At 43.2% G+C, this 67,686-nt stretch overlaps 2 protein-coding genes across 2 annotated transcripts; one reads left to right on the forward strand and one right to left on the reverse strand.

Annotated features, from left to right (window-relative positions):
- Positions 1 to 331: 331 nt before the first annotated feature.
- DNAJC12 (DnaJ heat shock protein family (Hsp40) member C12) lies at positions 332 to 28,301 on the reverse strand. The gene is made up of 5 exons (XM_089687769.1): positions 28,120 to 28,301; positions 19,896 to 19,974; positions 15,095 to 15,234; positions 3,555 to 3,747; positions 332 to 726 (listed from the first exon to the last, which is right to left on the reverse strand). The coding sequence occupies exons 1-5, from the start codon at positions 28,198 to 28,200 to the stop codon at positions 632 to 634; spliced, it is 588 nt and encodes a 195-aa protein (XP_089543895.1). The 5' UTR covers positions 28,201 to 28,301; the 3' UTR covers positions 332 to 631.
- Positions 28,302 to 58,135: 29,834 nt separating this feature from the next.
- On the forward strand, positions 58,136 to 59,092 carry LOC149454150 (olfactory receptor 6C4-like). Its single transcript, XM_089687787.1, has one exon. The coding sequence runs from the start codon at positions 58,136 to 58,138 to the stop codon at positions 59,090 to 59,092; it is 957 nt and encodes a 318-aa protein (XP_089543913.1).
- The last annotated feature ends 8,594 nt before the right edge of the window (positions 59,093 to 67,686 follow it).

The following is a 67,686-nucleotide window of genomic DNA, read 5'->3' on the forward strand; positions in this document are numbered from 1 at the left end:
CATCGCAGGAGACAGCAATTGGCTGGTCTATGTCATCCTTGCCTAGGTAAAGAATCAGGAAGTAGCAGGTTGCACAAGGAATGAAAAGTAATTTACCATTAAAAAAAATGTCTTCTTTTGTATATGTATGAGAGAGTAAGCAGAGGAGAGAAAGTTAAGTCCATGGGTGGAAGTCCGCTTTACCAAACAGGCATCTAATGAAAAACCAATTAGCAATTATTAATTGAATTATTAATTGAATTTATTATTAATACATTTCTTATATTCCATTAGTTAAGATTATATAATGTTGCTGGCAAAATACTTGTATAGTAAAAAAACCACACATTGATATTCTGCATATAATTTATTGACAAAGTAAAACCATACAAAAATAACAACTGTCTAAAAATAATCATAAACAACATGCAACATTTAATTAAATACTGGAGCGACAAAGACTATTTTACATAGCCGATGACATTTTACTATGTTAACGTGACATGAATATGTATACAAAGAAATGACTTATAATAAAAATACTTCTGGTTAGTATGGAGTAAATAGAAAAATAAAGCTTACAATTATACACTATACACAGTAAGAAAAAGCATGTCATGGTAAGACACTGGAATACTTTAGAGAAAGGATCTTAAATTTCATAATTTCTGAATTTTCGAAGAAGGTCAGATGGAGCCTCGGCCGACCAGCGGAAGCGCAGGAGACAGTATGTCATGTCTGGACTTCCTACATTCAAACAAGAGATAAATGGTTGTTAATGGTTCAAAATTGTCAAAATTATGCTAACGCTGATCATAAATGTATGCTACAGTAAGGTGACTGGTACATTACCTTCAATTTATTAGGAAATTCTACATATCCTGGATCCTTAGGGGAAATAGGAGTGTTTTGATTAAACTTCATCTTTTGCACCATTGTGCACCCCTCCTGCCTATAACATTTTACAGGGGATCTTCTCCCCCACAGCTGCTGCCACATTTGAAATATGCACGGCCACTCCACCCACACAACTGTATTATTCATTCACAGAAATCTGTGAATTTTTTGCACTACAAGTCCCATCTGCCCCCTGGCAGACAGACTTGTAGATCTCAATGGCACACGAGTGTGGTGATCACCACATTCATATTCCATTGACAATTCCTCTAGCTTTCCAGCTGAAATTCCATGCCTCTGCACAGTACCCCAGGTAAATTATAACTTTTTTTTTCAGAACAAATTGGACTTTAGTTTATTTGCAAATGTTAGTAGGTATCTCTTGATTTAATTTATAGTATCAAAGGAAAAGCAGCCCACAAGAGTAAAAAAAAAATGAATTGTAAAATTGTAGGCCATTATTACCCAACACGAAATAAAGAATAAAAACATAAATAACTTCTCTGCTGATGTGCATGAGGATACCACATGTTGGTGAATTATTTCTTGTATGTACCCATTAAGGGGCCAAGAAACAATAGTGCGCATTTTGCGACACTAACCCTAACACTAATTTTGACATCAACACTTACCCTAATGCTAACAGTGACATTAATCCTGACCCTAAAGTTATAATGACATTAAAGCTGGCCATAAACTGATCGATATTTATCCAGTTCACCAGGCACCAGCCAAAATTTGATCAGTTTGTAGTCGTCTCTGCTCTACAGATGACCTGATATTCTCTTCTTCAGTTAACTAACACTGTGACTGGACAGTGAAAGAAGAAGCAGCAGACTGATGGGCTCATCTCTTTGTCATTCTACTTTCTCTTCACAGCTGATTGACTCTTTGTGCTGCTTGTCCCTGCTCCAGTCTGAGCACTGCAGTACAGGGACTACAGGAGGCTGATACCAGTTTCTATTCAAGTGTTTACACTGCTTTCATTTAAAGGATAAGTTCACCTTTTGGGCAAAAATAATAAATGCACATTTTTTTGCAGGTAAAAAAATGTTCATTTATTATTTTTCTCCAAAGGAGCCTGGAAAGCATTGCACCGGCGAACAGCAGATCACTGATGTCATGCTCCTGCAGACCTGTCAGAATATCTGCTTGCCATATGGGATGCACAAGCAAGCAGATATTCTGACAGGAAGCCTCAATGAAGTACCACGGCGCTCCACAGCACCGTGGTAGTTCATTGAAAACTACAAGCTGACTGCCGCTAAGGCTGCTGGGACTTGTAGGCGCTCATTCACAGAACTCTGAGTGAGTGACGTGGCTGTGTGGGCGGAGCCCCGCATGGCCACACTGTTTTCAAATCTGAGAGATAGTACAGGGAGAAGTTTCCACATACTATCTGTCAGAGGGAGGGGGACGGTGGGCACGGCTGCCGCTATGGGAGCAAAAAACGTGTGGAACATGTAACATGTTCCAAAGGTGAACTTATCCTTTAACCTCTTGCCATCCGCCTGCTGTTTATAAACGGCAGGGCGGTGGCACTCCAGGGGCGGGTTGCCGTTCATAAACGGCACCCGCCTTTTCTAGATGTGCGCGCTCCCTGGGAGCGCGCAGCACCGCGATCCGGTGCCTGCTGTGTCCTCCGGACACAGTGAAACACCGATCGTCGGACGAGACCTCTGTACGAGGTCCCAATCATGTGATCACTGATTGGCGAATCAGTGATCACATGCAAAGTAGTAAGCAAGATGTCACTTGTGACATCATTGCTTACTGCGTGTGAAATCTGTGAATGATCAGGTCACATGGTACAAGGCTATTCACAACAGCCTTGTACCATGTGACAAGCTGTGACCAATCACAGCTCACTCAGTACTTCTTAATGACTGCAAGAATGCAGACAGAGAGAAAGAGAAATGATTGCTTTTACATCCTATATGGGTATAAAAGCAATCAGTGTAAAAAAAAAAAAAAAAATCTTCATCACCCCCCACAAGTAGTACAGTGTCACCATGGTGACACTGTACTGCTAGGGTGACAGTATGTAAAAAAAAATAAATAAATAAAAAATAATAATATAAAAAAAATAAAATAAAAATTAAAAAAAAAATGTTTAAAAATTATAATTTTTGGTTATAAACTTATTTGGATTTTTTTTTTTACTAAAAAAATAACGGAATAAATTTTGGCCAAGATTTATGATGAAATATTATTTATTTGCAAAATTTTATAAAAAAAAACACTTTTTAAAAAATTTTTTGGACTTTTTCATTTACATAGTAAAAAAATAAAAATCCCAGCGGTGAATAAATACCACCAAAATAAAGCTTTATCTGTCTCAAAAAAATTATAAAAAATTCATATTGGTACAGTATTGCATGACCGCGCAATTGTCATTCAAAGTGTGATAGCGCTGAAAGCTGAAAATTGCCCTGGTCAGGAAGGGGGTAAAAGTGTCCGGACAGGAAGTGGTTAAGAAACAAATGTGATGATGATTTATTGAATACTAATTATAGTCTTTTATATCTTCCTAGGAGTGAAAACAGCATGATATCAATAGAAATGTTGCTTCTCTGTCTCTGCTCAGAGGCAAAATGTTTTTAGTCATTCTGAAAAGGTTTACTTAAACTTTAAGAGCTAGATCACAACAGATCTAGAGCCACTAATTCTGGTGTTACCTTCAGGACTTTTAGGTGACAGTAAATCGATATTTTCCTGAGGTTCCTCCAACGTGTAATCCTCGTTTTCACTGCTGAGCGGGTTGTTCTTTTCTTCCGCGTCAATTAAGATGTCATCATGTGCTCCGTCTGAAGGCTTGTTTGGAGCCTCCAGCATTGCTTCCTTCTTGTTCTTTACAGCCCAGTGCATTGACTAGAAATAAACATTCATGGAATTTACTAATATATCATCAGTCTGTATAAAATTGTTTTGATGATTTAAAGTGGAACTAAACTAAATAGTGGCTAAATGGATAGCACTTCTGCCTGGAAGTACTAGGGTTGCTGGTTTGAATCCCAACCATCACACCATCTGCCTGGAGTTTGCATCTTGGATCCTGTCTATAGATCCTGACTTAGATCCTGTCTATATTGGCCCTAGTATGTGTATGTATGAATGTGCGTTAGGGACCTTAGATTGTACGCCCCTTGAGGGTTAGGGACTGATGTGAATGTACAATATATATGTAAAGAGCTGCATAAATTGATGGCGCTATATAAGTACCTCTAATAAATAAATAAACTTAAGTAATAAAAAAACTACAAGCAGACAGCTCTTCATTGCAGAAGAGACATGCAGTCTCTCTTCTGTAATATCACTTACCTGCCTACTCACAGTCTTCAATGGAATGTACACTTGGCTGCACATGTTCAGTTCAGCATGCATTGCTGCTGTGCTGGAATGACTGGACAGGATAATGTCATTCACCCCTTGGCCAATTAAGAGCCCAAAAACGTGACACCCGTATTCAGGGTTTAACATGTAATGTGTTAGTAAAGCTGCAGCCTCATACCCCACTGATCCCTCATTGTGACAGCGGACGGGAGATCCTCTCCCCATACCCCCATCACAATTTAAAAACAGTGTGGCTGTGCGGGGCTCTGCCACACAGCTGCTTCAATCGTTCACAGAGATCTGTAAATGACTGGACTACAAGTCCTATCTACCACCACAGCAGGCGGCTTGTAGTTAACAGTGAACTGTGAGGATGCTAATTTTCCTCTTGTTCATTGATTCTTCCCGCACTTTAGTAACTGTCTGCCCACATGGGAGGTATGGGCAGACAGCTGTATTGAGAGTCTGCAGGAGCCTGACATTGCACCCATGGGGTGGGTGTAATTCTCTGCAATATCCTGATAAAAAATAAATAAATGCACATTTTTTTACCTGCAGAAAAATGTGCATTTGCACTGTCAACCCATCAAAGGCTTTATCCTATGGATTTGACTGGCAGGATCAACAGGTCAGTTTGTCTCTTTGTGGGGAGACTAAAGGGAAATAAAATAAAGCAGATGCATTTAGCAAGACTATACTAAATAATTTTTTTTACTTGACCACAATTTTACTAAAAAGTCTTGCAATATCTTTGTCATAATTCATTGATTCTTTGTATTATATACATACAGTCAGGTCCATAAATATTGGGACATGGACACAATTGTAACATTTTTGGCTCTATACACCACCACAATGGATTTGAAATGAAATGAACAAGATGTGCTTTAACTGCAGACTGTCAGCTTTAATTTGAGGGTATTTACATCCAAATCAGGTGAACGGTGTAGGAATTATAACAGTTTGCATATGTGCCTCCCACTTGTTAAGGGACCAAAAGTAATGGGACAATTGGCTTCTCAGCTGTTCTATGGCCAGGTGTGTGTTATTCCCTCATTATCCCAGTTACAATGAGCAGATATAAGGTCCAGAGTTCATTTCAAGTGTGCTATTTGCATTTGGAATCTGTTGCTGTCAACTCTCAAGATGAGATCCAAAGAGCTGTCACTATCAGTGAAGCAAGCCATCATTAGGCTGAAAAAACAAAACAAACCCATCAGTGAGATAGCAAAAACATTAGGCGTGGCCAAAACAACTGTTTGGAACATTCTTAAAAAGAAGGAATGCACCGGTGAGCTCAGCAACACCAAAAGACCCGGAAGACCACGGAAAACAACTGTGGTGGATGACCGAAGAATTCTTTCCCTGGTGAAGAAAACACCCTTCCCAACAGTTGGCCAGATCAAGAACACTCTCCAGGAGGTAGGTGTATGTGTGTCAAAGTCAACAATCAAGAGAAGACTTCACCAGAGTGAATACAGAGGGTTCACCACAAGATGTAAACCATTGGTGAGCCTCAAAAACAGGAAGGCCAGATTAGAGTTTGCCAAACGACATCTAAAAAAGCCTTCACAGTTCTGGAACATGATGAGACCAAGATCAACTTGTACCAGAGTGATGGGAAGAGAAGAGTATGGAGAAGGAAAGGAACTGCTCATGATTCTAAGCATACCACCTCATCAGTGAAGCATGGTGGTGGTAGTGTTATGGCGTGGGCATGTATGGCTGCCAATGGAACTGGTTCTCTTGTATTTATTGATGATGTGACTGCTGACAAAAGCAGCAGGATGAATTGTGAAGTGTTTAGGGAATATTATCTGCTCATATTCAGCCAAATGCTTCAGAACTCATTGGACGCCGCTTCACAGTGCAGATGGACAATGACCCAAAGCATACTGCAAAAGCAACCAAAGAGTTTTTTAAGGGAAAGAAGTGGAATGTTATGCAATGGCCAAGTCAATCACCTGACCTGAATCCGATTGAGCATGCATTTCACTTGCTGAAGACAAAACTGAAGGGAAAATGCCCCAAGAACAAGCAGGAACTGAAGACAGTTGCAGTTGAGGCCTGGCAGAGCATCACCAGGGATGAAACCCAGCGTCTGGTGATGTCTATGCGTTCCAGACTTCAGGCTGTAATTGACTGCAAAGGATTTGCAACCAAGTATTAAAAAGTGAAAGTTTGATTTATGATTATTATTCTGTCCCATTACTTTTGGTCTCTTAACAAGTGGGAGGCACATATGCAAACTGTTGTAATTCCTACACCGTTCACCTGATTTGGATGTAAATACCCTCAAATTAAAGCTGACAGTCTGCAGTTAAAGCACATCTTGTCTGTTTCATTTCAAATCCATTGTGGTGGTGTATAGAGCCAAAAATGTTAGAATTGTGTCCATGTCCCAATATTTATGGACCTGACTGTATATATCCTAACAATGAACTTCCTATATTTGTTCTTTTGGTATGTTAAAGAGGAGCTCCAGACTCCCCCCAAAAAATGAATAGTTAGCAGCTACAAATACTGTAGCTGCTGACTTTTAAAATATAAGGACTCTTACCTGTCCAGGGATCCAGCAATGTCCTCATCCGAGCCGATTCTTCAGTCAGCTTCGTGTCCAGGCATCTTCCGTAAGAAAATCTGGCAGTAAAGCCTTCACAGCCAGTTCCATACTGTGCATGCGCAAAGTGCGCTATGCTTTGTGAACGGTCCTGCAGTCTTCTGGGACCTGTTAAGTGTTCTAGAGGGCTGTGGGGGAAGGAAAGGAGGCCGAACTTATGGCTCAAATTGGCGCTGCGCATCTGCCCATAAGTGGGACTGGGTACCTGTAAAAACCAGGTACTTGCTCCCCCCGACCCCCAAAAAGTGCCAAATGTGGCAGTGGGGGGGGGGGGGGAGATGTAAACAAGCGGAACTTCCCCTTTTGGGTGAAGTTCCTCTTTAAACACAATTTTAAAAGTGTTTGCTATATCTGTTTGAGAGGTCCAAAAGAAACTGTTGATCCTAACAGAAATCTTGTAAGCTGAAAACATCCTGTGCCCCCTGCCTGTGCCGCACTAATCAGTTAGCATTGCTTCTAGCTATCCCTGTACACTACAGAACTCCATCCCTCCTGTTTAATGGAAAAGAGATGTAGTTCCAAAACACTCCCATAGTGTTACAACACTGCTCATTCATAGATACAGTACAGCGAGTGTTGTCACCCTAGGTTAGGAAGTGTTTAATGGCAGGAACACCAGATGAAAATAAGGGGAAAAGCCTGAAAAAAAAATGGATGCAGCCATCACTTTAAAGGAATGTATCTTGGGTTTAGATACACTTTAATAATTCATATGTTATTGTCCTGATGCAGCAAACTTTATATCATGGACAAATGTTAGTTTATAGCAGTGGTTTCCAAACTGTGGCCCGAGGGCTGTACGCAGCCTTCTGCAGGCTTTTAACAGTAATCCTCCTACAGATGTGAGGCACTATATCTCCCACTGACACCAACAGTGGGGCATAATTCCTGCCAATGACCCCAATGATGGGGCACTATTCCTCCCACTAATACCAATGATGGGACACTATTCCTCCCAGTAATATCAATGATGGGGTACTATTCCTCCCACTGACAGCAACGATGGGACACTATCCCTCCCACTGATACCAATGATGGGGTACTATTCCTTCCACTGATACCAATGATAGGGTACTATTCCTCCTACTGATATCAATGATGGGGTACTATTCCTTCCACTGATACCAATGATGGGGTACTATTCCTCCCACTAATACCAACGATTATCCTAGATCATGCTCTAGCAACAGCTTCTATGAATTGGAGAGCTGGACGGAAAGGTGGGCATAATTGGGCTCTCCTGATGACAGCTTGTGGCAGCCCCTTAGTTCTATTAACCAGAAGATTATGGCGGCAGGGTGGGGAGAGGGGCAACAAAGGAAGATTTTGGCAAAGGAGGACACAGCAGCACAAGGGACACATCTCACAGAAGGTAAGTAATGTTCCTTGTGCTGATTTTTTTGTTGTTTGTTTTAGGTAAACTGAGGCTTTAAAGAAGTTGATGATCACTATCGTTTATGGTGTTTACCAGCATGTACATCGGATTGTAAAGTTTCTGGGAATGCTGAAGAACAAGAACACAGTGTCTGCCCTAGACATGCCAGTTCAGGTCATCTGTTGCTCAGAACATACTCATATTAAGAGGTTTGCTGTAGAGCAGCGGTTCTCAACCTGGGGGTCGCGACCCTTTGGGGGTCGAACGACGCTTCCACAGGGGTCGCCTAAGACCATCGGAAAACACATATTTCCGATGGTCTTAGGAACCAAGACACCGCTCCTCGCCGCCGCCGCCACCGCCGTCTCCAGGTGTGGGCGGGATGACATGCCGCCCCTGTCATCTGGACACACCTCGAGATCAATCCTCGCCTGTGATTGGCCGCCGGCACTGTAGCTCAGGAGAGGCACACAGGCGGCCAATCACCGGCAAGGAGGTGGAGCTTGGAGAGGAGATCGAGCGAGTGAAGAGGAGGAGAGCGGCCGGAGAAGGAAGACATCTGACAGGTAAGTGTCGGTACCATGGGAGAGGGAGGGAGGGAGCGAGCGAGCCCAGGCTGGAGCAGGGGTCTGCAAGGTAAGTATCATTGGTATCAGTGGGAATAGTGCCCCATCATTGGTGTCACTAATACCAATGATGGGGCACTATTCCTCCCACTGACACCAACGATGGGACACTATTCCTCCCACTGACACCAACGATGGGGCACTATTCCTCCCCCAAATGACACCAACGATGGGGCACTATTCCTCCCCCAAATGACACCAACGATGGGGCACTATTCCTCCCCCACTGACACCAAGGATGGGGCACTATTCCTCCCCCACTGACACCAAGGATGGGGCACGATTCCTCCCCCCACTGACACCAATGATGGGGCACAATTCCTCCCCCCACTGACACCAAGGATGGGGCACTATTCCTCCCCCCACTGACACCAAGGATGGGGCACTATTCCTCCCCCCACTGACACCAAGGATGGGGCACTATTCCTCCCCCTACTGACACCAAGGATGGGGCACTATTCCTCCCCCCACTGACACCAAGGATGGGGCACTATTCCTCCCCCCACTGACACCAAGGATGGGGCACTATTCCTCCCCCCACTGACACCTATGATGGGGCACTATTCCCCCCACTGACACCTATGATGGGGCACTATTCCCCCCACTGACACCAATGATGGGGCACTATTCCCCCCACTGACACCTATGATGGGGCACTATTCCTCCTCCCAGACACCAATGATGGGGCACTATTCCTCCCACTGACAGCAATGATGGGGCACTATTCCTCCCACTGATACCAATGATGGGGCACTATTCCTCCCACTGATACCGATGATGAGGCACTATTCCTCCCACTGACACCAATGATGGGGCACTATTCCTCCCACTGACACCAACGATGGGGTACTATTCCTCCCACTGATACCAATGACGGGGCACTATTCCTCCCACTGATACCAATGACGGGGCACTATTCCTCCTCCCACTGATACCAATGACGGGGCACTATTCCTCCCACTGACACCAATGACGGGGCACTATTCCTCCCACTGACACCAATGACGGGGCACTATTCCTCCCACTGATACCAATGATGGGGCACTATTCCTCCCACTGATACCAATGATGAGGCACTATTCCTCCCACTGACACCTATGATGGGGCACTATTCCTCCTCCCACTGACACCAATGATGGGGCACTATTCCTCCTCCCACTGACACCTATGATGGGGCACTATTCCTCCCACTGATACCGATGATGGGACACTATTCCTCCCACTGATACCGATGATGAGGCACTATTCCTCCCACTGACACCGATGATGGGGCACTATTCCTCCCACTGACAGCGATGATGGGGCACTATTCCTCCCACTGACACCGATGATGGAGCACTATTCCTCCCACTGATACCGATGACGGGGCACTATTCCTCACACTGACACCGATGACGAGGCACTATTCCTCACACTGACACCAATGACAGGGCACTATTCCTCCCACTGACACCAATGATGGGACACTATTCCCCCCCACTGATACCAATGATGGGGCACTATTCCTCCCACTGACACCAATGATCGGGCACTATTCCTCCCACTGACACCAATGATGGGGCACTATTCCTCCCACTGATACCAATGATGAGGCACTATTCCTCCCACTGATACCAATGATGGGGCACTATTCCTCCCACTGACACCAATGATGGGACACTATTCCTCACACTGACACCAATGATGGGGCACTATTCCTCCCACTGATACCAATGATGGGGCACTATTCCCCCCCACTGACACCAATGATGGGGCACTATTCCTCCCACTGATACCAATGATGAGGCACTATTCCTCCCACTGATACCAATGATGGGGCACTATTCCTCACACTGACACCAATGATGGGGCACTATTCCTCCCACTGATACCAATGACGGGGCACTATTCCTCCTACTGACACCAATGACGAGGCACTATTCCTCCCACTGACACCAATGACGGGGCACTATTCCTACCACTGATACCAATGACGGGGCACTATTCCTCCCACTGATACCAATGACGGGACACTATTCCTCCCACTGACACCAATGACGGGGCACTATTCCTCCCACTGACACCAATGACAGGGCACTATTCCTCCCACTGACACCAATGACGGGGCACTATTCCTCCCACTGACACCAATGAAAGGGGCACTATTCCTCCCACTGACACCAATGAAAGGGGCACTATTCCTCCCACTGACACCAATGACGGGGCACTATTCCTCCCACTGATACCAATGATGGGGCACTATTCCTCCCAATGACACCAATGACGTGGCACTATTCCTCCTACTGCAAAATTACAGTTATGAAGTAGCGACGAAAATAATTTTATGGTTGGGGGTCACCACAACATGAGGAACTGTATTAAGGGGTCGCGGCGCTAGAAAGGTTGAGAACCACTGCTGTAGAGGGAGGGAGATGTGGGGAGAGCACTTAAAGGTGCACCTGGTCTTTAAGATACACACCTGAAAAGCTGTACTGTATATAGTATGGCTCCAAATGTGGTTTATCAATTATTATTTTTCAGCATATCTTGAACAATTATTCTGGAAAAAAGCTTCATATGGTCAGGTCAGATAATGAATATTGGCTAGTGATGGAATCATTAAATATTCTTTGTGCAGCCATAACATCACTGGGTATATCCATGGGGAAGCTGTAGACTTCCAGAGACCGTGGTAGTGATTTGTCTGCCTGACCTGACCCATGCTTGGACGTGTAGCCATATCTCAATGACCTGTATGTTCAGCATTTTGGTCCTGACACTTGGCTGAAAGACCACCAATGCCTACTGATGCTGAAATCATACAACCAGATTTTTCAACCAGTCCAATCGATATCCAAATGAACAATAAAACTCAGATGTCCTATACTCTCCATATAGTTATGCAAATGATGTTAATAAACAAATACAAAAATGACATTAAGATAAAAACACTTTTAAAAGTACAAGCTTGAGTTCTAAAGCCTTTATAAAAACTGACAGTTCTGTAACTAGTTTGAAAAGGAGATTTAGTGAGACCCTGTCTATATTTAGGTTAGGCTACACACAAATATTCTAGATGCAGACAGCCTCAATATATCAATAATGAGAATGTAAAACTTCTTTTTTCATTTTGGATGGAGCAAGGGAGGGTTAGAAGATATGTTTGTTCACCATCTGTGTCCCATTCCGGAGATTTCCCTTCACTTCCTGTCCCACAGCCAAACAAAAATTGAAAGGAAATCCCTGTAAATTAAGGGGATTGCTTGGGGACCCCCAGGTCACCAGAAACAGTTTGGGATTTTCTTTTACAATCGCTTTCAATGATAATGGTAAACAGGACAAATAGAGAGAGTGAATCTCCCTACCGTACACAGACAGCAATAAAAACCTGACAGGTGTTCTAATCCCTCTGCACTCCATCCAAAACTAGAAAAAAAAAATGTTTGCCTTTAGATATACTTCAGTCAAATGGTTTAATATGGCTGGCTGGAGAGTGTATGTGAAGACATGAAGCCGCCATCTAATGGTGAAAATAATCAATGGTTTCTGAAAGTCCATGGATGTATTATATGGATAAACTGTGATATCCAAATTTCTAACAAAGCAAAATTGGCCAGGACCATTGTAAGAAAATACATAAAGATCCAGACCAACATAGGGGAGGGAAGAGTAGAGTCAGGCAGCAGAGACACTGGCACACATGATGTGGAGGATGGACAGTGAGTAATGTAAATCTACACAGATACAGCCACCAGCCAAATTTGAGATGGTAAGGGAGTATAATGAAAGGCAGCAAAGATACAGCCACAAATGATGCATGGAAGTAATGCCAGCCGTAGTTATTTAGTGATTTACCCTAATTATTTAGTGACCATTTGCTTTGCCTAGCAAGTAAATCATTAAAATATTTATAGCAGGATTAAAGTGGTTCTAAAGGTAAAATTAATTAATTAATTAATTAATTTACACCTTAATGCATTCCCTGCATTAAAGTAAAAAAAAGTTCTACCATTTTCTGTGCCCCCCTTCAAAAACATACCTGAGTCCTATATCAATCCAGTTCTGTGCCCAGCTGCATCTCGTCTCTCCCTCCTCCCTGCTCTCACAATCTTGTCTGACAGCAGCAGAAGCCGTTAGCTCCTGATGCTCTCAGTCAAATCCTGTGAAGCGGGGCCGAGCCATGCTGTGTGTGTCAATGGACACACACAGCCCAGCTCGGGAGTGAGCCTGCAGGTGTGCCCCCCCCCAGGGGCGGACTGACCATTCGAGCACTCGGGCACTGCCCGAGGGCCTGGGGTCAGTAGGGGGCTCCATGAAATGCCCCTGGCACCTTTTTTATAGGCTTTTTGGGTGTGGTTTGAGTGTGGGCAAGGACATAGGGGCCCCATGATCCCCTATTGCCCGGGGGCCCCATGAGTTGTCAGTCCGTCCCTGGCCCCCCCATAGGAAACGACTACTTATGGTGCTGCACTGAAAAAAGGAGGGGCCTAGAGCACTGGTGGGGGACCCCAGAAGAGGAGGTTCAGGGCCCCTCTACATGTTTGTTACTCTACAAAACAAAATGGCTTTACAGCCGCTTTAAAGGTATCCTCATCTAGTTATAGCCTATTCAGCCTATGCCAGCAAATAGTAATCTTTATAGAAAGAGAATAAAATCATCAATCACCCAAGCCTTAGTTTTGTTGTTGATACCAGTGTAGTGAATCAAGGGAAAAATCAGAACTTAATGAAACATTTGTTTTCCCAGAGATCATAGTCACAACAGATTTTGTGCTAATTCCAACAATAGCATATTATTATATTGAAGCTCTTCAAGTGATTGACAAACTACCAAACTATGCCAAAATAAAAAAAAAAAAAAATGTCACAGAAGATGTCACAGAAATATAAATAGAGAGTACTACAGAGCAACAACTCATCTGTAATCTACTACAAAGTTTGGATTAGGAAATGTTTATTTGCTAGGTTCAAAGAGAAAGGGTTTTGAAACCATTTAATTCCATTGAAACAAATTCTTGCAAAACAGCACACTGTACTGTCAAAACATGCTCCAATGCCAAAGGAAAGCTTTCCTCCAATCAAGTCTCAATGTTCTCCCGGTCATATTACACACACCCATCAGCATGCTTGTAAAGTAAAACCCAGACCTATCAAATCCACTGATACAGTGCAGACACTGCACATGTGTGGTTACAGACGTTTAAAACGGTCTGCTGTCCTATAAATGAATACTATTCAGAAAAAAATGTATTGTCTCTCCTCTTGGGGGTGATGCAGAATTATGTGGTGGTGTGGTCCCCTATGATGGGACCCTGTAAGAGCAGTAACAGTCTTCCTTAATTTGCATTGGATATTCCTCTCATCAGTTTGGCCCTTGACTCTGTGATAGCAAAGCTACCTTGATTTATGAGCAATACACAGTTACATAGTTAGTCTGGCTGAAAAAGACAAAAGTCCATCCAGTTCAACCATAGAAAAAAAAAAAGGTATAATCCTATGCCTATAGTTGTCCCAGAGGAAGGCAAAAAAGCCAGCAAAGCGTGATCCTATTTGCTCCTGCTGGGAACAACATTCCTTCCTGATCCCCCGAGAGGCAATTGGATATTCCCTGGATCAACTTTACCTATAAATGTTAGTATCCAGTTATATTCTGTATTCTAAGAATCCAGGCCTTTTTTGAAGCAATCCACTGAGCTGGCCAGAACCAACTCTTGAGGGAGTCTATTCCACATTTTCACAGCTCTCACTGTCAAGAAACATTTGCGTGTTTGGAGATTAGATCTCTTTTCCTCTAGACGTAAAGAGTGCCCCCTTGTCCTCTGTGATGACCTCAGGGTGAACAGCTCTGAGGTCATTACAGAGGACAAGGGGGCAATCTTTACATCTGGAGGAAAGAAATCCAATGAATCCTTCTTTCAATGTTCAGCGGTAACATCTACCAGCCCTTCTGCGCAACTCTTCAACAAAAAGATTTCACCCAGAAGCTCCCTTCAGGCCACCATTTTCTTGCCCAGCTCTCTTTGAATATACCCCCCCCCCAGCAGGGCAGCTAAAGTCTTTGGGCCTTCAGTACATGCCCCCACTCAGACAAGATCCAAATAGTAATCCAGACAGAAGACCGGGAGAGAAAGAATAGTGGAAAGATGCTTGAAATAAATATTCTCTCCTTAATCCATACCACTGAACAAAGATCTCAAGAACTGGTTGGGCCAGACAACTAAATATAATTAGAAACACTCCAGCTTACAGCAAGGTCCCTACACTACTATAGTTAGAAAAACTTACCATTTTCAGAGAATCTTGCAAAGCTGCCCATTGCATAAATGGGATCTTGATATTGCTGCGTCTCCAGTAATCGTAATGAGCACGACTTTCGTCATTTGTTAAGGTGTCTTTGGCTTGCTGGAGTTTTTGAAACTCTTCAACTGCAATGTAACAATGTTCACAGATTCAATTGTCAGAATGAATCAGGATTTAAGAGTTAAAATGTAATTTATGGCAGAAATAGCGCAGTTAAGGGTGATGGCCAGTCCAATGATACTGTTACCCACCCCCCAGCTAGATCTTCTTTTGATGTCCCCATTGTCTTTGAATCCTGTGTCCCTTAATGAATGTGAAAGAAAAGGGGATTTTTATTAATTTACCTTAATTTCCATTTCCTTCTGTTCATTAAGACATACAGGTTTAACCCCTCCGTGTTTTGTGTTCCTACTAATAGTACGCTTTTTCACAAACCGAAGCATGCTGGGAGAGGGAGGGGTTATACCAGGCTGGTCAATATTTGTTTGATACCAGAATCCAAATCTTAGGCAGCTTATAATTCAATTGTCTCTAAATCCTGTGTCCCATAACAAGCCCCGAGAAACATATTTTACTGTAAGAACAAATATCCTTTTTTAAAGCTTTTCAGGCAAAATCAGCAAGTGTTATGGTATTGTGATTTAGCAGGATTCCTGTGCTGCAGTCATCCCCCATTCAAGAGGCTCCACCCTTTGAGTATCTGTCAGAAGACGTGGAAGAGTCAGCATGGTTCACGGTTCAGCAATAGTCACCTCGTCTGGGCATGATGGACTGCAAAAACCTACAACCCGAGTACAGACAATCCTGCAGGAGACCGGAATTGGAAGGTCCAGTCAGTATGCAGAGTTTAAAACTGTAGTAATAACTCTTCAGGAGGATCCTTCTTCCCATATCACTATCTACACTGACAGTTGGGCAGTCTTTAAAGGTCTGACAACTTGGATGCCTATCTGGAAGTCCAATGAATGGATGATTTATGGAAAGGTGGTGTGGGGTGGCAAGGAAGTCTGGGATTTCACATGGACAGAAGCTCACTCCCGCAAAATAAAAGTGGGGCATGTTGACCCACCTGTGCCCCTAGTCCCAGACTCCGAGATCTAGAACAGAGTGGCAGATGAAATCTCAAAGATGAATGCAGTTGTACCAATTGATTCTGTCTTGATGAACTGGGCCTACAAGCAATCTGGACATTTGAGGCAGAAAGCATCATATGAGTGGGCTCAGCAGACAGGATTGCCTATATCAATGGACATTATAAAGATTGTTATAGGGAACTGTACAGTATGTGGAGAAGCGCAACATTGGCCATTGCAAAAGTACTCCACCGGGTCAATTAAGAAGGGCAAGAGGCCTGCAGAGATTTAGAAGATTGACTTCATCGGTCCTCTGGACACCTGTTCAGGACTTTTGCTTGTTCATCCTTGCAAACGTGCAGATCAAGCTGCAATATTTCAACTGCTTCAGAACCATGTTGCTTATGGCTGTCCCAAACAAGTCTAAAGTGATAATGACTCATGCTTCACCAGATCAACAGTACAGAAATGGGCCAGGATTCTGGAGTGTACTGGTTGTGCCACATCCAATACCATCCATGGGCAGGTGGTTTGATTGAAATATACAACAGGATATTGAAGGACCAGATACGCAAACTTACACCCACACAGACACACTAAGGGGGTGGGATTGGGTCCTTACACAGGCAGTTCAGTTGTTAAATTCTAGGCCAATAGCCAAAAGTACACCACATGAGAGGATGGTGGGGGCCGGGGCACAGATTCCACAGCTGGAGTGCAGAGTTCAGTATTTATGTAAGCTTCAAAGAACTGGGTTTAACAGGTACCAAGTTACTGCTTCCCATGATATAGGAACCACATGTGACATATCTGAAGCCTATCTAGGAATGAGAGGGAATCTGGCAGGATGGTTTGAAGTTATATTTGTATTGGCATATGAGCTTCAAGACAGTGACTGGTTAGAGGACACTTCTCAGCAAGAGTGGAAAGTGAGGATCTATAAAACATTAAACCTTCCAAAATAAATAGCAATGATCTTCTGGGAAGTAGTATATTTCCTCTCCTCCCTGTCAATGTTCTTTGGGAGGATCAAAAGTGGATACAGGCAGGTGGCAAAGTGTTAGAGATCAATAATCTGCTTTATTTTCCACTCCACGGGCTGTCTCTGATTTGATCCATAGTAATTCCAGAGAAAGTAGGTTCATGATGGACAGAATCATGGAAGACTGCAAGAGCTGTGAAGAGCAAGGCCTTTGATGTGTTACAAGCCTGGACTTGTTTATATTGGACATTTTACAATGAACTTTTGCTAAAGACTGAAAAACCTTCTCAGTGGCAGAAATATGGGAGGGGGTTGCATTCAAGGTGAATTAATTTTTAGTATGAGTTTGTTAGTAATAAATTGATTTTCTATGTGGAGTTTGAGAGGAAATCAAGGGCTGAATGTGTTGCATTTGATGTAAATATATGTTTGTTTTATTCCTCAGCCTTACACAAAAGGGTTTGTTTGTTTGTTTGTCTTACAGAAACAATTGCGTACTGTCAGTGATACTTTTTTTATTTGCACTAACATACAATTTTGAGGACAAGCTTTCGGGGAGTGTCCCCTTCTTCAAGGTTCAAGCACTACTACTGTTTGTTTGTCTTAGAAACATAAATCAGATTACTTTTGAATGTTTGAGTGGACTTCTCAAACACATGCCTTGGTAATAATTACAAAAGCTGTTTTCTACAACAATGAAAACTTAGGTACCATTGTTGTATGTTGGGCTCTTCTATTGTTCTTCATTTAAATATGTAACTGAAATCAACAAGTCAAGTTAATCAATGGTTACCAACAGGGGTGGACTGACAACTCATGGGGCCCCCGGGCAATAGGGGATCATGGGGTCCCTGTGTCTTTGCCCAAACTCAAAAAAGCCTATGAAAAAGGTACCAGGGGCATCTCATGGAGCCCCCTACTGACCCCAGGCCCTCAATAGGGGATCATGGGGCCCCTGTGTCCTTGCCAAACTCAAAAAAGCCTATGAAAAAGGTACCAGGGGCATCTCATGGGGCCCCCTACTGACCCCGGGCCCTCGGGCAGTTCCCGAGCTTCCAAATGGTCAGTCCGCCCCTGGTTACCAATAGTTTGACCTTCTGACATATATGACCTATGCCATGTATGATACAACAGTGCCACCTAGAGAGTAAATTGGAGAGTGTTTCACATATATAAATAACTGTGTAAATAAGGCAGGAAAATGGACCACACCCATGTTGGATTGGCTATCTATGCTTTCTAAATAAAAGGCCAACAACAGAAATTGAAGTAGGACTCTAAGATGACTTAACACCAAGGAAGATCTCTTCCAGAACCCGAAGACACTTTTAGCGCAACCTCCTGCAACCATTTTAGAAAAAGCCTGGAGTCCGCGTTGCCTACGGAGATTGTGAAGCCTCTATAATCAGAGCTAAGTAACATTTACTATTATATACAGAACATAGCTTTGCTGGGAAGTAGGTAGCATTTTGCTTATTGTAGGTATATCTGTCAGTCTTGTACTGTTTTTCCTATAATTGTAATAGTTTCTATGTACAGCATTTTCATTTAGCAAAAGCACATTAACCCTTTGAGGACCAAGGGACGTATTTGTCCCATGTTTTTAATTGCGTGTATCATCTGATTAAGAACTTAAAACTCTTTTTTTTTTTTGGTTTGAGTCAAAATTTTAGTTCTTATCAACAAACAACAAATGGATCTAGCTTTTTGCCAATTATTTCATGAAATGGCTTAGTTACAGCAACTGAAGTGTACGAACTTTAAAAACAAAAAAATTTATTCTTTTGGCGTTCCAAAATCTTACGGTCCTCAAAGGGTTAATACACTACAGAGGTCTAAGTTTGACATATACCGCAAAGTAACCTTAACTAGACACCAAGCAAAACACCTCCTCTCCCTCCCGCCAGAGGCTACAGGAGGAAAATGTTCATTATGCTATTCCAAATAAAAAATTCTGAACCATTTAATTTTATTGTGACCAGCGATTGGTTGCCAAATCTCTTAAGTGTCCCTCACTCTTCAAAAGGTTGAGCACCTTGCTATAACCCTAACTTTAACCCTTCCAATAACCCTAACACTAACCACATGCTAACTTTCCCTGTAACCTTAATGCAATGCTTATGACATTAACTTCACACTAACCCTCCCTATAACCCTAGAGATCACTTTCACACTAGCCCTTCCTGTAACATTAACCCCCAATATAACCCAAACCCAACACTAACCTTAACACTAACCCTCCCTATAGCCCTAACATTAACCACAAACTAACCCTCCTGGCAACCCTATAGCTTATCCCCACTTTAATAACTCTAGTAACAGCTTCATACTTATTCCCCCTGTATCCCCAACACTAACTTCACACTAATCCTCTCTAACTTCACATTTGCCATCCTTGTAATCCTAGCAATAACCCCACAGAAACTCACCCACCCAGTAAATCTAACACTATGTTCACGCTAATCTTCCTTAACATACATAGAACTTCTTTTTGCATATCACCTCTCCTAGACTTTAATCCTCTGCACTGAAGACCAACCCTTCCTACTTCCAAAGATACCAGTCAGTGCCTAAATCCCATTTGTGTTTTATAGGGTGCAGGAGATGACATGCGCGACAAAAGCCTTTGGGTGAGAAGATTTTTGAAATGCATAACTTTAATTTTCAACGTTTTACTGGGTTTTACTTTTTTTAAGTATTTCCTGTTATGAAATTTGGAAAGTAAACTTACCTGCTTTCTGGTTTCCTGGGTGTTTGTCTGGATGGCATTCAAGAGCTCTGACTTTATATTCCGCAATAATTTGTTCAACCTGCATAAAAAGCAAACACATATTTACTAGCTGTGGTCATGTGTACACATCTTACTGTAGACTGTACTATACTGTAAGATTCATCCTGACAATGGTCAGTAATTCCCCTGGAGCACCAGGGACCTGTCAGGATTGATTTTCCTTCTGCTTTTTCCTTTCTGGAAAATAACCTTTGGCTGAGTCATAGCTGCTCACCTGCCAATGAAAAGACAGGAAATGACTATGGCAGACCACACAGGTGTAGGATGCAATAGACACGTAGCACAACATCTGCTCTTTTCTTTAGACATTCATCAGCATACACAGTATATTGCAAAAAACATCATTGTGCAATACTCTACAATAACCGATCATCAGCTATCCATGGCTTAGAAAAAAATGAAAAACTATTTTGGACTGATTGCTATGGATTACTGCACACAGTTATTTGCACTGTTACTAAACAAGTTCCTCCTCATTCTTAAATGCCAGTCTATAGGTACAGAACGCCAACTGTAGCTTAGAAGGGCAGTTCAGTGGACTGCTGTATCATTTTTGCCTTGGTCAAACAAAGCAAGCAAACAGGTAGGTAGCCATAATGACCATTAGGTTGTGGCAGGATAGTTATAGCTTTGATTGTTTTCACTGCACCAATTTGTCATTTGGATAAAATACAATGATTTCAGTGAGTGTGGCAGATCATTGTTACAATATAACACATAATAAAATCTGGTGCAGCATTTTGGCATAATTTGTAGATTCCAGAGATAAAGCAGAGTTAAGAAGTTCCAATTCCCTCCATCTTTCCACTATAGCATCAGAGGTTACGTTAAAAGGCAGTAAAACATTTGATTTTTCATTGCCTGATTACTAATATAACCATAAAGTAAAAAATTGTTTTTTTATCCACTCTTTTACATTATGATTTCAACTCTCGTAATGAATACAGTAGGATATCTCTACTTACCATAAAATCCTTTTCTTGGTGTCCATTGTGGGACATAGAAAAAGTCCAATTAAGAGGCAGACAACACAACAATCAAATAATAACAAGAAAAGAACAGGAAACTGGAAACTGTTTACTGTCTTCAACTCAAAGAGCCATCTGAAGGTAATCTGAAGACCAGGTGTCAGCCTTGCAAATCTGGGAAACAAGTGTTTATGCTGAAAAGCCCAAGGAGCACTCATAGATCAAGAACACTGCACCTTGACTGAAAAGAGTGGAACCCAATCCTTGGATGACTGTCTGCTTGAGCCACTTTACAAACAAACAGATTTCCCAGCACACTTACCAGTTGATCTGCAAGAAAAAAATGGCACTGTCTAACATTTTACATTAAAAAGGGAGGGTTTAGTTGCACACATCTGAACAAAATATGTGGAAGCCACCATGATTCATCAAGGCTCCCTGTAATGTGTAGTCCTGCCTCCTGTGTTTGAGAGTCTCCAAGTTGGAGCATACAGCGGGTAAAATAAGTATTGAACACGTCACTATTTTTCTAGGTTAATATATTGCTAAAAGTACTTTTGACATGAAATTTTCAACACACGTCAGTAACAACCCATGCAATCCATACATACAAAGAAACCAAAACAAATAAATTCAGAAATTAAGTTATGTGTAATAAAATGGAATGACACAGAGAAAAAGTATTGAACATGCTAACTGAAATTTAATAATATAATTAATATTTCGTACAAAATCCTGTGTTGGTAATGACAGTTTCGAGACACCTCCTGTATGGAGATACTAGCCATATGCATTGCCCAGGTGTGATTTTGGCCCATTCTTCCACACAGTCTTCAAATCTTGAAGGTTCCATGGGCCTCTTCTATGAACTCTGAACTTCAGTTCTTTTCATTGATTTTCTGTTGGATTCAAGTCAGGTAATTGGCTGGACCATTCTAGCAGCTTTATTTTCTTTCTTTGAGATCAGTTAAGAGTTTACTTGGCTTTGTGTTTGGGATCATTGTCTTGCTGAAATGTCCACCCTTGGTTCATCTTCATCATCCTGGTAGATGGCAACAAATTTTGATCAAGAATGTCTTGGTACATTTTTCCACTCATCCTTCAATGATATTAAGTTTGCCAGTAACGTATGCTGAAAAACAGCCTCACACCATGATGTTCCCACCTCCAAACTTCACTGATGGTATGGTGTTTTTGGGGTGATGTGCAGTGCCATTTGACCTCCAAACATGGTGAATTATGGCATCCAGAGAGTTCAGTTTCGGTCTCATCTGACCAGACTGTATTCTCCCAGTATTTTACAGGCTTGCCTAAATGTTGTGCAGCAAACTTTAAACGAGCTTCAACATGCTTTTTCTTCAGCAATGGAGTCTTGCATGGCAAGCATGCATATAGGCCATGGCGGTTGAATGCATTACTTATTGTTTCCTTTGAAATAACTGTACCTGTTAATTCCAGGTCTTTCTGAAGCTCACCACAAGTAGTCCTTGGCTCTTGGACAACTCTTCTGATAATTCTTTTCACTCTTCTGTCAGAAATCTTGCACCTGGTCATGGCCGGTTTATGTTGAAATGATGTTCTTTCCACTTCTGGATTATGGCCCCAACAGTGCTCACTGGAACATTCAGAAGTTTAGAAATCCTTCTGTAACCAATGCCATCAGTATGTTTTGCAACAATAAGGTTGCGAAGATCTTGAGAGAGCTCTTTGCTTTTACCCATCATGAGACGATTCTTGTGTGACACCTTGGTAATGAGATGCCTTTTTATAGGCCATCGGTTGAGACTGAACCAGCTGATATTAATTTGCACTGACAAGGGGCAGGATTGCTCTCTAATTACTGATAGATTTAAGCTGGTGTCTTGGCTTTCCATGCCTTTTTGAACCTCCCTTTCTTCATGTGTTCAATACTTTTTCTCTGTGTCATTCCATTTTATTACACATAACTTAATTTCTGAACTTATCTGTTTTGGTTTCTTTGTATGTATGGATTGTAGGGGTTGTTACCGACATGTAATGAAAATTTCATGTTAAAAGTACTTTGTTTCTTTGTATGCAGGCCCGGACTGGCCATAGGGCACACTGGGCAATTGCCAGGTGGGCCAGGGCCACCAAACCACGTGTACTAGCAATAGCTGGCTACCCCCAGGCTTCCCTTTCACTCACTGTTTACTGCTGCTCACTGCACCCCACCCACCGCACACTCTGGCAGTCAGAGGTTATATCACACTGCAGAGCCCTGTTCCCTGTATCCAATGAGGGTGCTGCTGACATCTCCCTCCTTACTCACCATGTGTGCCTGGCTCTCCGTACTGTGTGCAGGCAGTACTCAGAGAATCATGAAGATGCCGAGAGGAGGGGGAGACCAGAGATGACAAGGGTGGTGAGCCTAGGACTAGACACAGGTGAACTGTGTCATTGCTACTCATTATGATAGTGGCTCTGTACAGCATTGTCTATGGGAGCTGTATGGTGTGTGCTGGGAACAGACCAAATCTGTATTAGATAAGACCTGGAGTGTTTATATGTGGTGGGCACTTCATGTTACTGCTCTCTCGTCTGTTGGGTATAGAGGGATTAAGAGTTATGTACAGCTTGGGGCTCCCACCACACCATTTACTTGCCACAGCGATGGGAAAACATGCTGTGCAAGCTCCAGGCCATGTTAAACGTTTCTGCAGGGCTAAAGAATCTCTACTTACCCCTACATGAAGGAAAGGTGAGTATAAGCACAGAGGGAGAGGGTGACCAATTAAAGTGACACTAAACTCTGGTGTAAAAAAATAAGTACCATTCCAGTCTGTATTCTTAACTAAAAAAAGCCCTTTCTAGAGCTCTCAGCCTCCTCCAAATTCCTTTCTTTTGTTGCTGTGATCTAACTTACTGTTAGAGGGTGGCTATGTTCCTTCTCCATGGTCTTACTTAGGGCCAGACTGGCCATAGGGCACACCAGGCCGCATGCCATAACAAAAGCTGGCTAATGCAGGGGTCCCCAACACCCTGTTGGTGATCGGGTCTCATAGTGGGAGGTAAGCGGTGACCACAATCTGGACAGGGTTGCCTCTATGTGCCCATGCCAGTGTCTCCTCTCTTGGCTCTCCTGCCCCACCAATGATGTCATCCTTTGAGCAGAGCAGGGGACAGTAGCTGCTGGAGATCTGCACAAAGAGCGGGAGTCTTTTCATGTTAACAAGCGGGTAATCATCGCTTGTTAATATGGTCCAGACTTACAGTTCCTCCTGCCCCCTGCTCTGTTGATAGGATGACATTGTTGGTGGGGCAGGAGAGCCAGGAGAGGAGACACTGACTGAATCCTGCCTCTGCCCTGCTGATGGTAGGACTGTATATGGGAAGCAGAGAGTAAAAGGGGGCCCTTTGGTTAGAGATAAAGGGGGGATGCTAAATGCAAGGGGCACTGTGATGCAGGGCCGTGATTGCTACGGGCACTGTAATGTAAAGGGGCACTTTGATATAAAGGAGACTGCACTGTAATTATTACAGAGCAGTTCCTTTTATATCACAGTGTCCTTTTACATTACAGTGCGGAGGATCAACTCTGTGAATATCCCATCAGCAAATGTCCCCCCCCCCACCTGCCGGGTCCCTGGAAAAATTGGCTGCTCAGTCTAAAATGCCCAGGTCTATTCTTTTGTCCCAGTCCAGGCCTGTTTGTATGTATGGATTGCATAGGTTTTTACCAACATGTGGTGAAAATTTCATGTCAATAGCACCTTAAGAAATATATTTACCTAGAAAAATTATGACGTGTTCAATACTTATTTTAACCGCTATATATGCCAAATCCAGTGAGCAAGCTAAACAATAATGGCAACCACCCCAAATTATAGCTAGCATTTGAACCACTTTCAAACAAAAGGGGAAAATTTCCTCTTGATGAACTGAAACCAGACAGGAGGACAGAAGAACTATGTCCTGGTTGAGGTGAAAGTCAGAAACTACCTTAGGCAAGAAGGAAGTCCTGGTCCTGGGTGGTCTCTAAAGTGCAGAGAACACCAGATTCAGATCCCAGAAAGTCACAGAGGAATGGATGGGGGAGCCATATGGAAGGCCACCTGTAGTGAGAAGCCGTCTCTAAAACAGAATAGAAATGGCAAAAACTGACCCTTGATATAGCTGGGAGACAGATGCTAGTCCAGACCAGGTGCAGGAAGGAAAAAAATCATCTCACAGAAAAAATTTCTAGGGTAGAAGCCCCAAAACTGACACCAAGTCAAATAGAAATTCTTTGTCTGAGAAGTTAACCTTTAGCATTATAGGAATCACAGAGTGAAAGCCTGGTCCCTCAGAAGCTGGGCTTCAACAGCCATGACAGTAAGCCAGTGACTATGAAGCAGGATGGCAAATCAGTCCTTTGGATAGAAGATCCTGGCAATCTGGCAGAGCCCACAAATCACATGGCAGGAGACTTACCAGGTCAGTACACCAGATCTGCATGGGCTAGTCTAGCACAATTAGGATCAATGAAAAGCCCTCCATCTTGATCCTGCTTTTTGTTTTTTTTATTGGGGGGGGGGGGGGGGTGTCACCTGGTACAGTGGGACTGTCTTCCCAGTGTCTAGAATCAGACATGTTGTGACCATGTGATACTAGGGCAATACATAAGCTTAGGGAAAGAGGCAAAGCCTCAGGTACTCATGCAAATCAGAGCAGGTGAGGTTAAAACGAAAAAGAGATGTAGCAAGTAGATAGATAGATAGATAGATAGATAGATAGATAGATAGATAGAACACAGCATAGCTGCAGAAATAACATCTATCCTTCTATGACACTAGCAAAAAACTGAGGCATGCTGGTTGTGTGAGATGTTATCTTGAGTTGGCCTTCAGCTTTTTTGCCAGTGTTCAATTCTCCTGTATGTGGCAGTAAAACCTGAAGGTGAGAGACTTTATGAATTCATCATATGATGGAAAAGAAAAACGACACCACCGTACAATACAGAGAAGGATCCTGTCTGAGAAATCCTTTTTTGTTCAATAATTTTTACTGTAATTTCACAAAGAAGTGGACACGAGGAGAAGAGATGCATAAAATTACAGCGCGGGATCAGCGCATGTGAAAGTGCACAGTGTGCAGAAGTTACTAACTGTCTGCAGAGTCAATAGCTAAAGACCTCCAAACTTCGTGTGGCCTTCAGATTAGCACAACAGTACGTATAGAGCTTCATGGAATGGGTTTCCATGGCCAAGCAGCTGCATCCAAGCCTTACATCACCAAGTGCAGTGCAAAGTGTCGGATGCAGTTGTGTAAAGCACACCACCACTGGACTCTAAAGCAGTAGAGATGTGTTCTCTGGAGTGACAAATCACGCTTCTCTAGCAAACCGATGGACATGTCTGGGTTTGGTGGTTGCCAGGAGAACGGTACTTGTCTGACTGCATTGTGCCAAGTGTAAAGTTTGGTGGAGAGGGGATTATGGTGTGGGGTTGTTTTTCAGGGGTTAGGCTTGGCCCCTCAGTTCCAGTGAAGGGAACTCTTAAGGCGTCAGCATACCAAGACATTTTGGAAAATTTAAATCTCCCAACTTTGTGGGAACAGTTTGGGGATGGCCCCTTCCTGTTCCAACATGACTGCGCACCAGTGCACAAAGCAAGGTTCATAAAGACATGGATGAGCGAGTTTGGGGTGGAGGAAGTTGACTGGCCTGAACAGAGTCCTGAGCTCAACTCGATAAAATACCTTTGGTATGAATTAGAGCAGAGATTGTGGGCCAGGCCTTCTCGTCCAACATCATTACCTGACCTCTCAAATGCGCTTCTGGAAGAATTGTCAAACATTCCCATAGACACACTCCTAAACCTTGTGGACAGCCTTCCCAGAAGAGCTGAAGCTGTTATAGCTGCAAAGTGTGGGCCAACTCAATATTGAACCCTACGGACTAAGACTAGGATGCCATTAAAGTTCATATGTGTGTAAAGGCAGGCCGACCAATACTTTTGGCAATATAGTGTATGGTTTCCAGGTAACATTCACAGTATGAAGAATGTGCAAAGATAAATCACAGTAGATTTTTTTAGCTCACGAACAGTAGATGAACAAGGCATCCACTTGTGCTACTGATGTGCTGATCTTGTATATCTCTTTGGTGACAGAGTGGGTGGTATGCATTGCCTAGCAAAGTAATGAAGTCCTCTCTGACGTCAAGGAAAACAAACAACGTAATTATCTGGCGTGATTATTGTAGAAGACAAATGCATAACATGTGTCACTGGCCAGCTAACAATCATACTCAGCAAAGGCAATAATCTCAGTCTACTAAAACATATTAAACATGACAAAAATATATACTCATTATAGCTATTTAGGGTGGAAATGTACAGACAGTATATATAATAATACTTGCAGAAAACAGATGAAATTATAATTACAAAATTTTATATAAAATAACATTAAAAATGTTTTATGAATTATCATGCACATCTGCTGGGGTTATATAATGGGGCAGTACAAACACACAGATGCTGTACCAAGTAGATGTACAAAGAGCAGAGATGAATACACTGTGAAAGCACCCAGAGCAACTAATACGATTTCAATTTTCAGTATGTAAATCACAATAAACAAAGTTGATTACCAACTGACTGCATATAGTTTGTTCCATTCTTTTATTTAATAAATGGCCTCTGTAAATGAATGATTTATATATCTTTACAAAATAAAGCAACAGATGAAGATAGATTAAATGAGACTAGCCCTTGATACATTTTTAAATAAATGTAATGCATAAATGAAGACTTCTTCGTTTTACATTTTCCTATCTCCTTTTGTAAAGTTGGAAAACATTATCACAAAACTAATATATGTCCTAAATGATGGGTAATAATGACATTCACTAATACAATATAAATATACAGAAATACATATTAAATATATCCTGTACTGTGCGGCCCCAGACATATATGATGACTCAGGAACTATAAAACATATTAAATGACGATGAATCTATATAAAAACTGCAACTGTCATTTGAGTATATTGGATGCATTTTACCAGTGAGAACGCTGTTTATAAAAAGTAGAATTGAATCAATCTAAATATATATAAATCATTTATAGACCTATCTTCAGCATCCATATATTAGATACAACTGGCTTATCAAAGAAAGGGATGCAAAGTTGCACGACAATGGAATACACTGTGACACAGCAATAGACAGACTGAACAGTAGACATACACACCGTAGACAGCTCATCACATCCTAACAGGGTGTAATAATCTTGCCCCATAGACTCTTCTGTGCACTTCAGAATAGCATCCATCTCTTGATGCAGAATAAGCAGCAAAGCTCTGATTTCTGACAGCTGGGCTGCTCAAGCCTTTATGTGCATGGGCAGCTCCCCACTTGTTGCTTGCTATTGGCAAATAAAAAAGAGGTGAGGTTGCTGTGCTGCTAATGCTTCATGGGAGTTGTAGTTTATATGGAAAAGAAGAGCTATAGGCTTATTTCTACTGTTTACCTGCATGACAGCAATCTAGTTCACAAAATCTTTCTGCTACAAGAAGGTCATTGACTTGAAATGACCAACATGCCCTAAATAATTGTAAATAGGAATATTTTTGCAGTTACTCAATCACCAAGGACATTGACATGTTGCTGGTGAATGTGGGATGCCTTGAAACAAAACGCAAACACGATTTTAGTTAAAGTGGGATTTAAAAGGCAGCTGCAGTTGTAATGAAAATCATATGTATAGTTTATGTACAGTTGTGTTCAAAATAATAGCAGTGTGTTGAAAAAAGTGAATAAAGCTCAAAATCCTTCTAATAGCTTTTATTTCCATACACACAAATGCATTGTGAACACTACACATTCTATTCCAAATCAAAACATGAAGAAAAGTATATCAAATTTGTGTTGTTCCTCTAAATAAATTGAAGAAAAGTGAATATTAGACTGTTCAAAAAAATAGCAGTGTTTGTATTCTTCTTTACAAACTCAAACATTCACTATATAAACTGAAAAATGTTTGAAGATTTTGCTTTCCTTTGAATCACAATGAATATTTAGTTGTATAAGCACTGTTTCTGAGAACTGCTGTACATTTGTGTTGCATGGAGTCAACCAACTTCTGGCACCTGTGAACAGGTATTCCAGCCCAGGATGATTGGACTACATTCCACAGTTCTTCTCTATTTTTTGGTTTTGCCTCAGAAACTGCATTTTTGATGTCACCCCACAAGTTTTCTATTGGATTAAGATCCGGGGATTGGGCTGGCCACTCCATAACGTCAATCTTGTTGGTCTTGAACCAAGATGTTGCACGTTTACTGGTGTTTTTGGGGTCGTTGTCGTGTTGGAACACCCATTTCAAGGGCATTTCCTCTTCAGCATAAGGCAGCATGACCTCTTCAAGTATTCTGATGTATTCAAATTGATCCATGATCCCTGGTATGCGATAAATAGGCCCAACACCGTAGTATGAGAAACATCCCCATATCATGATGCTTGCGCAACCATGCTTCACTGTCTTCACAGTGTACTGTGGCTTGAATTCAGTGTTTGGGGGTCGTTTGACAAACTGTCTCCAGCCACTAGACCCAAAAAGAACAATCTTACTTTCATCAGTCCACAAAATGTTGCGCCATTTCTCTTTAGGCCAGTCAATGTGCTCTTTGGCAAATTGTAACCTCTTCAGCACGTCTTTTTTTCAACAGTGGGACTTTGTGGGGGCTTACTGCAGATAGCTTGGCTTCACATAGGCATCTTCTAATTGTAACAGTACTCACAGGTAACTTTAGACCTTCTTTCATCTTCCTGGAGCTGATTGTTGGCTGAGTCCTTGCCATTTTGGCTATTCTTCTATCCATTCGAATGGTAGTTTTTCGCTTTCTTCCACATCTTTCAGGTTTTGGTTGCCATTTTAAAGCATTTGCGATCATTTTAGCTGAGCAGCCTATCATTTTCTGCACTTCTTTATATGTTTTCCCCTCTCCAATCAACTTTTTAATCAAGGTACGCTGTTCTTCTGAACAATGTCTGGAACGACCCATTTTCCTCAGAATTTCAGAGAGAAATGCACTGTAACCAGCATGTACAACATTTGCTGCCTTCCTTCCTTAAATAAGGGCAATAATTGCCACCTGTTTTTCAAAGAATGAATGACCTCACTAATAGAACTCCACACTGCTTTATTTTGAACATGCCCCTTTCAATTAGTGATTCAATTATACAGAATCAGCAGCATGCATGTCATGACTGTTGGGTCTGTTGGATTTCTATTACTCTACTACACCTGCTAGTAAATTATTTGCCATGTAGAAATATCATTTCTACCAAAAACAGTGATTGATCAGGTTAGTGATGTCTGACTGCTATTATTTTGAACACAACTGTAATTTGGTGAAGTGCAGTCAAATATACACTGAAGGTTATAAATCAGTTCCTAGCAGCTAAAAACAATTTCCAATAACAGCGTTTTGAAGCTGTGAGGGCTCATAGCACTGTTGTTTTCATCCCTTTGCTGTCATAACATCAGTAAAATGCACAAATAATGACAAATATTTTATGGTCAATTGGCCCCCTTCTTACCCAGCAGTTTGTTGTGAAAAACTGCTGTCTAGCTGCTAAAGCCTCTTTCACATGGGCAACACCCGGTACAATGCCCATTCATTCATTTTTTTCTGCATATTAAAACCCTGCTGCAGATTTTTGGACCCTTGTTGAATCTATTAGCAGTCAGATGAAAACAGACTTGCTTCTATTTATAAAAGCCTACTTTCGATATGTCACATTTAGGTCCAGAAAAATGTAAAATTGTGCAGACCTTGTTTCATTTATATCCCGGGCTTCAACAAGCTCAGAGGTAAGTGGTTGTAAACAAAATCACATTTGGGGCACAGATCCCTGCCCATGAAGCTTCCAGTCAGGTCCACATGAAAAACTGACAGGCAGATCGGACTGTACCACCCATGTGAAAGGGGCCTAAGAGTACCAAACAGGGGCATAACTAAAAATCATGGGGCCCCATAGTACACTTTTGATGCTTCCCCCCCTTCCTGGTGACCTCCTTACTGTTGTTGATCTTAAAGTATATCTACATTTTTTTGTAGCTCTTGATAGAGTGGGGAGGGGTTAAAACACCCAATATAACCAATAAATGTAGATAGACAGCAAGCACTTTTGCTAGAAACGTAACATCAACAGAAAAGAGATCAGGTGATATGATTCAGGTTTGAGTGGATTTTTATCAGGTTTCAAAAGAACAGCTATAATTGCCTCATTCATGTTGGGGGGAAGAATTCAGAGATATTAGGCTTCAATAAACACAAAAAACGGAATAATATGTCCGATAAGTTTTATATACTTCTCCGGGTAGCTCATCAGTGCCAGGGGCTCTGTTATTCGGTAAGCTGGATAGAGCTTTTTGTAGCTCTTCTAGGATATGGGGGAGTCCATTCTAGAGCATGTTTCCAAAGAAAGAGTTGGTAAGGTGATTGAGTCCAGAAATTATATCAAGGCATTTTTCTCGTAGGATACTTTGCTGCTGTATAAATCTCAGTAGAAAGCATTAAACATTGAGGCTATATCTGAGGAAGAAATCACAGTACTGTTGATGGCATAATTGATTTGGCTCATGAAAGTCAGGGGTTGCTAGTATTTAGCTATAGCAGCCAGGAGATGTCCAGTGTTTTCCCACCTCAAAGAACACTTGCTGCATAAAAAAACTTTTTGCTAGGCTCACTGTAAAGACAAGGAAGCATAAAGACACTGCTGTGCCAGCCAGACAACCTGGGTCTCAGGAGAGGGATGTGCTAATTGTTTGCCTTGCATGACAGCTTTGATAACACGATTTTCCCACACTCTAGAGACCTGTTTAATTTGAGATATGAGAACATCTCTCAGGCATGCCTTTAGGGTGTCCCTTTCACAAATATATTGTGTGGCGTGTTTATTTACTTCAAGAAATTCCTGGATATCCTGACTCAGGAGTTGTAAAATGATTTAACCAGTATGGGTTGATCTTCCAGAATCCACCCCGATGTAGAGGTATTCAACCCGAAAGAACCAGGGATGTGATCTGACAGGCTTCTGCCAAAATACTCTAGGTGTTTTACCTAGGGCAAGATGGTACTATTTCCTAGCGCCAGGTCAATCCTGTATAAGGCCACATGAGTATAAGATGTGTAAGAAGCTCATTGATGGTTACAAGAAGTGATGGATTTCAGTTATTTTTTCCAAGGGGTGTGCTACCAAGTATTGAGCGTGCTAATAAATTTGTCCAGGGCCCAGGATTAGGCTTCCTTTTTCTCTTCTTTTGTGTCATACCAATACAAACAAAAAATAATAAACATGAGAATGCCAAAACATTTGTGATTGTAACAATTTTCTGGGTGAAGTGGTACAGTATCTGACAGAAATGCAAGTGTCAGGAATGGACTTGCCAATAGTGGTGGGACTCACCTGCCTTGTGGGCTGCAGTACCAGGGCTGGCCAGCGGGTGCGCTCAACAACCAGAGGTTCACTTCGGCAATTAGCCATCACCTGGGGCTGATTGCAGGTGGTGTATTTAAGGGATGGCCAGACCTACAGTCTGTGCCTTGGTGTGTGTTTTTCCATGGGCCCCTGTATCTTGTAACCTGCATTCCTGTTCCTGTTTCTGCCTGACTTGTTGCCGACCCTGCCTGATCCTGACCTCTGCTGACTTCTCCTGTTTGATCCCTGGCTTGTGACCCTGACCAATCTCTCCGCCTGCTCCTCCTGTACCTACCTGCCCGATAGTTATCGACCCGGCCTGCCTGACTACGTTGTGCTCTATATGTGTATGTACCTGTGTATCTGTATCAGTTTAGGTTTGGGTTTGTTTCACCTTGTTGTATGTATTTGTGTTAGCTTGGGGTCTGGTGCGTTGCGTTTATGTTTGTATTGTTAGTCTTAATAAATTGTCTTATTTATACCATATCTGAAGCTTGCGTTTCCCTGTGTCAGTCCACACACTTCTGGTCACACCCGCATCCCTGACAGCAAGGGTGCCAATATTTTTGGCCATGACTGTACTCTGGACAGTACCATATTTTTCCACATACACACTCAAATCGTTCTTAAAATCCCCACAACCAGTAAGGGTACATCAGATTTGTCAGCTATAAATTTCAATAATTCATCCCATTAATCTAAATTGAAGCCTGAGGGGTTCTGTAGAGGAAGAAGATCCACAGAGTAGCAATGGCCCCATATCATATTTGCTCAAGACTTTTTGCATAAAGCCCCAGTCAACTGAGTTGAATGCTTTTTTCTATGTTTTACATATTTTATACATATCTTATTATACCTGAAAATCCTTCTCTTCACAGAAGCCTATAATGCCTCCATCTAACTAATGTACTTTTATTTTCTCCATCAGCTCATCCTCCACAGTTACCTTTTGTATCACTTGACCCACCCTTTTAGATTGTAAGCTCTATTGAACAGGGCCCTCTGATTTCTCTTGCATTGAATTGAATTGCAATTGTACTCAAGTTGTAAAGAGCTGTGCAAACTGTTGGTACTATATAAATCCTGTATAATAATAATTTTTGAAGCAAACAAAACTCTTTAATCAGGGTACATTTAAGCTATTTCCAATGCCTGAAGAGTCTACGAAGGTTAATATTCGTGGATCTCTTGTCCCTGAACCCCAATATTCAGTAGAGAGATGGGTGTGTATGAAAAGCAAAAGAGGCGGTTTCTATCTACTTTGGGTATTAGAACTATATGTACCTCATATAAAGGATGGGAGACTGTTGTCAGTGCTGCATTTCTTAAAGAGTTGTAGGACAATGTCAGGAAAGCCAAGTGCATGACTGTGCCTAAAGACCTGCATGGAGCAGATAGAAGACCAGTACACAGGTCGGTGCATGCATCTGCATACTTTTTCTAATGTATTTTTCAAATGCGTTTGCAAATTATCGTGCACATATGGCACTGTTTTTTGGCACCCAGTGGTCTATTTAAGTCTTAATAAAACTCCATGGAATTGCTGAGTGGTTGTCAGCTTCAATAACCCGTGAGTAGACCTGCTTCCAAATTGTTCTGTGCTTTGACCTCACTTATCTCTTGACTCCATTTGTTTTGGAGCTCCTGTCCTTGATTAGGCTTGTGAATATGCCCTCTGCCTGCCAAATTTGTACTGCTTTGTGAATTTGTAGCATCTCTGCCTAGTTGTTGCTGACTCTGGTTTGCTTTGGTTACAGTCATCACTCTTGCACCTGCTATACCCTGTCACCAACGCCAGGGAGTACTGGACAAGAGGTGTAAGGGAAGCCCTCTTAATAGCATGACCACTATCAGATATGTGACAGATAAGCTTGGTGGTATAGGTCTTATAGATTTCGACTGGTAAGCCATCGGGGGCCTGGGGTTTTATTCTCCTTAAGAGTCATATCCACCTCTCCCTCTCTAAGCTGGACACATTTGCTTTGGAATGTTAGCAGGGTGATGTGGGCTGTATGTTAGGATGTGAAAAGTTTGTGTTGTAGGTTACAAGGGAGGTGGGAATTTCATTAGGTTGGCTTGTTAATGTCCCACCTGGATGTTTAATACAGGGGATAGCAGATTATGCTACCGAATCTGCTACTAGACATGCCAGTCGCTTCCCATTTAAATTCCCCCCTGCAGGCCAAGGATTCAAACACTGTCACGCCGCAGCCTGCTTTCGGCATCAAGATATGCAGCTATGCATGGGCAGCAAGGATTTTCACCTGTTGCTGTTGGGTTGAGACAGTGTCTTCCATAGTGGTGATTTGCACATTTGCCTTGGTAATTTGGTCCCTGAGTTCTTTCAGATCCTGCCAGATGAACATGTACTCAATCTTTTTTTAAACAAGAGGCTCATTTTAAATTCTTAAAGCTTACTGTACCTAAACCTAAAACCACAAAAATTATATATTTCAGTTTATCAATCTTTAACCAATTTACTGCCACTGCCACACTCCCAGTGACTGCAGATTATTGCCTACTAAAATCTAAAATTGAAAGTGGTTGTAAAGGCTCAAGGTTTTTTACCTGCAATGTAAAAAACCTTCTCTGTGCAGTATCCCCCCCCCCCAGCCTGCCGTAATATTCACCTAAGCCCCCTCTCGATCCAGCAATGTGCACTGGAGTCTCGGCAATCCTGTGAATCCCTCTCTTCAAGAAAATGTTTTTGGCTGGAGATACACAACAGTAAAACTTTATTGTTTTATAGCATTCTTATGGTATAGGACTCGCAGTCTCCTTTTCCCCACACATACACTACTGCCAAAGTCTTAGATGGTCCTCTGTCAAATGACTAATGTCCTAATATTTGACATGAGGGATCTGACCACGTGTAAACACCCTTCCCTCAGAAAACAAAAAAGCTAAGTACGGACAACCAGAAAATATTGCACAAAAGCACACAGAGTCATCCATTCCTGTCAAACAAGCCAAGTGTGTGTAATCCTACTTGTTTCTTTGGTATTATTCCATGGTATGCCCTTAGCGTTTGAGCCTACAGATATAAACACTGGGAGATATTTAGGCCTCTTGCATGTGGGGATGTGTGGCTTCTGTGCATCCAACCCCACTGCCTACAGCCTGTCAGTTTATGGTAGGCTGTAGCTGGATGGGGCTCAACGCTGTACCAAGTGGTAACCGCATTTAGGGCTCTATGTGACCCTAGGGAACTATGTTTTGGACACCTGTTTCTGAACACATGTTGCTGGTAGCCTGAAAGTAACCAGATCTCATTTATAAAAAAGGAACCACAGGAACCCTTTACAATTATTTGCAATCACTAAGTATTTGTATATGGCTAGACATACCCTTTTCTATGAAAGGCAGTGTTTAGGTCTTGGCATTGGTTACTTAGACATTCCTTGTGGACAATAGAGAAGCACACCCACATGGCTTGTCTGGATGTCCAAGTATTTTGGGGACCCACAGCAGTTTGGGTGGCAGGAAATACTGATAAGATAGGGGTAGGCACTGTATTCTGTAAATCACTAGCTGTTAATTGCTGTTTACAGGCTTAGTATAGGTTAAGTTTGAGAAGTTATGGAGTACAGCAATACCTGACCTTTACAAAAAGTCAAGATTTGTATAAAATAGCTGCCTATATCTCTAGATGTCTATCTGCACATCAGGAAGAATCAGAAGATCTCTCCATTAAAGCCAGTGAAAAATGATAATACCTTTATTTTCATTCCTTTTCAGTAAGGTAATGGAGGTATGTATATCTACCCTTGAGTCTATCAAGATACATACATTATGCTGCATTTTATATATAATACATCACAACATGAATTGTAGTCCAATTATCTTGTGATGTTACTTTGTAAATAATTAAATGTTTATCTCTCAAACAGGTTTAGAGGTCAGGGTAAACTAAGGGCGTTCATTTGTTATAGAACATCCTGGCCTCTTCCAGTCAGTGCGCCTGGCGAAATCAGCTTTCTGTTTACTTACAAAACTCAGCTTACCGTGATTTACCTCTACCTGGAAGCATAACCTAAGCCAGTGTGTTTTACAACACAAACATGATGTTTATGAGTTACTCATGCAACTTAGAGCTCATTAAAATGGGGGGCAGCCTCTGCCGCTTCTCTGAAAAGCAGTTCATGGATTGTTTTTACACAGGTTGTTTTGGAGGCCATACTGCCTCCTCTTGGGTGACAGTTTTTTTTCAATCCTAAAGAGGATTTTACATTTGATTTCCATGCTGCACCCACCATAGCTGTGTTAGGCACCATTACAATGCAGTAATATCAATGGGCCAACTTAGCAGGCTGTCAGACTTGACATACCAAGTTAAAGTTGCTGAACTGCAAAGTGAAGCATCACAGGCATGACAATGTATACGGGGGGGTCATCAGGTACTCTTGTAGGTGGGTTGTAAGGGGGCAGTAAAAATGCATGTTGACCTCCTGTTTTTACCCCAGCAACCCATTTGAATTTAGCCTAAGAGGCAAAGTGGAATTACAACAAATTTTGAACTTTGTGGCCACATAGCTTACTTAAAGTGGTTTTAAAGGCTCAAGGTTTTTACCTTCATGCATTCTATGCATGAAAGTAAAAACCCCTCTATGTACAGCAGCCCCTCCAATACTTACCTGAGCCCTATCTCAATCCAGCGATTTACATGAGAGCTTAAGCTGTCCTGTGTCTGTCCCTCCTCATTGGCTGAGACAGTAGCGGAATCCATTTGCTCCCGCTACTGTCAATCAAACCCAGTGAGCCAATAAGGAGAGATGGGGGTGGGGCCAAGACGTGTTTTGTATAAATGGACTGCTTGCTTACCATGAGGGCACTTGGAAAGAGGGAGGGGCTAGAATTGCCTGCAAGGGACCCGAGAAGAGGAGGATCAGGGCTCCTCTGTGCAATACTATTCCATAAAGCAGGTAAGTATGACATATTTGCTATTTAAAAAAAATCTTCCTTTACAATAGTTTTAACGTGCAATAATAGAGAAGGTCTGCAGCAGGGAAAAAATAGCTCATATGGTGCAATAGAAGCTTCTTCTGCTTTAAAGCAGAAACTTACCTGCCAGTCTTGGCCAAGATAAGGAGCCTTGGGTGCCTTTCTGATGGAGCAAAGGGAGAGAAACACACGTGCATCCAGAATGGCGCCTGAATTCTCGGCAAGCAGTGGATCCTTCTATTTTTTTGAACATTTTTGGTCTTTACTCCTTTGTATAGTAAAAAATAAAAAACCCAATGGTTATTAAATACCACTAAAAAAAAGCTATGTCCATCTTAATAAATTATATGAATTTAATTTCGGTTCATAAATTATCACAATAATGAAAACTGAAAAATTGCCTGGTAATGAAGGGTTACATACGGACTTGTGCTCGAGTGTTTAAGCCAGTTTTCTATCCTTTAACAAACTGATTTTTTTAAGACTATAGACCTTAAAGTGGTTCTAAAACCAATATTTTGGCTTGTGGGGTGGGACTGATAGTGGCGTTGTTGGTCGTGATGGAAAGGATGGGGGGGGGGTTGTGGGCTAAGGGGAAGATTAGGAGCTCGCTTTTGGAAAGGTACAGTTTGAGGAAATGGAGCGACATCCAGTTTGATATGTCGTTCAGCAGGTGGGTGATACGGGCGGAGACTGAAGGGGTGAGGTGATAGGTGGAGAGATAAATTTGCGTGTCATCGGCGTAGAGGTGATAGTTGAAGCCGTGGGAGTGTATCAGTTTGCCGAGAGAGGAGGTGTAGATGGAGAAGAGAAGGGGTCTGAGGACAGAGCCTTGGGGGACCCCAACAGAGAGGGGGAGAGAAGGGGAGGTGGTAGCATTATAGGTAACGCTGAAGGAGCGTTGGGATAGATAGGAGGAGAGCCAGGAGAGAGCGGAGTCTCTGATGCCGAGGGAGTGTAGTTTATTAAGGAGGAGGGGGTGGTCAACTGTGTCGAAGGCCGTGCAGAGGTCAAGGAGTAAAAGGACTGAATAGTGGCCATTAGCTTTGGCGGTTAGCAGGTCATTAGTGATTTTGAGTAGGGCGGTTTCGGTGGAGTGTAGGGGACGGAAGCCAGACTGTAGTGGATCGAGGAGGTTGTTGTCAGTGAGGTGGGTGCTTAGGTGATTGTAGACTAAGCGCTCAAGGAGCTTGAAAGTAAATGGCAGCAGGGAGATGGGTCTAAGGTTGTTCAGGTCGGTGGGGTCCATTGAGGGTTTTTTGAGTAGGGGGGTGATGTGCGCGTGCTTTAGGGGGGAGGGGAATGCGCCAGTAGAGAGGGAGAGATTGAAGATGTGGGTGAGGGAGGAGGTGGGTATCCGGAGGAGTTGTGTGGGAACAGGGTCAAGGGGGCAAGTGGTGAGGCGGGCTTCTGAGAAGACCTTGGTGACCTCCTCAGTGGTGGCAAGGCTGAAGGAGCGGAGTGTTGGGGAGGTAATAGTGTGCGGGATGTTAGATGTGGCGGGGGGCAGGGCGGATGCGAGGTCAGAGGAGGGGAGAGTTGGTGGGGTTATGGTGTGAGGGAGGCTAGGTGGGGAGGTAGGTTGAGCATTGGTGATGTCCTTAAAGGATTGCGTCGATCTTATTTTGGAAGTGCTTGGCAATCTCGTAGGAGGTGAGTGAGGTACTGGGTGGGGGTGGGAGAGAGTAGGGAGTTGAAAGTGGAGAAGAGCCGGTGAGGACTGGAGAAGAGGGTGTTGATGAGGGTTATGAAGTAGGCTTTTTTGGCGGCGTGGAGGGAGGAGGTGTAGGTGAGGAAGGCGGATTTGTAGAGGGAGAACGCTCGAGGGAATCTGGTTTTGCTCCATAATCGCTCCAGTGCACGACTGCGTCGTTTGAGGTTTTTAGTGTGGTCATTCTGCCAGGGTTGAAGCGGTCGGGGTCTAATGCTACGTGTGGTTAGGGGTGCTAGGGAGTCTAAGGCAGCTGACAGCGAGTCGTTGTACGTAGTAGTGGCCAGGTCAGAGTATGACAGTGGAAGGATACTGTCGTATAGATGGTCAGCTGCAGAGCAAAGAGGGGCTGGGTTCAGGTTGCGGAGGTTACGGCTGGTAATGGTTTGACGTTTGGGGGGGAAGGTGTTAGAGGACGGGGAGATGGAGAACGTAATGAGGTTGTGGTTAGAGAGAGGGAAAGGGGTGAGGTTGTGGGGGGTGCAGAGATGGGAGAAAACGAGGTCCAGGGTGTTCCCGTCGGTGTGGGTGGAGGGCTATGTGCACTGTGAGAGTGCAAAAGAAGAGGTTAGGTGGAGGAGTTGGGATGTAGCCGGGTTGTTGATATTGATAGGGATATTGAAGTCACCAAGGATGATGGTGGGTAGCTCAGAGGAGAGGAAGAAGGCCAGGTGGAAAAGTCGTCAAGGAAGCGGGATACGAGTCCAGGAGGCCGATAGATTACTGCAATCCTCAGAGGGGTGGGGGAGAAGAGTCAGATGCAGTGGGCCTCAAAGGAGGAGAAGGATAGAGAGGGGGGGGTTTGGAAGTACCTGGAAGGTGCTCAGCGGTGACAAGAGCATGCCGACCCCACCACCTCTATGACCGCTCGATCTGGGTGAATGGGACCAGACGAGACCTCCATAGGAGAGTGCTGCAGGGGAGGTGGAATCAGTGGCTTAGATCCAGGTTTCGGTGACCGCTAGGAGGTTGAGGGAGTGGGAGATAAGGAGGTCATGGATGGCGGTGAGCTTGTTGCAAACCGATCGGGCGTTCAGGAGTGCAACCAAGAGTGGAGGGGTGGATGCGGGGAGGAGGGGGACAGGTATAAGGTTGATGGGGTTGCGGCGGTTTGTGGGAGTAGGAGGGTGCCTAGTGGGTGAGTGAGGTGGTGAGGGGCCAGGGTTTGAGGAGATATCCCCGGCGGTAAGGAGGAGAAGGAGGGTGAGAAAGGTGGCATGGGAGCGGGATGTGCAAGAGCGTGAGGGTCTGTTAGTGGTGGCGTGTGTGTCGGTGGGAGAGTGGAGTATCAGGAGGAGGTGGTGAGAGCCGTAGTGGGGAGAGGGAAGTAGTGAGGGTCCAATGTATAGTTGTTTTGGGGGAGTAGGGGGGTAGAGGGAGGGGATTTTGTGAATGAAAGAGAGGAGTATGAGGAGGAGGAGTACAGGTGGCATATTAGGAGGGTGAGCGGAGTGCTGAACAGTTGAGGGAAGTGAAAGGTTTCACATCAGGGCATATAGATGCGGAGGGGCTGTCGCGCAGTGGCGGAGGAGTCCATCTGTGGGAGGGGAGGGAAAGTGGTGGGCAGCTGGGTCTGCTGCTGCCTAGTCACGGCAGTCTGTAGGTGTTGTAACACAGCGGCTGCAGGTGCTGGAGGGCGAAGGGCACGGCGTCTGGAGGTGCTGAAGGGCAAGGCGTCTGGAGGTGCTGAAGGGCAAGGCGTCTGGAGGTGCTGTAGAGCACAGCGTCTGGAGGTGCTGTAGGGCACGACGTCTGGAGGTGCTGCAGTGCACAGCGCCTGGAGGTGCTGTAGTGCACGGCGCCTGGAGGTGCTGTAGTGCACGGCGCCTGGAGGTGTTGTAGGGCACGGCGTCTGGGGGTGCTGTAGGGCACGGCGTCTGGAGGTGCTGTAGGGCACGGCGTCTGAAGGTGTTGTAGGGAACGGCGTCTGGAGGTGCTGTAGGGCCCGGTGTCTGGAGGTGCTGTAGGGCCCGGCGTCTGGAGGTGCTGTAGGGCCCGGCGTCTGGGGGTGCTGTAGGGCCAGCGCTTGTGGGTGCTATAGGGCCCGGCGTCAGTGGGAGCCGTAGGGTCCGGTGCCTGTGGGTGCTGTAGGCCGCGTGGCAGGCTCACGTGACGGGACTGTGCGGTAGCGGGGCACAGGGGGCAGCTGTGTAGCACACGGTGGGGAGCAGGGGAGCCGTTCTGGTGGTGGCGGCTTACCCAATCTGGTGGTGGTGGACATGCGGGTGGTGGTGCTGCCATGTGGGCCGTGGCTGCCTAGGTGGTGGTGGTGCTGCTGCCGTACGGGTTTCCTGAGGTGGTCCTTGGAGCCTTTTGTGTTGTTTGGCTGCTGTCTGCCTGCTGTGGTCCCTGGAGCGTTGCTTGGCTGCTGTCTGCCTGCTGTGGTCCCTGGAGCACTGTTAGGCTGCTGTCTGCCTGCTGTGGCCCCCAGTGCCAATGGAGAGGGCCAGGGGCCGCGTGGGGAAGACCACCTCACAGCGTGTCAGAGAGCAGGAGCCCAGGGACAGAGTGGCGGCGGCGCGATCCAGGCCGCGGCTTCATAGGTCGCAGTAGGCCACGATTTCGGAGGGGGCCACAAATTGCTCGGCACCCCTCCCAGATTGGTTCATCAGGGGCTGCAGGTGCTCCGGGCCCCTGTAGTGTCTGCTGCCACCCAGATGGCAGCGGATTAGGCAGTGGGGCGCCGGAGCTCTGGGATGTCGTGTTGCTCCGGTCGCCATCTTCCTTTATCTTATTGGAGACATTAGGGGTCTAATAGACCCCAATGTCTCCCCTGACCTTCACATCATCTAACCAAGCACAGATCAGCTTGGTTGGATGTGTCCCCTGGCTGTACTGGCCAGGAAAGGGTGCATCAAAAACCGGAAGCAACATCACTTCTGGTTTTAGTGTTTGCGTATGAGATTGAGGCATGGATTTGCATCGGTCTCACAGCGCTCTCCCTCCCCTAGTTGGTGGTAGTGTTCCAGGGTCCCAGTAAGAGCAGGAAATCCCAGGAACTGCGGGAGGAGGAGGGGCCATTGGAGGCTCCATGACAGTGATCGGCTGCTATGGAGCTGCCTCATCACTTTTACTTTCAAGCCGGCAGTTGGCTTACCAAAACCCACACAAGCTGATGGCTGCTGCTGCTGTATGTCCAAATAGCTGAAATGGTTAAAGAGTCTCTAAATATTAGAAACAATGCATTGAAAACAACAGAGTTCAATTCTATGAGGATATGTGGAAGTAAGTCATTTGGTCCAGGTGCTCTTTCTGTTGGTCATTGAGACAGAAAGTGGTGGGAATTCCAAACTTTTAGAGCTGCTACCAGAACATGAGCTAAGAGCAAATCTATCTAATGGGGGCAGCAGTCTAAGAGGGAGATTTCACTCCCTGTTGCCTCTTCAGATTTTATATTTACTTGGTTAAAAAGAAAACAATAATGTTATTTTTCGGTCTTAGCTATAATAAAGAAAGAAAGAAAATTGTACAAAACATTACACATTTCCTTTATATTATTGGGAAAGTAGCTCTAAGATTTATGTATAAAATGACAAACATGTATGTCTTACAGGAATTAACAAATGGTAATGATTTCCCCCTTTCCTATGGGAATGCCTGCTTAAGGAATTGCCATCCTCAGAGTACCACTCTATTATCTCTTTGAGGAATAAAAACTAATTATATTTGACAACATCTAAGTTTATTTTTGTGTAATGTTGCACCTGAGATTTAGATGACAAGGCAATTAGAAAAATATTTAAAGTTGGATGAAACCCAAGCTAGAAAAACAAGGCTCAGCTGCATAAAAGGTAAAGAGGAGTGAATGATGAAGACAATTATTAGATGCATTGTGAGAGCACTGGAGTGAAGGTGCAGGGACTGCACAGTATATGGTGGAGTTGGTGTTGGAGTGGTGATATTGCGGGCAGATTGGACATATTCTATGGACTATTAAAAAGAGGGTCAGTACACATTGCTAAAGAAAGGGTACTGATATACATTTTGATTTGCAAGCGAGTTTGTGAGTTTATTTGTATATATGAAGAGAATCTTATGAAATGTATATGGTGTAAGATTTAATACTATGCAGCACTAAATTTTATTTTTATTTCTCAAAATATAAGAACATGGCTTCAAATATATACAATAAATGTCAGGCCTACCCAGGATGGCTGGATGTGCAAAAACAATCCAAACATTTATATATATTGTGACAGTATGAGGTCCTGTCACTGTGAAAATGGCTGTAAAAAGGACACAGGGTTCGCTCGTATGCAGAGTGTGGGACTTTGTAGTGTTGTTTATGAGGAGCTTTCTCCGAATTTTGGTATTCATGGACTAGGCTCCATAGTTTAGAGATTTCAAAGTGCTTTTGGGGGGGGGGGGAGAAATATCCAACCCTGTGTCCAAGTTTTGCTGTAGACCAGCAGGGTATGAGGGTGTAGGTGTGCACATTCATTATAAGCAAGGACCAGATTAAAGCTCAGGGCTCTGGTTTGGAGATAAGTGTTTGCTCCTGTTAGGAGACAGAGGTGCTCTACTCAAGAGACAGCACTCCATGCTGGAGGAGAGGTTCTATGTCTATAGGATTTGGAGAGTCGAGGTGGCTAAGCAAGTCTGGGAGATTAAGAGAGCTGATATAACTAGGCAAGTCCAGGGGAGTCCAAGGGAATCTAGAGGTCTCAGAGGAGTGAGAGAGCCTGGAGTGTCAGTGTAACCCTTATCAAGAGGCCAGAAAGTGGGCCTGTGCATCACAGTGCTGCAGCTAAAAAGCCGAAAGAGCAAGGAGAGCTGGATAAGACAATGTTAGGGACCAGTGAAAAAAGCTGTGGTGCTGCTAAAAAGGGAGCCAGATGGCTCTGCATTTTCCGTTATCTGTTTCTGATTGAAAATTCTCTGCATGGACAGCTGTTCTATTTTGAACTTTTTGTTTGTTTAATATAAGTGGGCTGGTGCGGTCTCACTACAACGCATATACCATACCCGAGAACATCACAATATACTGTATATTCAGTATATATATACATATACAGTGCCTTGAAAAAGTATTCATACCCCTTGAAATTTTCCACAATTTTTCATGTTACAGCCAAAAACGTAAATGTATTTTATTGGGATTTTATTTGATAGAACAACACAAAGTGGCACATAATTGTGAAGTGGAAGCAAAATGATAAATGGTTTTCAAAGGTTTTTACAAATAAATACCTGAAAAATGTGGCATGCATTTGTATTCAGCCCTCTTTACTCTGATTGCCCTAACTAAAATCTAGTGGAACCAATCGCCTTGAGAAGTCTCCTAAATAGAAAATCAAGTCCACCTGTGAGTAATTTAATCTCAGTATAAATACAGCTGTTCTGTGAAGCCCTCAGAGGTTTGCTAGAGAACATTAGTAAACAAACAGCATCATGAAGGCCAAGGAACACACCAGACAGGTTAGGGATAAAGTTGTTGAGAAGTTTAAGGCAGGGTTAGTTATTAAAAAATATCCCAAGGTTTGAACATCTCATGGAGCATCCATCATCTGAAAATAGAAAGGGTGGGCAAGGAGAGCATTAATCAGAGAAGCAGCCAAGAGGCCCATGGTAACTCTGGAAGAGCTGCAGAGATCCAGGTGGGAGAATCTGTCTACAGGACAACTATTAGTCGTGCACTTCACAAATCTGACCTTTATGGAACAGTGGCAATAAGAAAACCATTGTTGAAAGAAAGCCATAAGAAGTCCTGTTTTCAGTTTCCGAGACGCCATGTGGGGGACACAGCAAATGTGGAAGAAGGTGCTCTGGTCAGATGATCAAATCAAAACGCTATGTGTGGAGGAAAACTAACACTGCACATCACCCTGAACACACCATCCCCACTGTGAAACATGGTGGTGGCAGCATCATGTTGTGGGGATGCATTTCTTCAGCAGGGAAAGGAAAGCTGGTCAGAGTTGATGGAAATATGGATGGAGCCAAATACAGGGCAATCTTAGAAGAAACCCTGTTAGAGTCTGCAAAAGACTTGAGACTAGGGTGGAGGTTCACCTTCCAGCAGGACAAGAACCCTAAACATGTAGCCAGAGCTACAATGGAATGGTTTAGATTGGGGGTCAGCAACCATTAAATCGTGATCTGTCAGTAGACCTCGGCCAGGTGACTGGTGGGTCAGGGTCAGGGCTTGCTGACCTGCCATCCCAGAGCATCAAACAGAGAGCAATGCAGAGGGACTACTTCTAAAGCTGGATCTGTAGTAGGGAGCAAAAGCCGCATATATTGATTTCTCTTTGTGATGCTAGCTCGTACGCCCTGTCATCGTTGGTGGGTGTAGCACCTGCCAAGCCTGACCCATTCAAGTGAATGAGGCCACTCTGCAAGTGCCCTACAACCTTGTGCAGTACAGCAAACAAGGGGTTAAACAGGAAGCGTTGTGTTGCTTTCTCACCAACTGCTTTGACCCCTTGGATCCTGCAGAAGCATGCAATTTTGGGGCACTTGCAGAGTGGCCCCATTTTACTTGAATGGGTCTCGATTGACAGACAGTAGCACCCACCAAAAGCAAAAGGGGGTGTAATTCCTTCTGCAGCATGTATACACTTTTGGCTGCTGCCTCAGCAGCTAAAGGGGGTAGGAATTAGGGGTGGTAAAACTGTTATTCAACTGCAGGGTTTTACCACCCCCAACTTTACATGTGAATGAGCCCTAAGAGTGCCACTGCCAGATGTAACTAGGGGGTCATTCACAAGAGCAGCAGTCACTGCTGCTCCTCTGCAAAGTGTTCAGAGTGTGTTTAACAGGTGGTGTGGAGGCGATATGTTGCTTCCTCACCAGCTGATTTAAACCCATGATTGCCGTGTAATGCACACGATTGTGACACATAGTATGGCAATTAGAGGTTTAAATCAGGTGTGAGGAGGTGACACTGGCTGACTCCTTGCCTGGTGATCTTTGACTTCTCCCATGTTGTCCAGGTAGATCTCCACTTCTTTAAGGTTGCCTACCCCTACATACAGCCAGAGCTACAATGGAACGGTTTAGATCAAAGCATATTCATGTATTAGAATGGCCCAGTCAGTCCAGACCTAAATCCAATTTGAGAATCTGTGGCAAGACTTGAAAATTGCTGTTCACAGACACTCACCATCCAATCTGACAGAGTTTGAGCTATTTTGAAAAGAAGAACGGGCAGAATTGTCCCTCTCTAGGTGTGCAAAGCTGGTAGAGACATTCCCAAAAAGACTTGCAGCTGTAATTGCAGCAAAAGGTGGCTCCACAAGGTATTGATGAATACAAATGCATGCCACACTCTTCAGATATTTATTTGTAAAAAAGTTTGAAAACCATTTTTCATTTTCCTTCCACTTCACAATTATGTGCCATTTTGTGTTGGTCTATCCCAGCAATGGGCAAACTACGGCCTGGCGGACCTTTTAATCCGGCCCGCGGAGCGTGATACTGTCAGGATGGCTGTCAGGATGTGTGTAGGCGGGGCAGCGTGACGAACGTGAGGGGAGCTAGGCTCCTCTCACAGTCCGCCCTGAAGACCGGAACGGCGCGGGAACACGGAGAGAGGAACGCGCGGAGCAAAGGTAAATTGAATTACTATAGGGGGGATGCATTACTATATGGGGGATGCATTACTATATGGGGGATGAATTACTATATGGGGGATGAATTACTATGGGGGATGAATTACTATATGGGGGATGAATTACTATGGGGGATGAATTACTATATGGGGGATGAATTACTATGGGGGATGAATTACTATATGGGGGATTAATTACTATGGGGGATGAATTACTATGGGGGATGAATTACTATATGGGGGATTAATTACTATGCTTACTATGGGGGAATATTACTATACTTACTATGGATGACACATACACATCATTCATCTACTTGGTCCGGCCCCCGGGTCCAATATATGAACCCATTGCGGCCCTCAAGTCAAAAAGTTTGCCCACCCCTGGTCTATCCCATAAAATCCCAATAAAATCCATTTACGTTTTTGGTTGTAACATGACAAAATATATAAAATTTCAAGAAGTATGAGTACTTTTTCAAGGCATTGTACAAAAGTGCATGCTGATTGACCATGTCCCACCCCTATGGGGGGGGGGGGGGTGGCCGCCATCGTCTGCTGTTACAGAGGGAAAACCGATGGATCCATGAACTATATACTTTGGCCCCAAAGGGGCTTAATGAACAGTTAAACCTCAGATGCTTTTTTTGATCCTTTGGAACTTCTGGCTGACTACCTGTTGGTGCTTTTGACAACTTGACTGATGGTGAAATGATGGTGTGACGGGAGTGACTTTTGGGGGTGGGGGGACCTCTGTATCATCTCCCCAAATCATTATGTTTAACCCACCCTGTGCCTGTTTAAGGGTACAGGGTGTACATGTGAATTTCCCAGTATTGTGCATTTGTGTGTTGACCTTTGTCTAGGCCACATGGCTGTCCATTGTCTGTTTACCATGTGCTACCCCCCATTGTTCTGTGTCTGGTTGGATGGGGAGGGGTGATGAGGTGTTTCCTGCCTATACCGTAGCCCTTCCCACTGAGAGGGTGGGCTGATGATGTATTTCCTGTTCCTGGTTGTGTTTCCCCGCCCTCTGTATATATTCTGTGTTTTGTGTAAAATAAAGAGTAGTTGACTTCCTGTTTTAGTAAGAGCTGGTTGTCTGTCTATTTTCCTGAGGGATTCCGAGGGTGTGGTCCGTGGATGGTGTTCGGACAGGGGAAGTTGTGCTATAACGGAAAAACTCAGTGCGGTCTGGGTTCCGGTTCCGTTACATTGGTGGCAAGCGGTGGGATTGTGCTTCCAACTGTAAACACATCCAAACCATCACCGGGATCCAAGAGCAGGAGAGGAGAGACAGATACCACCCGCAGCTATGGAAACAGAAGTCTTGTGGCGGATGCAGCAAGTGCTGGCTTATTTAGATGACCCGGTTTCTACATGGGAAGAGCGTGGATGGAGAAATACGTCTGTCCAACAGCTGGATGAGGGTGTGGAAGATGGAGCAGTCGGCGCATCCCTCCAATTACAGATCCCAGGATGTATGGATCTAATGGATTTTTCGCTGGAGGACGTTATGGGTGAAGAATCACCTGCAGTCTGGGACATCCAAACCACCACCAGGATCCAAGGTTCAGATAGCAGGAGAGGAGAGATACCACCTGCAGCTATGGAAACTGAGGTCTTATGGCAGATGCAGCAAGTGCTGGCTTACCTAGACGATCCTGTTTCTACATGGGATGAGCTTGGATGGAGGGACGCGTCTGTCCAACAACTGGATGAGTGTATGGAAGATGGAGAAGTTGGCTCATCCCTCCAAGTACAGATCCCAGAATGCATTAATCTAATTGATTTTTCAATGGAGGACGTTGTGGGTGATGAGTCACCTGCCAAAGTGCTGGCACTGGACCCAAGGGCCACCAGCCCGTGCCCTGGACATTTAGCCATTCCAGAGACTGGGGATTGTACTAACTTTTTTACTGAGGAGGAACCAGCCGGGGGGCCACCAGCTGAAGCGCTGACAATCGGACAGAGGGTCCAGGACCTCTGCCCCACACCTGTGGTAGTTTCAGAGGCCCAGGGTGAGAAGGGAGAGGAGGTTGTTGTCCTCCCTCCCCCACAGTCAGCCAGAGTGGAGGAAACTCTTTTCCCTCCCAAACCAGGATCTGTGCACCAGGGGGACAGTGACAGAGGAATGCCATCCCAGCAGCAGATCCACAGTCTGGGAGTGGAGGAAGACAGCCTCCCTCCCCCACGGTTAGCCGGAGCAGATGTGGGGTCCCCAGCAGAAGCGCTGGCACCAGGGCAGAGTACCGCTGGCCTCTGCCTAGCAACTACAGCCACCACTTGGATACCCCAGGGATGCTGGGTAGTCAGCCCAGATCCCCTACAGAAGGATGGAGTCGGCCCAGCCACCCTGTCTTCTCTCCAGCGGCTGAGAGGATTTCCGGGAGAAGGACCAGTCCGTACTTCTCCCCAGCGGCGGGTATGTTCTACGGGAGAGGCAGAGGTTGGCTGGGTGAGTAACGCTTGGTGTGGGACAATTTGCATGGGGTACTGTGTGGGTGCTGGCATTGAGAGACTGGAGTTGCAGAGTAACTTCAGAGTACATCCGTGTGGGATCTACTCCTGCGTTACTCTCCTGCCGAAAGGGGAGATATGTGACGGGAGTGACTTTTGGGGGTGGGGGGACCTCTGTATCATCTCCCCAAATCATTATGTTTAACCCACCCTGTGCCTGTTTAAGGGTACAGGGTGTACATGTGAATTTCCCAGTATTGTGCATTTGTGTGTTGACCTTTGTCTAGGCCACATGGCTGTCCATTGTCTGTTTACCATGTGCTACCCCCCATTGTTCTGTGTCTGGTTGGATGGGGAGGGGTGATGAGGTGTTTCCTGCCTATACCGTAGCCCTTCCCACTGAGAGGGTGGGCTGATGATGTATTTCCTGTTCCTGGTTGTGTTTCCCCGCCCTCTGTATATATTCTGTGTTTTGTGTAAAATAAAGAGTAGTTGACTTCCTGTTTTAGTAAGAGCTGGTTGTCTGTCTATTTTCCTGAGGGATTCCGAGGGTGTGGTCCGTGGATGGTGTTCGGACAGGGGAAGTTGTGCTATAACGGAAAAACTCAGTGCGGTCTGGGTTCCGGTTCCGTTACAGATGGGCAGAACAGTTAATGGTATATATGCTCCCTCACTGGATGGATATCCAGCTGACAGCCTTCTTTATACCTAGGTGTCCTGACCCTGATCACTTTGACAAACTTTTTGACATATATGTGCTCATTGCTATGTTATGCCATTTTATGCTTTTTTGGTGATACATTACACTGATTCCTCTGAGTGGTGTTCTGTGCATACTCTTTTTCTTTAATTGAAACCTCATTTGGTTTCCATACTTACACCTTCTGATTTTCCCTAGTGGTGTTAGTCTTGGGGTTCCCACCATCATTCCTCCTCTGCAACTATTCATATATCTAAATCCTCAGGTTTCTACTTTCTGGTTGTGGAGTATTGATTCATATTATGTAAATTTGTACGTATTTCTATTTTTGTGCACTGTGTTTTTTGTGATCTATGTCATTTTGTGCCATTTAGGTGCTATACTAGACTGATTCTTCTGTGTGGTGTTTTGGGTGTTCAGACCATTGTTCTTTTATGGAAACCTCACTTGGTTTCTACATTTACACCTGTTTGGGATGGTGTGTTTTTTTACCTAGTGGTTTTAGTCTTGGGGTTCTCACCATTATTGCTCATCTGCAACTAATCATATAGCTGAGTCCACTGGTTTCTTCGATCTGGTAGTGGAGTATTGATTTATAGTATGTACATTTGTATGCATTCCTGTCTTTGTGCACTGTTGGTATTTTCTGTCGAGCTATGGTCTTATGTCAGGTGCTATTCACACTCCTATAATCGTTTACTTTTGGTACATGTGGGGTGTTTGGTCTTGGGTAGTATTTTTGTGGCCATTTATTGCTCTGTTGTCCTAGCATATCACTTGATGTTTTATTATTTTTTCAAGGTACTTATTATGGATGGTACATGCTTGCCTGGTGTTTGCCATGTGCTTTGGCGGCCATCTTGTGAGTATTCATTACCTGCTTTGTTTGTTCCACTTTTTCTGAAATTTGTCATTTTTATGTAGGAGCTATTTTGATAGCTTGTTTTCAGCTAGGATTTTGCATTATTTTTTTTTTTTTTAATGGACTATTGTGTTTTACACCTTTTTGTGATTTTTTTTTTCTTTAACCTTTTCCCTGTATGTGTCTTTTGACTCTTGCACTGTGTGAGGCGGGTTGTTGGTGGGTGGGACTTTGGGTTTATTAGTCTGGAGAAAGATAGACTGAGTTTTCATCAAACCAAAAAAGCAAAAAAAAAGAGGGCACACTGACCTAGTGTATTATCCTTAAAATATGATTTTATTTTTAGAAAAATGGTAAGTATTATACTCACAAAAGATGAGTAAGACTAATGCAGGCCATACATGGGTCGAATTCCGAATTATTTCCGTCCGAAAATCGAAACGTCGTGCGCTCGGTAATCCGATGGTGCCATCAATGAATTTGAAAATCAGCCGACCAAGTCATAAAGTTCACCCCATATAACAGGCGAAACTTCTGTTCCTTCCAGGTCACGGCTCATGCACATATTCTTTTAGGAAAAATGATCATCATTGAGTCGAAAATTGGTCAATTTTCCAACATGCCCAATCACCGAAGAGGGGAGGAACCAGAAAAATTGTCCGGTGCCGTTGACCCACTAACAGAGCGAAAATAGGCCGATTATTCTTAGGTCTGATTTTCGGACGAAAAATCGGTCGAATTTCGACCCATGTATGGCCGGGCCCAAAGGCTCATCATAAAACAGCACCATCCAGTCATCAATACATTACGTCCCATCACAGGATAGATGGACATCCAACAGGCTAACGCATTTCGAGGACTTGCCTCTTCCTCAGAGAAATCGAAACGTTGACAATAAAAACACTGCTTTTCCTCCTTTGCAAGACCCGCGAGTTCCTCTAAACCAGTTTTCGATATATATATTTATATATATATACAGTAAATATATATATATATGAGAGTATAGTATACCCGGAACGATCATAGCAGTATTTACTGAAATTTTCACATTTTTAAATGCCTGATCTTCCATATTTGATTTTAATATGGATATCTGTAGATTAGCCAGTAGAAAGAACTTTATATTTGGTTTGCTTACCCTCTTTGACTAACAGCTTCTGAACTAAAATATTACCCAAACAGGCAATACTTTCTTTTCATTCTCAGCAGAACCACAGACCTGCTGTATGAGGAACACTAACGAACATCCATTGTGTAGCACTGGAAAGATGGAAGTAAGCCTGAATATGTAATGAGTAAATATGGCTGACCTCATGTATATATATAAAATTAGAAATCATGCATAAATAAGATTTTAAGGCGTCTTTCACATGAATAGCCGGTATTGCTTTTTAGAGGGGGTACAGCAGTAGTTCAGGAGGTGATTCTGCCGCCTCCAGAATGCATGTTTTTTTTTCTTTTGGCTTGTTTGTGTTTGTCTCATGTTTACAGCATGGCACCACTGACCTCATTAGGTGAGTTTAACAAGCACTTATGACATGGATCAACCACCTGTTTTTACTGCCCCTTTGGCACCTATGTGAAAAGAGCTTTATATCTTTGGCAATCTTTGATCATATTATTTAATGTGAAAATGATTTTGCTTAAGTGTATATGTAAAAATCTGAAAACATATATATTCCCACTAAACTTTTACTTACCTGAGCATGCACATTTATTCCCACTAACGAGAAAGCACGTGTTTGCTTATCTTGGAGGAAAAAAACATTACAGGTAATCACTATTTACCACTCAACTGGGGAGTCTACTGACATAAAGATCATTGTCTCATTGCCGATTTTGGCCTCATGGCTTGATTATCTTATGTCTATGGCCACTATTAGCTCTAAGAGATCTGTGGAAGACATTGTATTCTACAACAAAAGTTTGTGCTGTGACAGAACAAATTCCCAACTAAAATGCGTGTAATGAAAGGATTATTTCTATTCCATTGAAATGGTAGGGGAAATGAAAGATGCATTTGTTCTGTGTGTATGCATGTATTTATGTACATACGGTATTCATAAAAATGGAGGGATTGAATCAGCGATAAAATAAATTACTCTATTTAGTAAATCAAAATCATTACCCAGATCACTTTTTTTTTGTCATCTTCGCTAGAGAAAAGGACATTTGGGATCTAGTCTGTTAATAGGGGGAAGTACATTTCTTCCACCCAACTCCAAAGTCATCTTAGTCAGGTCTGAAGGAAAAGGAAACTAAACTAGAAAAGCTACAATTTCTGGGGAAATTGTGTGAAGTGTTCTTGCCTTCACCAGTAGTCTACAACTGGAGTGGGCAGAGTAACTGGGTGGAGTGGGTGGAGTAACTATTGTGTGGTTGGAGTGGCTGGAGTAACTGTGAAAAGGTCAATGGGTGGCGTGAGCGGCAAACAAATGGTCATATTGTAAAAACTATCAGGACTATGGCTTACCCGTGGACATTTTTAGTGGCAGCAGGGTTAGCTGAACGTTTTGATATAAGATGTGTAGGTGGGCTTGAAAATGAGGGAGTGATGGCAGTTTAGAAATCATGTCCTGATTTTTCAGCTCACACTCTAGCTTTTGTCAGCTCCCACTCTAGTTTTGAACATTCCACCATTCATTCCTATGGGACCAATTTCACCACAAAAACGCCGATATTTCGTGAACCATTCAGTGAAACGTTCCACAAAGTAATAGCACACCAATTGGGAACAATCCGCACGTTTCCGTATATTACTGTCTATGTAGTGTAAAAACTGTGGGAGGAGTTTGGGTGGTAAATTTGGCTATAATAATAAGAATATATATGTGAGATAACAGTAAGTGGTCTCGCCATGCAAGAACACTTAAATAAACTATGCAACTAAAGAGAATAAGTATACCAGGCAATTGTATAATGTTACAGAATTTGCTTATTTGAAATTTTTGATTCAAGGTTACTACTGGACATGGTTATTACTTATATTTGTTATCCTGCCCCAACTAAACATATGATTACAAAGATGGTACTACACCTTATTACTACTTAAAGCTATTTACAGAGTTCATCTTAAAGTGGTTCTAAAGCCTAAATGTTTTTTCACCTCAATGCATTCTATGCATTAACCCCTTCACGCTGGCGCCTCCCGGCCCTTTAAGGGTTCCAGAAGCCGGGAGGCGGGTTTTAGGGTCATGTGACCGCCGTGACACGCTGTCACATGATCGGGAAAGGTTCCGATCGAAAGAGGAGATCGGGACCTTTCCGTGAGTACCAGACATGTGTGGTGGAAGTGCGCAGGGTGCGCGCTCTCAGCACATATGTTCTTTTTTAATAGAACGCAAATGTGCGGCCGCTCGGTGTCTAGGCCAGCATGAAGAGGTTAAGGTAAAAACCTTCTGTGTAATACAGTCTCCCCTTCCCCCGCCCTCCATTATACTTACCTGAGCCCATTCCTAATCCAGCGAAATGCTTGAGAGACGAGGCTCTCCCGGCTCTCTCCCTCTTCACTTGGTAGACTGATAGCAGCAGAAGCCATTGGCTCCCACTGCTGTCAATCCAATGCAGTAATGAGGGAGCAGAGGGTGGGCCAAGCCTCCCAGCCCGTGTCAATAGACGCAGACAGGGGACTCGGGAGTGAGCCCGCATGAGTGCCTCCATAGGAAGCCGCTTCCTATGGGTGGCACTCAACGAAGAGAAGGAGCCAAGAGCACTGGCGGGGGACTCCAGGAGAAGAGGACTGGGGCTGTTCTGTGCAAAACCATGACACAACATGTTTATTATTTTATTAGAAAAAGAAAGGAACCTTTAATATCACTTTAAAACTGACATAGCTAAATAAAACCCCTGGGTATGTTGATACTCCCCAGCATTCTGAATACATGAATAAAATAAGCTGTTTTATTTCTCCACAGATCCAACTAATTAGGCATATTAAATAGCTATCAGTAATCTAGAATGGATTTAAGTGAGGTAAGTTTTTATTTTTAATAAATAATCAGTGTATCTGTTGATCAAAGCTCACACAAGAGCAGATCATATAGTTTTTTTAATGATCAGACCCATTTATTTATTTATTTATTACAGGTACTTAAATAGCGCTTTCAATTTACACAGCACTTTACATATACATATATATATTGTACATTGACATCAGTCCCTAACCCTCATGGGGTGTACAATCTAAGGTCCCTAATGCACATTCATACATACACATATTAGGGCCAGTTTAGACAGGATCCAATTAACCTACCAGCATGTCTTTGGAGTGTGGGAGGAAACCAGAGTAACTGGAGGAAACCAATGCAAGCACAGGGAGAACATGCAAACTCCAGGCAGGTGGTGGAATGGTTGGGATTCAAACCAATGACCCTAGTACTGCCAGGTGGAAGTGCTCATGATATATTCTTACTGTGTTCCACATTTCCACCTGCTACTGTACGATAGGCCTCTCAGAAAAGCTCCCCTCTACCCAGTTATATTGGCACACAATCCTTTGGGAACATTTGGGAACCAGTTTCCAAACCTGACAATTGTTTTCTTTTTTGTCAATAGCTGTTGTTCTTTCTACCACATCTAAGGTGAGACTGTCAGTTTCTCCAAAGTAATTCTTAACAAGAACTGACTCTGGAGTCCTTCTACAATTCCACCTGGACTAGATAAACCTAATATAAGTCCCTTATTTAACCATCGGTGCTGGTATAAACCAATTGTGATTTCTTTTACTCTCAGAGCCTGTTCACACTTGGTGAACTCTTGTATTTTGCTGAATTTTCTAGCACAGTCAATATGTACTTAGATCAAATGAGATTTACATTTTTATGGACTTTCACATTAGACTCAAAGGGGATTATTTACTAAAGCTGGAGAGTGCAAAATCAGGCTCATTTATACCTAGAAACCAATCAGCTTCTAACTTCAGCTTGTTTAAATAAGTTTTGGCAATAAAACCTGGAGGCTGATTGGTTGCTATGCAGAAGTGAGCCTGATTTTGCACTCTTCAGCTTTAGTAAACAAACCCCAAAGTATTTTTTTTATAAAAACATACAATGTTTATTACTACAAAATGTAATGCTTTTACATATGTAGAGGGTGTCATCATTACTTTTACCTTAGTTCCAGATATCCTTTTTTTAACCAACATACACAACAATCTTAATATGATAGCAGCTTTGCATAATACTCTGGTAGAGGGTGCCATCATCCCTTCAAACTTGACTGGACATGGTTTGTGAAATGACACTTCTTCGGGAGCAAAAGGTGCTGAATCAGTTCTGTACTAGAATAAACAATAAGGGTCACTATTTCATATTCCAGTACAAAAACAATTATACACAGTAACAAATATAATTAGATTTACTCAAAACACTGAATAGTGTACTCAAAAGATGCAAAACACTGGCGGCATAGATCTCCAGCAGTGTTCTACATCTTTTCAGAGATGAGTTACCACAACGCCACCTAGTGATTCCTTAGAAGTTGTTAACCACTTGCCCTCCAGAGGATTTACCCCCCTTCCTGACCAGGCCATATTTTGCAATACAGCACTGCGTTACTTTAACTGATGCGGTCATGCAACTCTACACCCATATTACATTTATGTCCTTTTTTCCCACAAATAGAGTATTCTTTCAGTGGTATTTGATCGCCTCTGCATTTTTTATTTTTTGCGCTATAAACACAAAAAGACCGACAATTTTGGAAAAAATTTTTTTTGACATTTTGCTATAAAACGTATCCAGTAAAGAAATTAAAAAAATCAAATTTCGTCATAAATTTACGCCAAAATGTATTCTGCTACATGTCTTTGCAACAAAAAAACAATCCCAATACATGAAAATAAATTGGTTTACATGAAAGTTATAGCATTTACAAATGGCGGTATATATACTGGAATGTTTCTTTTCTTTTTTTATACTAGTAATGGTGGCGATCAGCTACTAAGAGCAGGACTGCGGCGGGCATTCTGACAGTGTATTACAGAGCAATACAAAGCAACCTGTTGGTGCTGACAGGGGAGAGATCTGTGTTGTTTACACACAGACCTCTCCCCTTTCACTGTTCTTCTGTGATCGCTTGGTGCCGGCAGGGAACCTCCGGCCAGGACCCAGTGATTGACAGCTGTAGCCGCCAATGACGGCACAGGTAAAGCAGCGCGCACGCGTGCCCCCTACCTGGAAATGCAAAATCACGTACTGTATATATATGTGATTTTGTGCAGCCCTGCTGCCCTGTAGCAGTAGTTCTCCTATAGGGCAGTAAGGACTTATTGTACAGTCAGTATGTAGATACCTACGAATAACTATTGTTTCCAATGAGGAATGTTCACACCAAAATCACCCACTGAGATTGAGAAAACTCTTGTCTACTACATTTTTAGTACACCAGGCTGCATTTTCTATATGAACCATGTCCTTCACAATGGAATAAAAGTGAATGTAAAATAATCATGCAACCTTAATTTTCCTAAATAAACCTATCCCTGATCTTTGAGTGTCAGTAGCAGTAAACCTAATTATGAAGGCTTGCAATGAGTATAGGGTGCTTTAGGGTTTATGTACAAGATTGCTGAGACAATGCATCAGCCGCAGGGGCGGACTGACAACTCATGGGGCCCCCGGGCAATAGGGGAGCACGGGGCCCCTGTGTCCTTGCCCAAACTCAAAAAAGCCTATGAAAAAGGTACCAGGGGCATCTCATGGGGCCCCCTACTGATCCCGGGCCCTCGGGCAGTGCCTGAGTTTCCAAATGGTCAGTCCAGCCCATTCACTTTCCAGTGGCATTTACAGTGTAGCACAATGCTCTCTATAATAAATATTGTACTGCATTCACTATGGAACTGAACACCCTAATTTTCTACAAGAAAAAGTAAATATTCTGGATCTTCTTTTGTAGGATGACTTTTAAAGAAAAACTAATAGCAATAGGGTAGCTTTAAAGCAGAACTACTATAAGTACTCTCAAGCAACATGGACTATTCTGAATCCTTATGTTGCTAGCAATAGTAAATAGGAGGGTATATACAATTTTTCTTGTTTTAACCTATTATTTTTAAATTTCTTCAGCTACTTCCTGGTTTCTGGCCTAGGTCAAAATGATGTCATACATCCCAGGATTCTTCATGGGCATTTTAATTTCATCTGGAGGAGGGGCTTCTCAGCTAAGCATGCCCTCCTGCCTGCATGTCTGAGCTAAGTGCAGATGCATTCTAGGATGCAAATGCTACATGAATCATCTGCCCTTAATCAAGATAGCCACAGCTTAGAAGTGCTAGGGGCTGTTTTTAAAAGTGATTTCTCAACAAAATAAAGCATGGCGTCATAGATGGATGGGTGGGTTTGCTTCGAAAATTAAAAATGAACTAAACAGCTCTTTCAGTTTGTGATGTCCAGATACAGTTTAGTTCCGATTTAATTATTTGTACGCTGACATATCATTTTGAAGGCATTCTACTTTCTTAAAAAAACAACAAAAAAAACAAACAAGGAATTATTTCTACATCCCTTTGCAGTCTGACCCCTATACAAGATGTGTTCTGGAGAACAGAAGCTGGACAATGGAGTTCCTGCTTCTTGGATTCACTAATGAAAGAGACATAAATGTCATACTCTTCACTTTCTTTCTCTTGGTTTACATATTGACCCTGTTGGGAAACATCACCATAATCTCGCTGACTAGGACCAATGTTTCTCTAAGAACCCCTATGTATTTTTTCCTGAATAATTTTGCTTTCCTTGAGATAGGCTATACCACAGTTACTGTACCCAGAATGCTATCTGATCTCATCTCTGGGAATATGACTATCTCCTTTAATAGCTGCATCAGTCAGATGTATTTCTTTTTTTTCTTTGGCACCACAGAATTCTTTATTCTGGCTCTAATGGGATTTGACCGTTATCTTGCCATCTGCCGCCCTCTTCATTACAACAACATCATGAATTTTCAGTTCTGCTTTCAGTTGGTAATCGGATCTTGGATCAGTGGATGCATGGTTCCAGTGGTACCCACCATAGTCCTTTCTCAGAAGCCATTTTGTGGCTCAAAAACCATCCACCATTTTTTCTGCGATGTTGGTCCACTGGTAAAGCTTTCATCAGCTGACACAGTCTTCTTAGATACTTTTGTCCTTATTGTTTCTGCTGTTGTGGTTCTTGGCTCCCTACTTCTTGTTATAGTGTCATATGTTCTTATCATATCCACCATTTTTCAAATAGCTTCCTCATCTGGCCGTACCAAAGCCTTCTCTACATGTACGTCCCATCTTTTTGTTGTGACAATTTTCTTTGGCACTGTGATCTTTATGTATGTCCGTCCATCCTCTGAAGAGAATCATGAAATGGATAAAGCTGTATCAGTCTTTTATTCTGTTGTCACTCCAGCTCTTAATCCTCTTATTTATAGCCTAAGAAACAAAGAGGTAAAAAATGCCTTGATGAAGGCGCTTCATAGAAAAAGGCCTTTCTGGGAAAATTCAGAGGTCATACATTCAATCAAATTGAAGGCGTATTCTTGAATCGAATGTTTCTGTTTAGGTGTGCACATTTATGGGATTTACATATTTAATAATGTTTACTTTTTTAATAGAACATATATAATAAACTAGGGCATATATGATAAACTAGGGCTGGCCATACATTATACAATTATTGTAGAATTTCTTGTCAAGCCTAAACAATTTAAATTTGTATGCAATTAGACAGGCTCTTCCACTACATAGTTGAAGGTACCTGTAAATCTAAAGGAATTTGAGCAAGAAAATTTTATGATGTATGACCAGCTTAAAGATTAAAGTCAAAGTGCAGCTAAAGTAAAAAAAACAGAAAGATCAGCACAAGGGACATTACTTACAGCCTGTAGGATGAGTCTCTTGTGTGGCTTTCTCTGCTGTTAATACTAAATCTCCTCCATCATGCCCTCCCACTCCATTTTTTGCCTAGCTCCACCATTCATAGAAGCCATACTACATCTTCTATGAATGGAAAGCAATCTAAAAATAGAGGCTGAATGGATGAATGATAGCTCCACCTCCTCCATTTGTAGATCACGTTCCATTCATAGAAGATGTAGTATGGCTTCTATGAAAGGCGGAGCTTGGCCTATGACAGCCTTTTAGTATTAATCCCCGCCACACTGGAAGATTACGGCTTGGGGATGGGATGTTAGAACAGAGGAAAATTACTACTAACAGCAGAGGAAACAACACAAGGGACACATCCTACTGACTGTAAATTATGTCCCCTGCGCTGACTTTTCTGTTTTTGATTTTGGCTGCACTTAGGCTTTAAAGAAAATATTTCAGTGAATACAGAGGACTAGAGGAGTAGACAGTTAATCTTTTAGGTCAATCTTGACTTTCTGGTAAAGCAGGCTTGGACCTGCCCCTTCCACCTCCTGAGCCTCTTTATTGAACACTGAAGCTACACATCACACTAAATGACTCATAAGTTGGCCCAGTAGGTGGAAGCCCACCTTAAGGCTGGATTTACATTGCTCCGTGTGCATGCAGCGCACATGATCATGCACATGAGTAGGTGTGAATGGGTCTATAAAGTTTTCCTTTGCGTTTCACACTAACTGCAGCACATACTGTAGATCTGAACCAGCCACATTGGAAAGAATGTAATTCTACTTGTAATGCATTTTCATGAAGACATCAACATAGACAAGTATGAAAAAAATATAAAAAACTCACACGGGATCAAATACCAGTGAAAGAAAGCTCTATTTGTGGGAAAAAAGGACATCAATTTCATTTGGGTGCAGCATTGCATGACCGTACAATTGTCAGTTAAAATAACGCAGAACCGTATACAGGGGCGGACTGACAACTCATGGGGCCCCCGGGTAATAGGGGATCATGGGGCCCCTGTGTCCTTGCCCAAACTCAAAAAAGCCTATGAAAAAGGTACCAGGGGCATCTCATGGGGCCCCCTACTGACCCTGGGTCCTCGGGCAGTGCCCGAGCTTCCAAATGGTCAGTCTGCCCCTGACCGTATCACATGGCCGGGTCAGGAAGGGGGGTAACTCCTCTGGAGGGCAGGTGGTTAAAGCAGAACTACAGTATAGGCAAAACTTTTTTTTTTTTCAGTTTGGTTTGGTTTATAATCCCTGTCAGAATTGTTTTCACCATCTGTGTCTGATTGCAGAGATTTCCCTTCACTTTCCATAGCCAAACAGGAAGTGAGAGGAAATTCCTGCAAATTAAGGGATTTCCTTGGGGACTCCCAGGTTATCAGAACTAGTGTCCCCATTGGAAGATGTCCCCTTTTTTGTTCTTAGTTATACTTTAAGATGAAATTAAAAACTGGCACACACCTCTGGTGCAATGTAACTGGTACATTGTACAGTAAAAGAGCACATCTTGGTAAATACTGACATGCAGAATAATCCTGTTTGTCTTTTGCTGGTGTGTGCTTACAAACAGGATGTTTGGTGCTACAGTATTAAATCTATCATAATACTGTGGCAGCAGCCTGTAATGTACCTGGTGGCATGGCCGGATCCAGGGGGGTGCTGGGGTGGGCTGTGCCCCCCCAGATTTCTGTTGTGCCCCCCTGGCCGGCTGAGTTTCTGCACCATCCCAACACAGGAATGTGCAGACTGGTGCAGTGAAGTGTGATTAGTACAGTTCAGACAGTGACAGCAGTAGACAGGAGAGAGGCTGTGCTGTGTCCTCCCTTCCTGTCAGTGCAGCGCTCCTCCACACCCGCCCTATGCACATTTCCTCCTGCTGGGACATTAGTAGTCCTTGGAGGAGGTAGAGTGCTGGTAATCACACTGTATGCAGTCCAGACTAACAATTCTGTGTGTGTGGAGGAGCGCTGCACTGACAGGAGGGGGAGGACACAGCACAGCCTCTCTCTTGTCTCCTGTGGGGGGGACTTACAGACGGGAAACATAATGTGAGGGGTTGGAGGGTGTAACTTGTGCTTGGAATGAGAGGTAGAGGGATTGGCGACTATTTGTGCTGGGGAGGGTAATTGGGGGGGAAATTTGCTAAAAGAGGGGCTTGGGGTGGAAGGATATGTGCTATTAGGAGGAATAAGGGGGATATGTGCTAGGAGGGGGGATTGGGGGGGGATATGCTAGGACTAGGAGGGGGGATTGCGGGAGATGTGTTTGGAAGGGGAATTGGGGGGATATGTGTTTGTAGGGGAGGATATGCTAGGTCTAGGAGGGGGGATTGGGGGAGATATATGTTTGGAGGGGGAGAAATATGTTTGGAGGGGGGTTGGGGAATATGCTAGGACTAGGAGGGAGGATTGGGGGGATATGTGTTTGGAGAGGGGATTGGGGGGGGGTATGTGCTAGGTGGGGTGATTGGGAAGGAATTTGTGCAAGGAGGGAGTTTGGTTGGATATGTACTGGGAAGGGGGATTGGGGTGGAGGGATTTGGACTAAGAGGGGGATTTTTTCACGGGGGGGAGGATTTGTGCTAGGAGGGGGTGGGGGAATTTGGTTTAGGAGGAGAGGGCTGGGGAGGATTTGTGCTAGGAAGGAGAATTTTGGGGGATCTTGGGTGGGGAGGGAGAATTTGTGCTGGGAAGACTAATTTAAAGGGGGTTGTGCTAGGAGGGGGAATGGGAGGGGATTATGCTAGGAGGGAGGATTTGGGGGATAGGATTTTTGCTGGGAGGGGTGATTTGGAAGGGAGGATCTCTGCTAAGATGAGAAATTTGAGGATAACATATTGTGTGCTAGGAGGGATGATTGTTTTTGGGTGAGACATGAAAGAGGGCACTCAACAGATCTTCTCCTCCCCTCATAGCACATAGCTGAGATTTGCTTGAATTTCCTGACAGACACAGCTTCAATCTGTAGCCAGCTACATACTGTGCAGATGGAGGCTGTGTAAGGGAATCCAATCTCAGCTATGTGCTGTGGTGTGGAGGAGCTCTGAGTACCCAGGCTGTTTGCAGTGTTGGGAAGAGAGGAGGAGATCTGCTGAGTGCTTTGCCAGGAGTGACCCTGCCCTCTTCTCTGCTGACCATTGTCTTCTGCCCTGCTGACCCCTGCCCTCTGCACTGCTGAACCCTGTCCTCCATCCTGTTGTCCTGATAACCCCTTTTCTCCACCCTGCTGATCCCTGTCATATGCTCTGTTCACCCTTGTCGTCTACTCTGCTGATCTCTTGTACACTACCCTACTGACTCTTGTACACTGTCCAGCTACATACTGTCCTCTTCTCTGATAACTCCATGTACATTGTCCTACAAAATAACAGATTCTGTAGACTGCCCTATAAACTGCTGATCCTATCCTCTGCCCTGCTGGGCCCCTGTATACTACCCTACTAACCTGACATCCTCTGCCCCCCTGATATTTTGTACTGCATCCCCACAACACACAGGCTAGATCTGGCCCTGCCTGGTGGTAGAACCTGAAGGGCAGAGGAGGGCCTCCCTTGCAGCTCTGGCTTAGGGGATCTGGTAGAGTAACAGGGAGCACCAGAGCACATAGGTGCATGAGAGCCTGGTAGGACTTCTGCAGATGGATGATGACGTGCATCAGGAATGCAGGAGCAGCTGGTGGATGGCACACTGGCAGAGGTGCAGGAACGGCTTGGCAGATGACACTCAGGCAGAAGTGCAGGAGCATGAAATTGGCAAGGATAAGCTGATTCAGGTGAAGGATCAGAATAAAGCAAGATCAGGGGGTCCGAGTAAACAGCTAGCAGGCAGAGTAAGCAGAAACGGCAGGCAGAAAAATAGTCAAAGGGCAGGCAAGGGGTCGGTGCAGGCAGCGTTCTAGCAGGGTCAATAACAGATCAGATCAGTAACAGAATCACAGGTAACAGGATGCATGGGTGCTTAGAAGTATAAGACCAAATGGCACTAATGCAAGGCACTAGCCCAGCTTAAATAGCCTGCCTGGCGTCAATGTGCCATCGCGCATGCACATTTGCCAATCGGCCACAAGCAGGGCTAACAGGGGTTCTGCGCCCACGCATACATATGCGCATTCCCTGGCACAGACAAAGGCTAAATGGCAATTCCCTAAAAGCTAGCAATTATTATAAACACAAACTCGTAGGCTGCATTCACACCTAAGCATTCCAGTAACGCAGGTATAAATGCATGTTTCTGCCCACGTTTCCAAAGACGTGCGGAAAATGTGGCAAAAAATGAGTCATGTTTGCAGTGCCATTATTTTTTAATGGCACCACAAATGCAGGTGGCAGTCATATGAAAAATGCATCAAAACATGCAACACAAAATGAGCGTGGCTCAGTACCAAAAAAAGGTACATGAGATACCTTAGCACGTTTGTTGAGTGTAAGGTAGCCCATTCAAGTGAATGAGCTGTCCTATGCTATTGTGCATCAATTGCATTGCGTTGCATATGTGTGAATGCAGCTTTAGTGCTTATAATAAAAACTTTTACTGCCAAAGAAATGTAAACTTAAAAAAAAAGTCAGTACAAAAAAAAATATAGAAGGGAACTTTAAAAGTCTATAGATCATTGTGGAACCATAGAAGAGTGACAGCAGAATAAAAGACCAAGTGGTCTGTTGAGTCTGCCCCATTCTTTTGGGTATAATTTTTTTATTACATATATATATATATATATATATATATATATATATATATATATATAGTATAGAGCTATGTTTGTCCCAAACTATTATATCTATATATGTAGTTGTCAGCCAAACTGGTGCACTTTGCAGCTAGGAGGACAACCTAACTGAACATTGGAGGTCATCTATTTTAAGTAGTTTTAAAGGCTCAAGGTTTTTTACCATCATGCATTCTATGCATGAAGGTAGAAAACCTTCTGCATGCAGCATCCCCCCTAAAACTCACCTAAGCCCCCACTCAATCCAGCGATGTGCACTGCAGTCTCAGGTATCCCGGGACGCCCTCTTCTTGTTGGCTGAGACAAAAGCGGGAGCCATTGGCTCCCACTACTGTCAATCACAGCCAGTGAGTTAATGAGAAGAGAGAGAGGGGGCGGGGCCAAGCCGCGATTCCATGTGTGAATGGACACACAGAGCAGCGGGTGCCCCCATAGCAAGCTGCTTGCTGTCGGGCCACCCGACAGGAGGGAGCGGTCGAGCGCCGGTGGAGGACCTGAGAAGAGGAGGATCTGGGCTGGTCTGTGCAAAACCACTGCACACAGCAGGTAAGTAGACATGTTTGTTATTTTTTCTTTAAAAAAAAATAAGCATTTAGAATCACTTTAAGAGCATTTCTGGATATAATCTGACTTTGTTTAGTTTGATCTTTAAATTAGGTGTGATGATTCCACTAGAGTAACTTTTCCTGCAAGTATTAGTTCAAGAGAATGATCTATGGACTTTTAGGCCAGTTGCACATGGACGTAATAATTTACTGATGTTTATACTCAGGATCCTGAGCAAAATGTTCCGTAAAAACATTGCGTAAACACACATATAGGTACGTGAGCATGTAGATGAGTAAAATTCTTCTTCATTGCCAGTTCTGTAATATAATCATTTACAGTGCCTTGCAAAAGCATTCACACACCTTGAAATTTTCCACATTTTGTCATGTTACAACCCAAGATACAAATGTATGTATTTTATTGGGATTTTATGTGATAGACCAACACAAAGTGGCACATAATTGTGAAGTGGAAGGAAAATGATAAATGGTTTTCACAATTTTTTTACAAATAAATATGTGAAGAGTGTGGTGTGCATTTGTATTCAGCCCCCTTTACTCTAATACCCCTAACTAAAATCTAGTTATGTTATTCTATTTAAAGAGGTATTAAAACCAAAAACAAAAATGTTATATTTCCACTGACCAACCCTTAAATGTGGTGGCTGTATTCATTTTCCCATTTTACCTGGTGATCCTAGCAGTAATACACTTCCTGTCTTAGGGCATTTCCACTCTTCAAAGGAGCAGCAACGGACACACCTTTGGACAGCAGCATTGTCAATCTGGGGAGAGGGTAGTATTGGATGTACTAGCATATTTAGATGGACTTGATTAACATGCTATAGCAGTAGACATGTGCACTTCGTTTTGTTCTGAATTCAAACACATTTTTCGTTATTCGGACATTCGGACGTCTCAGAATTTCCAAATTACAATAGTAGCGAATCCTCAATAACAAAATGAAATTCAAATCAAATACAAAAATATCAGAATAGAACATAAAAGAATAGAATAGATTTCTATACAAAAGAATAGAATAGACAAAATAATAGAATAGAAAAGAATAGAAAAACAATAGAATAGAATATAAAGTCCCTTGAAAAAGTATTCACACCCCTTGAAATTTTCCACATTTTGTCATGTTACAACTAAAAACGTAAATGTATTTTATTGGGATTTTATATGATAGACCAACACAAAGTGACACATAATTGGGAAGTGGAAGGAAAATGATAAATGGTTTTCAAATATCTGAAAAGTGTGGCGTGCATTTGTATTCAGCCCCCTTTACCCTGATACCCCTAACTAAAATCTAGTGGAACCAAATGCCTTCAGAAGTCACCTACAGTAATTAGTAAATAGAGTCCACCTGTGTGTAATTTAATCTCAGTATAAATACAGCTGTTCTGTGAAGCCCTCAGAGGTTCGTTAGAGAACATTAGTGAATAAACAGCATCATGAAGGCCATGAAACACACCAGACAGGTCAGGGATAAAGTTGTGGAGAAGTTTAAAGCAGGGTTAGGTTATAAATAAATATTGCAAGCTTTGAACATCTCACGGAGCACTGTTCAATCCATCATCCAAAAATGGAAAGAGTATGACACAACTGCAAACCTACCAAGACATGGCCATCCACCTAAACTGACAAGCCGGGCAAGGAGAGCATTAATCAGAGAAACAGCCAAGAGGCCCATGGTAACTCTGGAAGACCTGCAGAAATCTACAGCTCAGGTGGGAGAATCTGTCCACAGGACAACTATTAGACGTGCACTCCACAAATCTGGTCTTTATGTAAGAATGGAAAGAAAGCGATTGTTTAAAGAAAGCCATAAGAAATCCTGTTTGCAGTTTTTGAGAAGCCATGTGAGGGCCACAGCAAACATGTGGAAGAAGGTGCTCTGGTCAGATGAGGCCAAAATTGAGCTTTTTGGCCTAAAAAGAAAACGCTGTGTGTGGAGGAAAACTAACACTGCACATCACCCTGAACACACCATCCCCACCGTGAAACATGGTGGTGGCTGCATCATGTTGTGGGGATGCTTTTCTTCAGCAGAGACAGGGAAGCTGGTCAGAGTTGATGGGAAGATGGATGGAGCCAAATACAGGGTAATCTTAGAAGAAACCCTGTTAGAGTCTGCAAAAGACTTGAGACTGGGGCAAAGATTCATCTTCCAGCAGGACAACGACCCTAAACATACAGCCAGAGCTACAATGGAATGGTTTAGGTCAAAGTATATTCATGTGTTAGAATGGCACAGTCAAAGTCTAGACCTAAATCCAACTGAGAATCTGTGGCAAGACTTGAAAATTGCTGTTCACAGATGCTCTCCATCCAATCTGACAGAGCTTGAGCTATTTTGAGAAGAAGAATGGGCAAATATTTCACTCTCTAGATGTGCAAAGCTGGTAGAGACATCCCCAAAAAGACTTGCAGCTGTAATTGCAGCTAAAGGTGGTCCTACAATGTATTGACTCGGGGGCTGAATACAAATGCACACCACACTTTTCACATATTTATTTGTAAAAACTTTTGAAATCCATTTATAATTTTCCTGCCACTTTATGTTGGTCTATTGCATAAAATCCCAATAAAATACATTTATGTTTTTGGTTGTAACATGACAAAATGTGGAAAATTTCAAGGGGTATGAATACTTTTTCAAGGCACTGTATATTGCGTAAACATGTTTATAGAAGTATAAACATGTGTATGCACATAAATTGCTACACTCAAATGTAAAATGTTCTATTGTTGTTTTATGACTCTGCACTCATCACTGTATTACTGATCTTTACTCAGCTATGAGCACTGTCCCATAGACAACAATGCATCTAATTTGAAATCAGTATAAAAATGGCGTTTTTTTACTCCTATGTACAAGAGGCCTTAAGAGCCTCTAATTTTTTTTAGGAGACTAAAATAACTTTGTGCTGCCATGTTACATATTTCTTTTATAATAAAAGCATATTTTAAA

Source organism: Staurois parvus, unplaced genomic scaffold (genome assembly GCF_062004578.1).
Source record: "Staurois parvus isolate SC_StPar_1 unplaced genomic scaffold, SC_StPar_1.0 ptg000437l, whole genome shotgun sequence".
Taxonomy (NCBI): Eukaryota; Metazoa; Chordata; class Amphibia; order Anura; family Ranidae; genus Staurois; species Staurois parvus.

Excerpts from the sequence above, each read along its gene's own strand:
- LOC149454150 (XM_089687787.1), top strand. The coding sequence starts at position 58,136 with ATGGAGTTCCTGCTTCTTGGATTCACTAATGAAAGAGACATAAATGTC.
- DNAJC12 (XM_089687769.1), bottom strand. The coding sequence starts at position 28,200 with ATGGATGCTATTCTGAAGTGCACAGAAGAGTCTATGGGGCAAGATTAT. Across the intron at positions 19,975-28,119 it reads GATGTGATGAGCTGTCTACG|GTTGAACAAATTATTGCGGA; the intron begins GTGTGTATGTCT and ends CTTTTTATGCAG. Across the intron at positions 15,235-19,895 it reads CCCAGGAAACCAGAAAGCAG|TTGAAGAGTTTCAAAAACTC; the intron begins GTAAGTTTACTT and ends GTTACATTGCAG.